Source organism: Leptodactylus fuscus, chromosome 7 (genome assembly GCF_031893055.1).
Source record: "Leptodactylus fuscus isolate aLepFus1 chromosome 7, aLepFus1.hap2, whole genome shotgun sequence".
In the NCBI taxonomy this organism is placed as follows: domain Eukaryota; kingdom Metazoa; phylum Chordata; class Amphibia; order Anura; family Leptodactylidae; genus Leptodactylus; species Leptodactylus fuscus.
This window is the reverse complement of record NC_134271.1, coordinates 31,776,945-31,849,033: the sequence shown is the minus strand read 5'-3', so window position 1 is coordinate 31,849,033 and position 72,089 is coordinate 31,776,945. Positions and strand designations below refer to the sequence as shown.

General features: G+C 41.6%; 2 protein-coding genes across 2 annotated transcripts; one reads left to right on the top strand and one right to left on the bottom strand.

Moving 5' to 3' along the window:
- Positions 1-25,520: 25,520 nt before the first annotated feature.
- Positions 25,521-48,659, bottom strand: DRAP1 (DR1 associated protein 1). The gene is made up of 7 exons (XM_075280553.1): positions 48,451-48,659; positions 40,909-40,981; positions 34,531-34,624; positions 33,991-34,110; positions 32,775-32,865; positions 32,386-32,474; positions 25,521-25,774 (listed from the first exon to the last, which is right to left on the bottom strand). The coding sequence occupies exons 1-7, from the start codon at positions 48,490-48,492 to the stop codon at positions 25,642-25,644; spliced, it is 642 nt and encodes a 213-aa protein (XP_075136654.1). The 5' UTR covers positions 48,493-48,659; the 3' UTR covers positions 25,521-25,641.
- A 155-nt stretch (positions 48,660-48,814) lies between these two features.
- On the top strand, positions 48,815-55,894 carry C7H11orf68 (chromosome 7 C11orf68 homolog). The gene is made up of 2 exons (XM_075280551.1): positions 48,815-48,919; positions 54,812-55,894. Exon 2 carries the CDS (start codon positions 54,822-54,824, stop codon positions 55,545-55,547), a length of 726 nt encoding a protein of 241 aa, XP_075136652.1. The 5' UTR covers positions 48,815-48,919; positions 54,812-54,821; the 3' UTR covers positions 55,548-55,894.
- The last annotated feature ends 16,195 nt before the right edge of the window (positions 55,895-72,089 follow it).

The window sequence follows — 72,089 nt, the reverse complement described above, 5'->3', positions numbered from 1 at the left end:
TGGCAGAAATATAGAGATCTAGAGTAGAAGCCAGCATAGAAGAAACAGATGCTTGTTGATTCACAACCCATAAGCATGATGAGAACTGGCAAAGTATATAGAGAAATTATATTTGCCAAAGGACACTCATAGTCTTATAGCACACAAACAAGTTGTCTCTGAGACTGGGAAGGCAAATGGTAAAACAAGAAAATGTAGTATTATTTTTAAATAGACTGAATGGACTTATGAATCCCTTGTAAACCCCTTGGTGACTTAGTTATGATTAAACCCCTTATATTACCAATTTATCAATAACAACAACAGAGACCTAAATGTGGGTAACGTGGGGTTGGCCACAGTTTATTGACCAACATAATTTAACACTCAACCAAAGAACATGAATCACCAAAACAAAATAACCAAAATACACATACGGCCATGCCCAAATCTCTTCCCTGTTGGTGTTCTTCCTCCTGCCAGAATGCCCCGCTGTGGATCAGCGGGCATGAAGGACCTTGATTTCCTCCATCTTGGGCATGGACTCCCGCCAATAGGGAAGGAACCTGAAAAAACAAAAGAAAAAACCGAGAAAACGAAAAAATACCAGGGGAGACAGGATCTATAAAAGGGGCAGGGTGGGCGGGTGTTCCTCACACCGATGTAGAGGGTAAGACACAGGCCTACGGCCCCTCACAGTATTTTATACTCCTGCTCCCCCTCCCCATTTTTTGTTTATAAAACGTCACCAATTTTAAATCAAAACTACATCTCTCACGCCCTTCAGTCCATGGCCCTTTCCTTAGGCAGTACAGGGCCTTGCAAACTCCTTATATCTTCAGTTCAGATACATCAATCGATGCCTTCTTATCTAGCTAAAAGTACCCAAATGAATGCTCTGTAGAATCTGGAAAATGCCTGAGCAATTTTCAAGTTGCAGCCATCAAGTTTGCCCAATTGATGTCTATTCTCATTCAGTTCAGGAGGGGGCTGCAGATTCAATAGACTGCATTTTAATTCTTTAAAGGTAAAGAATTGTAAGACAGGATGGAAAGAGAGAGAGAGAGGGAGAGAGAAAGAGAGTGTGAAGGAGAGAGGGAGAGAGAGAGAGTGTGTGAAGAAGAGAGAGAGGGAGAGAGAGAGAGAGAGTGTGAATGAGAGAGAGAGAGGGAGGGAGAGAGGGAGGGAGAGAGAAGGAGAGAGAGACGGAGAGAGAGAGGGAGAGGGAGTGGGAGAGAGAGAGGGCGAGAGAGAGGGAGAGAGTGAGGGTGAGGGAGAGAGAAAGAGAGATTGTGAAGGAGAGAGAGAGAGGGAGGGAGAGAAAGGGAGAGAGGGAAAGGGAGAGAGAGAGAGAGAGTGTGAGGGAGAGAGAAAGAGAGAGTGTGAAGGAGAGAGAGAGAGGGGGGGGGGAGAGAGAGAGTGAAAGAGAATGAGGGAGTGACTCTTGTGCAGCAATGCTATGTAATAGGGAATAATATGGGTATGATAGAATTTTCTGGATAGATCAAAATTGGTCAAAATAAAAACCACGCAAATGTTTTTTATTCACCTGGCGCTTCTGATACTAAGACTGGAGGGGCGTTCCCAACTTTTAGTAGCCAATACCTTCCCCTCACTGACACAATCTAAGCTTATGGACTCCGAATGTGCAGAGCCCACTTGCAAGGTGATTAAGGGGGTCTTGTATTGGACCTTATCCTTGGCCAGCGGAGCAAAATCCGCCCCAGTAACAGATGGAGGAGTATCGAGTGTCAAAAGCTCAATTCTGAGATAAATGAGTATTATGACTAAATTTGCCACAGACCCAGAGTCAACAAGGGCCTGGCCAGAAACAGATCTGTCCCCAGAGGACAGAGACACAGATAACATCATCTTATTCCCACCTGATTGCCTGAGTGGTTCTTCTGATTACCACTCAGGCACTGAAGTTTTTTTTGCTGGTGTGCAGGGTCTGATCGGATGATATGATCTGAATAACCACAGTACAAGCACAGATTTTTTCTGAGATGATGCTTTCATCATGACTTAGCGTCCACAGCTCCCAGTTGCATGGGTTCCTCACCAGGAGTGATGGGAGGAAAAGTAGATTTTATAGGAGAGAGAGGGGAAGAGACAGAAAATTTGGAGGAAACAGGTCCTACCCTCTCTTTTAAATTTTCCAGGATCCTACGGTCAATACGGACCGCCAAAGTCATGGCCTGCTCAAGAGTCGGGGGATCTGGGTGACCAACCCAGAGCTCCTTAACACAATCACACAAGCCTTGTTTAAAGTGAGCCTTTAGAGCTGACTCACACTAACCTGCAGTTACACTGCACTTACAGAACTCTGAGCAATACTCCTCTGCAGAGCGTTTTCCCTGCCGCATGGTGAAGAGTTGAGATTCTGCAAGCGCAAAGTGGTCAGGATCAGCAATGGAACCCAGGGACTTAAAATTTTTTTCAAAGTCAGACCACTCCTCAGCCTCAGGAGGAAGTTTAAGGGCCCAAGCTTGAGGATCCCCCTGTAGTAGAGATATAACTACCCCCACCATTTGGGCCTGGGATGCATGTGGATTAATCTGGAAATACATATGATCCGGGAGTAACATCTTAAAGCTAGGAAGGGAAGAAACAGCAGGGGAGAATGCAGCAGCTTCAGTAAGGGTCTGAACTTGTTTAGCTAGCTCAGCTACCAGGCCTGCTAATCCCTCCAACTTGGCTGCAAGGCCCTGAATAGGATCCATGCTGATCCAGAGGGAAGCAATGGCAGAAGTTTTTTTTTTAGGCTGGCTATTCTGTAAGGGAATTGCTAGAGGAGCAATCCCCCAGTAGCTGCTGGAAAAATCTGGAGGGAGGGGCACGACAAGACAGTGATCCCTAAGATGAACCCACCACTGCCCCTACCTACTTGTCTCACTGCCCTAGGTGGCAGAGGACAACTGGTTGACAAAGCCCTTCCTATATAGGTGACAACACAGAACGCAGACAAGTCAAACAACACAAAAGGGAGGTCAGCTAGCCAAGGGTCCAGTAACAGTCAAGCAATACAGTACAGAATCAAAATCCAAGAGAATAGTCAATAGGGCAAGCCAGAGGTCAGAGGTAGTAATACAATAGTAGCAGGCAGAGGAGCTAGCAGGGACAAAGTCTAAGGACAGAGTCTCAATAGCCATCGAGTCTGTGTGGGCAGATGGCCTGTATATAGAAAGCCCAGGACTAGCCCTAGATTTGATTGAAACACAGGCTGACAAACACAAAGGCAAGGCTAGAATTAACCATTTGATGAACAGAGAGAAACAAGGTGCAGGAGACGGCTGTGGTGACAATTCAATTACTGAGATAGAGTAGTGTTCACACAGTGCAACGAAAAACACTAAGCAACTAATCAAACTGTACATGCCTCCTGCGCCGCAGCGTGCGAGCGGAGGGTGGCGCAGAGACCCGAACAGGCAGAATTGTCACAGTATATTAAAATATAGTGTGAAATGCCTATTTTGTAAGAAGGGGAATTGTTACTGTTTTTGTGTTGTCTATTTATTTGCATTTCTAAAATATTTAAAGTTTAGGGGGCGTTCACACTACCGTTGGATTCCAACGGACACTGGCTGGTCCGTCTGAAATTTTCATTTATTTCAATGGGATTATATCTTGTGTCCGTTTGTGTCCTTTAGTGTTTGTCTAACCCATGTCCATTTTTTTGAAGTGGACAAAAAAATCCTACATGCAGGACTTTTTGGTCTGTTTGAAAAAACAGACAGCAAGTGTCCGTTATTTTTTTAACATTGAAGTCTACCGTTATGATAGGTGTTCGTTTTTTTTTTTGTTTTTTTTTAAATGGACACCTTCTGAACGGAATCCAATGGTAGTGTGAACCCTACCTTACAAACAAAATTCTACAATTCTCTATTTGGCTAATGCCCCGCGCAGTGAACTGCAGCAAAAAAAAAAAGTTGTGGAAAAAAAATGCGACAAACGCGTAATTTTTTTCCAAAGTATTTTTCCACAGAAAGTCTGCAGAGTTTTTTTTACACATTTTTTCCCCCCTAGCACACTGTTTTAGGGATAGGCCTATAAAATCTGCTTTAACCCCTTCGGGTCTGTAACTATGGCGACCGCCCGGGAGCCGGGCGGCCGTCATAGCCGCCGGGTGTCTACTGCTTTAAGCGTGGGACAACTGCTTTAAGCAGTAGACAACCGGCTCTAATGCCTCCGATCGGTCCCCGGACCGATCGGAGGCATTAACCCCTCCGGCGCTGCTGTCAAAGGCGCCGGAGGCGCCATTTTCCCGGCGGCGCATGGGCGCCGCCATTTTGGCAAGGATCGCCGGCTCCTGGAGCATGCTCCAGGGCCGACGTCATGTTGCCATGACAGCTGGGAGCCTTGTTAAAGGCTCCCAGCCGGTCTGCAAATTCTCTCTTTTGCAGGCTGGTGTATGCAGCCTGCAAAAGAGATGATGATTTTTTGCAATGCATTGCAATGCATTAGCATTGTAATGCATTGCATTAGTGATCAGACCCCCTGGGGTTCAACACCCCTAGGGGGTCTAATAAATGCAAAAAAATTTTTTTAAAAAAAGTAAAAAAAAAAATAAAAAAATATAAATAGTATTAAAAGTTCAAATCACCCCCCTTTCCCTAGAACAAATATAAAAGTAGTTAAAAACTGTGAAACATATACATGTTAGGTATCCCCGCGTCCGAAATCGCCCGCTCTACAAATCTATAAAAATATTTTTCCTGTTCGGTAAACGCCGTAGCAGGAAAAATAGTCAAAAGTGCCAAACCGCCATTTTTTCACTGTTTTGATTCTGATAAAAATTTGAATAAAAAGTGATCAAAGCAATAACATTTCCCGAAAATGGTAGAACTAAAAAGTACACCCGGCCCCGCAAAAAAAGACGCCCTATGCATCCCCGTACACCTATGTATAAAAAAGTTACGGCCGTCGGAATATGGCGACTTTTAGAAAAAAAATTTTTTAACACCGTTTTGGAATTTTTTTTAGGGGTCAAAATGTAAATAAAACCATATAAATTTGGTATCCCTGGAACCGTACCGAAACACAGAATATAGGGGACATGTCATTTTGGCTGCACAGTGAACGCCGTAAAACCAAAGCCCGTAAGAAAGTCGCAGAAATGCATTTTTTCTTCAAATCCACCCCATTCTGAATTTTTTTCCTGCTTCCCAGTACATTATATAGAATAATTAATGGTGGCATCATGAAGAAAAATTTGTCCCGCAAAAATTAAGACCTCATATGGCTCTGGGAGCGGAGAAATAAAAAAGTTATGGGGTTTAGAAGGAGGGGAGTCAAAAACGAAAAACGAAAATCAAAAAATGCCATCGGCGGGAAGGGGTTAAAACATTGCCACTTTTGATGCAATTTTTGTAAAAACTGCCAAAACTACATTCTAAAAAACGCATAGTGTTTTTTTTTTTTTTACCTCCCATTGATTACTATGGCTTTTGCTTCTTTTTTTCCCTAGCTGAAAGAAACAGCTATAGGAAAAAAATCTGCTACTGATCCATACAAATGAATGGGAGACATAGTTTGAGAACTCTGTCTGAACTTACCCTTAAAGGGGCTCTATAAGCAAAATCATGCTGATAGAGCCCCACATATGCGTGAATAGCCTTTAAAAAGGCTATTCAGGCACCGCTAAAGTTATATTAAACTACCCCCCCCCCCCCCCCCCCCGTTTTAAAATAAAACCCTAAAACAGAATGTGATAAACTTACCCATCGTGCACGGTGGGCGGGCATTCAGGGTCTGCCGTCTTCTTCAGCCACGCCTCCTCTTCCTGCGATGTCCTCAGGTCCCATCTTACTCGCGAACTGACATTGATAAAAAAAAATGGCGTGGGCGCATGCGCAGTAGCATGCTGCTTCTACTACGGCTACTGCGCATGCGACCACGCCATTTTTAAAGGCTATTCACGCATATGTGGGGCTCTATCAGCATGATTTTGCTGATAGAGCCCCTTTAAAGTATTTGTCCCCTCCAGATCGCTTCCATCATTGCATGATTTCCAAAACAATAAGTTTCATAAATTTAACATTAAAGGGGCTTTGTCATTAGATTTTAGGGTTTTGAGATAAAGATATGCCTGAATAGCCTTTAAAAAGGCTATTCAGGTGCTGCTAGTCATTTTTAAAAAGACTCCCCGTTGTCCAGCGCATGTGCAAAATTTCAATAAAAACTGCCGGAAAGGACAATGTTGGAGGCGGTGAATAAGAAGGAGGAGGAGTTTTGCAGCACAAGCAAGAGGGTGCATGGAACGCCCACCGTGCACGGAGAGACTGATTTACATAACCATTTCAAAGGTAATTAACAATAACAGGGGGGGTCTTTTTAAAAATGACTAGCAGCACCTGAATAGACTTTTTAAAGGCTATTCAGGCATATCTTTATCTCAAAACCCTAAGATCTAATGATAGAGTGCCTTTAAAAGTTTTAGATAAAATCAAACCTACATACAGGCATAATGCAGGTTAGGATTTATTCAGGTTCTGATGACGTCCAATTGCAATAATTATTGTTTTCCTTTTGGTTTTCTCACGACATCAGTTAGTTGTACTTGTAATATCTTGGTGGGGTTAGGCATTCTACCTCTGCCCTGCTTGCGAATAACCCCCATGTTCTTGAGAACTGAGAGGATTCCCCTTTTTTTTTGCTGAATATGAATGTTGATTTGGATGCAATAACTGTTACTATGTACTGATCTACGTTTCCCTTGTTCCCCATGGGGGGCTGCATCACCCAGTGCAATAGTTGTTAATGTTTCTATGTTACTTTATTGGAAAATTTTTATATAAACATTTCAATACAAATACACTTTAGGTAACTATCTAAAGCATCTGATCAACTTTAGTTTTTTGAATGGAACATGGGAGATTGCGACTGAACAGATCAAGTCCCAACCTGAATTGAAGTTCTACAAATATTAAGAATTACCATATATACTCGAGTATAAGCCGACCCCAATATAAGCCGAGGCCCCTAATTTTACCACAAAAAACTGGGAAAACTTATTAACTTGAGTATAAGCCGAGGGGGGGAAATGCAGCAGCTACTGGAAAATATAAAAAATTTAAATGGCTGGAGTTTTTGGGTGCAGTAGATGCTGGGAAAGGGGAGGGGGTGTTTTGGTTTTCTGTCTGCCCCTTCCCCGAGCTTGAGCTGTTTTTTTACCCCACTTGGAATTCAGTCTGGCTGAATATCGGGTATCTGCAGTGCTCCTATTAACCCCTTTCCGATGGTCAGACACAGGATACCTAATGTTTATGTGTTTCACAGTCACTTTCTACTTTTGTATGTATTCTAGGGAAAGGAGGAATTTAGAACTTTTATTTTTTTTAAAGCTTCTTCCCCCCCCCCCCACTATTTTATGGGAGATTCTATACATTGATATTGCAGCTGGTCATAGACCCCCCCCCACAAAACAAATAAAAATAAAAATAATAAATATATATATATTTTCTTTCCTGACTCGAGTATAAGCCGAGGGGGGCTTTTTCAGTACAAAAATTGTGCTGAAAAATTCGGCTTATACTCGAGTATATAAGGTACCTGGTTCTACTAGTACCTGCAGTCATCAATAGCTGACGTATAACTGCCTGCAAGGGCCCAGACAGACACATGTGACTTCCAAGTGATTGGTTGGGAAACTCTACCCCCAGAGTGGTTTCACAGACTGCATTTTTGGGGAAAAAAACACCACTGCAGATTATGATTAAATATAACTAACGTAATGCAATATAGATTAACATAAGTATTTTAATATCAGATGTACCTAAAAATCAATATATATTCTATACAACAAATATTCAATGATAGACACCTGACTATGGAGCATTACTTTACTCATCACACTTTGATCAGTACCCACGTCATCTGCAATGAGTTAAGTTTTCAGGCTGTTTCATATGTGGAGTGGATTAATGGCTTGCCTTCACACAGGGACGTTCTACTTGGGTGAGTGTGCGCTGGAGAAACACATCCCCATCTACGTGCTGGTACAAGGCGTACTCTTCCTCTTAATCGGATGCACACTTGTGATGCTACTTTCAAGTGACAAGTTAATCTTGTTTTTCTTGTTCTTCTCCACATTGTCCATCTTCTGGTTCTGTTGGCTGATAACAGGTAAGAACAACTACAAAAGATAATGGGACCATGAAAAAAAAAAAAAAATCGAGAATTCTAGAATCTAAAATTTAGAATTCTTAGACCTCATGAACATGACCATAGGCAGTGTTAAGAATCTAACACCATATCCTTGAATGAATGTACTGAACTACAAAAACATTCAAGTAAAGGACCTGCTCCATATTGTGTAGCTCATTTCTGACACTGATCCGTGAAAACTACAGACATATATGGGACAATAGAAATGAATTGGTCTGTATGCTGTCTTCAGTGATGTCTCCAAACTCCATTTGTAATAAAAAAAATAAAACTAATTTACGTTCGGTTCACATCTACGCTTTCCACTCCGTACAGGGATTCTGTTCCCCTCTCCACATGAAGAAAAGGTTGGGAGAATTTATTAATAGAGATGAGCGAGTAGTACTCGATCGAGTAGGTATTCGATCAAATACTACGGTATTCGAAATACTCGCACTCGATCGAGTACCACTCGCTGTTCGAATGTAAAAGTTCGATACAGAACCAGCATTGATTGGCCGAATGCTATACAGTCGGCCAGTCAACGCTGGTTCTTCTCCTACCTTTAGAAGTCTTCTCCGTGCAGCTTCCCCGCGGCGTCTTCCGGTCCTGAATTCACTCTGCCAGGCATCGGGCCTGGGCAGAGCCGACCACGCATGCCCGCTTGTAGTGCGGGCATGCGCAGTCGGCTCTGCCCAGGCCCGATGCCTGGCAGAGTGAATGAAGAGCTGGAAGACGCCATGGGGACGCTGCAAGAAGACTGCTCGGAGGATCCAGCCCGACCCTCACTCGTGGACTTGGTAAGTATAATTTGATTGAACGTTGCCTACCCCTGAAACGAGCATTTTCCCCCCATAGACTATAATAGGGTTCGATATTCGATTCGAGTAGTTGAATATTGAGGGGCTACTCGAAACGAATATTGAACCTCGAACATTTTACTGTTCGCTCATCTCTATTTATCAACCCAACTGCGCCACAATGTTTGCATTGGAAAATGTTGTGAGCGGGGCATAGAGCAGGGTCGGGCAGGACAGGTCAGCCCTAGAAATTTACTATATCTCATAACAAAATGCAGGCGTGAATTGTACCAGAAATTTACTCCAGTTCATGCCCGACGTAGATGTCCATTCTGGTGCATGGGAATGTGCCTGCATTATTAAGAGTCCAGAGCCTTAATAATTGAGACTTGCCTCTCACCAGTTGGGGACTTTATTAAGTTCATTCCCCCAATATTCTTATTAGGGCAATAAGGGTACATGTTGCAGTCTTAGGGTAGGTTCACCATTCATCTGGACCTAATCAGCAGCAGAAGTCAGGAACGGAATGCCAGTGCCCTCCATTGGTATCCCTTGCAGGTAGTCTGTGGCCCATTACGGCAACAAAACATGAAGAGGAATTCCTCTTCATTTTCCACCGTGTGAATTAACCTTATTGTGGCCTTTGCTGAAATATATGAGAAAATGTAAAATAATATGATATATTATAATGTGTGAATACACCCTAAGACCTACTTTATCACATTTACCTTGTCGCTATAATACAGTAAGTATAACCTTTACATCGGATATTAGCCATACAGATAACAGATTAACATGCAATTATTGTGATCTTATATATCTTACAAGTATTATATGCATCTAACTCTGAATTTCTCTTGTAGGAAGTATATGGGTTTTTCGGCACTACCTCTCATACCATGAACAGTGTCATGATGTTTTGTTCCTCTTTGCATTCTGGACCCTCATCGTACAGTACATTGGGCTAGGTATAGCGTTTTTGGCATCAGTTATTTACTGCTGCTTTTTTTGTATCATGTTGTGGGCTTGTTTGGCTGTTCACGGTTAAAGGAACTGAAACGCTAGGAAGTTAAACTTGTCACATTTTGGCACTAAGTTCTGGAACAGGACTTTGCGGGAGGATTGAGAACAGCTCATCATTAGAAGGATATGGGATTAAATCTGTATAAGGTGCAAAAAACCTAAAAAGCCATTGAATGATCCCAAAGGGCTGAAATTTGTCATCGTAATGCAGCAATCCTGCTAATCTACCGTCGATGGTTTCACGTGGTGTCAACAAAAGTATAATATTCATTTTAGCATGCCTGGTCATCACAATGATCATAAAACAGCAATATAGTCAGCGACCAAAAGAAGCTCTGTGGTGAATGCTGCTGCTGCTGACTGGGAGCACTTGACACTCATCTTCGTGGAACTGTAAAGCACTTGTTTACTACGAGCCTAAAAACTACTTACGAGGTATCTAAAGCCTCAATATCTCAACACTGTGCATGAATGCTACTTATTTCATTTGCACTATAATGGCTTCTCATGGAAAACAGACTATGATCTGCTTGCTGAATTTCAGTTCATACGTATTCAACTATCTAAATAAACCAGCATTTTTTTTTCAAAACCAAGAAAAATCTTTAAGTTGTCAGAGTTGACAAAAGGAAACCAATCTTACTCTAGGTATGTTCATTTTCAGATAGGAACAGAGTAAAAAGGAAACAGAAACCTCAAAAGGATGATAATACTAAATGTTACCATGAAGGTTACTCATCCATCAGATTACAACCATATTCCTGCCTACGTCACTGCTTCGAAACTCAAAGGGAAGCCAAGGGAAAGTGGAAAACAATGGGATATAAAAGGGTTCAAGGGAGTCTATCACCTCCTCTAAGAATATTTGACCGTCATCGCCATATTACAGAACACGTTATAGTGATACATAATATACATGTATGTTACTTTTGTAGCACTGCTATGACAGCTTAGATCTACCACCTCCTGTATTTACCACCCTTGAAGGTGATCTTCCCCCTGCTATAAAGCAAAAAAGAAGAGAGGCACCGAGCCGACCTTGGTGTAGTATTTTTTGAATCAAAACGTCAGGGTAAGCAGAAACAAATGGTGGCTCACCTGGTGGGGTTGTGTGAGACACAACCACCTCTATAGCTCTGTATCTTAGGAATGGATGGCACAGGTAAACGTGGGCGGCAGCTGGATATACGTCTGGGAGACGTCAAGGCAACAATATTGGGGGTGGACCTTCTCACTCGAGGGGAGAACAGAAGAACTGCGCTCGCCCGGGTAAATCAACAAACATTATTTGCACAACGCGTTTTGAGCCTATCTTGCTCTTTCTCAAGTGCATACAGATAACCTTCCCACAGTGGATGATGGGTGTGAGACTATCATCCACTGGGGGAAGGTTATCTGTATGCACTTGAGAAAGAGCAAGATAGGCTCGAAACGCGTTGTACAAATAAAGTTTGTTGATTTACCCGGGCGAGCACGGTTCTTCTGTTCTCCCCTCGAGTGAGAAGGTCCACCCCCAATATTCTTCCCCCTGCTATGACATCCTATCCTAAGCAGCATATGCAGTGCTCCAGGGAGGTGAATGCCTGGCCCCAATGCATCTACTGCCGTATTTGCAAAAAACTCCCAAATTGTTGTTCTCCAAAGCCATAAAAGTGTCTCACATAACAAAAGTATATTATTTATCACTACAATGTGCTCTGTAAGGCGGTTGTGACAGTTGAATATGCTTGGGGAAGATCATAGACTCCCTTTAAGGAAGGTATAGAAGCCAAAGTCATATTATTCTGCCAACAATTTCCCTTTAAATATAATGCTTTATAACCTGAAGATTGCCCGGATGTCTCAAGCAGCCAAACCTCACCTGCCCATTGGTAATTAGGTTGAAGATTGCGGAGCCATAGTGGGTGGGCAGAATCTTCATTGCATATGTCAATTGACCACATGGTCCTTTGTTGATTTGCTATATGAACCTGCGCTACACGACCAATATAATAATTGACCACTGATTGACCAAAACAAGTTCATGTGGACAAAATTGAGTACGACTGTCACAATACGTAAAATGAGCCATAAATGTTACCTCACTTTTAATTTTGGCTTTATATACATATGCACTTTGCATTCACTTCCACATAAATTTTTCTAAAGTCTAGGATCTACCTGTTTCCCATGCTGTCTGTATCTGGTCCGAGTGTATACATGTATTATGGTCAATACTGGGTCTGTAGATTCCAAATAGGTCCATAGGCCTGGTTCCAAGCTGCAGAAACAATTGACTAGAGTTTCTGGGAACAGCTTCGGGGTTACTTCCCGAAACAAAAAGTGTTGTATTGATGTGATGAGTGACGTCACCACTAGTCACAGAGAGAGTTTGTGGAAGAAAATTAATCCTACATATTTCAGAATGGAGCATCCTTCTGCATCAGGGATATGTCATGTCCTTCATTCTACAACTAGTGAGATTAGTGGTATTAGAGTTCAAAGAATATCCACGGTTTTTCTGATTTTGACATTTTATGAATATAATGTTTTTTCTTGCACTGTTTTGACATTGGGTGTCCCTCCAACTGCTTTGTCATGCTATACACATGTTCATTTATAGACCTCCCAAGTATATTTTATGACATGGATATTTAATACAATATATTATCTAATTCATGTGGTGGGAAACGTGTTCTTTTATAATATATGAGGTTGTCATGTTGCTATGTAAATTATTTTAATGGGCATTTTTGCCCCTGTCATATGACATGCTTTATGTGTTATATTAGGTAGGTGTAGGGAGCTTACCGTATTGCCATCTATTGAACTTTGTGTAAATTTGGTTCCCTGGCAATGGATCGTTGATAATATGGTAATATTTTGGGATGGTGGGCAACTTATAGCAAAGAACGGCTCAGTTTTCTAGATGTGAACATTGGGGCAGATTTATGACGACTGGCATTGCTCACATTAGCCCCAATACTGGCAGACAGAGCGCTTCATATATGACAAGTTGCACCCTCCACCAGGCTGTGCACCAGGGGAAAATGTACTCCAGCTTGATGTCTCTCCTAGCAAATTTTTGGCGTATATGATGATAAATCCGGCATTCCCTCAGCATACCTCCTTTTTGGCGAAGTGGCAAGGGTGGCACAGAGTTTAAGCCATAAGTTTTTTATGAAAGAAATTGCTATTTTTGCACAAAAGTAGCAACATTTTATGCGTTGGACATCAAGAAACTGGCATACTCATGCAGATTAGGAGAATCTATACAGAGATGGAAGACTTTTTTTTTATATTAGGCTAGAATACAACAATTCAAAGAAGAAAGGTGCAGTATAGACTGGAATCTACCAAGTGGAAGATGGCAGCTCTCCATGGGGAGAACTTAAGAGATCCTAGTATGGACCACAAACCAAAGAAAGAAAAAATTTCCAATTAGTACCCAACATGTAGATGATGGAGGGATAGTCAACAGTATTAAGAAACAATCAAATGTTTTAAGCCAGGACAAGGGAATAGGGGAAGTAATACATCCACGGCTCAGATTTGTATTTCAAAGGGCAAAAACTTGGGTAATCTTGTTGCTTCCATGGTACGAGACCCTAAAAAAACAAAGAAACCCCACTGTAATCTACTGTAAAGCAATGTAGAGCATGTTGTATGGCGGGGCAAAAAGAGAAATGAAAAGCAATTTCAGACAATAAAACAAATATCAGATTAACTGGGACACAAAGTAGATAATACGTTGTATTAATTTCCCCTGGAATAAGATCTACATGGAAAGCACAAAGAGGTCAAAATTAAAACAAATGAATGAACATTTAATGGAAAAGGCTGTTTCGGGGACACCCATTTTCAAAAATTAAAAGGAAAAACATGGGGGCGAATTTTTAAAATAAAGTATCAAATAGATAAACCAAAACAGTTTGAGGGAACTTTGTAATCTTGACATTTTATGAATAAAATAGCTGGATATTTTGGTAGTGCAAAAATTGGTCTATTTTAATTTACTGGATTAGATGTTTTTGGATAAGTGGTATTGACTTTCCAGGCATAATGCCAGTGTACATTGGGGGGAATTTATTAGGACTGGTTATTCCAGTTTTAATTAATTCCCTCGCAGATATACAAGAATTATTAAAGGAAAATAAATACAGCTTACCATTGCGTTCCTCCCACTGGAAGCTTTAATATTTATGTATATCCAGGTCCCCCAAAGTCCTGATGATTATATGTGTAGAGCACAGTCGAGAAGGCCACAAATTTAGTTCCTCTGCCTTCTCTGCTGACGTTCTGACTCTGTCATATAACCTTCCCTACTCTAATGTCCTGCACTTTGGCACTGTGTTGCAATGATGTGTCACATCCATGCGATTCATCTATAGAACAGTAAATTCCCCTCATTGTGTTTTAGAGCCATAGGGAAAGAGTAATTAATGCCTAGGGTTGAGCTGATCTTGAGATTTCAGGATCGATTTTAAAATGAAAGTGAAATTTGCTCGATCGACAATCGGGATCCGATCTTTCCTGATCTCGATCGCTCAACTCTAGTCAATGCTTCTCTATGGGAAAAGTCACTTTTAGGGTTGAGCCGATATTGAGATTTCAAAATCCGATTTATGATAATTTTCCAGCCAATCCCGATCGTGAAATTTGCGCGATCGCCGATCAGGATCCGATCTTTCCCGATCCCGATCGCTCAATCCTAGTAATACCTAAGCTTATGGCTAAACTTGTAGCTGGAATAGATTTCAGTCACCATTTACGCTGATAAATGATGATAAATCGATCAGGACTGATGGCCCTCCCATTCCACGCACGACAATGCCCCCGCTCTGGTAATTGGCAAGGACAGTCTAAAACCCTGACATTTTTTACTCAAAAAACTGGCCTATGTTTTTGTTAAATTCAGTATTTTTATGAGGGTCTTTCCCCACCTTCACTAATTCAGGTTTTTAGCATCTTTTAATAGGCGCTACTGTAATGATTACAGCAGAGTGGGAATATTTTTTCTAGACTCCATTATTCCTGGGAAACAAGAACAGTTAATTTTGGTGCCTGATGTATTAAGCTTTGTAATGTCAGAAGGGGAATGTCAGTCAGGGTGTGGGATTTGGAGCTATAATCAGAGACAACCGGTGTCAGAGCTGATCTGCTCCTGCCTGACACCACCCAAGATTAATTTCAATCTGAATAGATTAATTTCAAATCTGAGTTTACATTGAGGAAAACACAGGTAAAGTCATGTAAAAGTGGCAGTAACATATAATGTGGGTAAAATAAGTATTGAACACATCGCCAATTTCCTAAGTAAATATATTTCTAAAGGTTCTATTGACATGAAATTCTCACCAGATGTCAGTAACAACCCATCCAATCCACACAGGTAAAGAAATCAAACCATAGATGTCCATAAATATATATATTGAACACGCTTACTGACATGTATTTAATACTTCATAGAAAAACCTTTGTTGGTGATGCCAGCTTTCAGGTGCCTCCTGTATTGAGAAACTAGGCATTGCCCAGGTGTGATTTTGGACCATACTTCCAAACACTCCTCAAATCCAGAAGGTTCCATGGGCTCCTTCTATCAAGATGGAGCTTTAGTTCCTTCCAGAGATTCTATTGGATTCAGGTCAGGTTATTAGCTGGGCCATTCTAGCAGTTTTATTTTCTCTCTCTAAAAACAATTGAGAATTTCCTTGGCTGTGTGTTTGGGGTCATTGTCTTTCTGAAATATCCACCCTTGTTTCATCTTCATCATCCTGGTAGTTGGTATCAGATTATTTATTTTTTTTTATCAAAAATTCATCTTTCTTTCAATTACATGAAGTTTGCTAGCGCCATATGCTGAATACCAGCCCCAGATTATAATGATCCCACCTCCAAGCTTCACTGTTGATATGCAGTGCCTTTTAGCCTCCAAACATGGTATTATGAAATCCAAAGAGTTCAATTTTGGTCTCATCAACCAGACTATATTCTCCAAGTATTTCACAGGATTGTCTAAATGTTGTTGAGCAAACATTAAACACGATTGAGCATGCTTTTTGTTCATCAATGGAGTCTTGCCTGGTGAGCGTGTATACAGGCCATGGAGGTTGAGGGTATTGCTTATTGTTTTCTTTGAAACTATTGTACTTGTCGCTTCCAGGTCTTTCTGTAGCTCTTCACGGATTGTCTTTGGCTCTTGGACAACTCTTTTGGTAATCCTTTTCACTCTTCTTTCTGAAATTTGCATTTTGCTCCCTAAAAATTCTTCCTTAACCGAAGCCATCAGTATTTTTTGCACGAAAATGGTTGCAAAGGTCTTGAGACAGCTCATTGGTTTTACCATTATGAGATGTTTCTTATATGGCACCTTAGTAATAGGCGATCAAGTAAACCAGCTGATATTTTTCACTGGCCACTCTCGTTTGTCATGAGTTCAATATTTTTTCCCTCAGTCATTTCTCATTATTACCCATATCTTAATTTATGGACATCTATGATTTGATTTCTTCGCCTGTGTGCACTGGATGGGTTGTTACCAATATCTGATGAGAATTTCATGTCAACAGCACATTAAGAAATATATTAAATTGGTGATGTGTTCAATACTTATTTACCTGCTATCTCTATGGGAAAATTGATGACAGGCATGGGAAATGCCTTTTTAATAGAGATGAGCGAGTACTGTTCGGATCAGCCGATCCGAACAGCACGCTCGCATAGAAATGAATGGACGTAGCCGCGGGCGGTTAAGCGGCCGGCCGCCTTCAAAGCGGAAGTACCAGGTGCATCCATTCATTTCTATGGAGCGTGCTGTTCAGAGCGGCTGATCCGAACAGTACTCGCTCATCTCTACTTTTTAAGCCAAACACTGTCATATAAAGACGCCTGCCCGTGTTGGTTTTCATACACACACGGTGGATGTATTGAAAGAAGTAAAGGATTTTACAAGCACTCTAAAAATTATCCCGTTTAGGGACTTGCAATTGCAACAGTTTGGGCGTTTTTTGGCAGTATGTTGTAAAAAAAGAAACAAAAGAAAACAAAAAGTTATCCCTTTATAGGTACTAATAATGGAGAAAGTAATGTTTGTTTTTGTCTTTTTATAATGTTTTTTTCTTATTATGCCAACAATGGCAACAGCAGTATGTAATAGTACATGACAGAGGAGGTTTCAGGCTGAGTGGTGGCGGTATCAGTGGCAGAGTTAGCAGTGGCAACATAAATAGCAGAACAGTATGGTATAAAACATGATGGACCAGGATGGAGATATCTGGCTATGTAGTGGTAGCAACATCAGCAGTAGAGAAAGGAACATGATCAGAAGACAGCAGCAGTGGTGCTTGATGGGTGAAAAATAGCCATATACCCCTCCAGCAATTGAGGATTTATCAATTGGCATCAGCCTAATTAATTTTGATAAATGTAATGATTTCTACATTTGCGGTAGACAATTTTGTCTATTTAACAATGTCACCCTTAGTGCCATTGAAATTGAGACTGGTCAACACCTCTAGCTGTGAGAAGTACCTCCTTTAAGCCATTCTATCTGTTAATAAAGCCTCAAACCACCAAATTTAGCACATGTGCAGGGACAATGCATTATTTTGAAAAAATGGCAACTAAGCATCTCCAATGGAGGCTGAGTACATGCCATCAGTTGGCAAAATACAGTGGAATTCCATTTTTTATTTTGCCAAATCAGCTGGTGATGAGACATGGTTACTACGTATGCATTTGCACTGCCACAGCTTATTTTCTGGTTCATCACACAAGCGATGACTACACAAAGTCTACCCACCATCATCATCATTGTAAATGTGTCTTCCAGTGCTACAACTACCCAAACTTTCCTGATCTCTGGCAGGTTTTTGGATGCTGTGGGAGAGCATCTTCATCATCATCATTATTATTATTGCAGTCGTACCATCCTTTTCCTTCAATATAATTTTTTCACCCTCACCTGGTTGCCAGTCCTGTCATTATCAATGAACTCATCATCTTCCCTTCCACTGCTTTCCTTATCGGGTTGGGATTTTCGCACCCTCATAATCCCCACCTGTAGATGTCCTATGAGTGCCTTCTATTAGGAAAGCTACTAGTATTCAACCCTTGGCCATTACTACGACCAAGTCATGTCTTTCACTTCCACCTCTGTCTCCTCTCATATATATATATATATATATATATATATATATATATATATATATATATATATACACACACACCCTGACTGTTCTCACTCTCATCCAACTCATCAACAGAAAGAAGAAATGTCCTTCACCGCAGCCCATGTGTTATGTTTTTATAACAAAAAGGGTTCCTTAATAAGGAGTCAATGTCAGTGAAGATAGAGTAGACAAAGCAGAAGGGGCACTTAAGAAATTAAGTATTATGATGGTAGAGGTGGAGGAAGACACCAAACTCTGACTCAAAGTCATAGCTTCACTGTCAAATGTACTGCTGTGACTGAGAACAACAAGTCAAGTTTTTTTTTTTTCCATTTATAGTATCAGCAAATAGAATCCTGTGGCTACTGGAGGCAGTGCCAAAAATCAAGAGTGGTGTTGCTGTGGCTACCCACATTCTTATTGTTATTTACTTTGGTGGATGATGTGGCAGTAGCACAGGCATTTCCTTCTACTCCTCCTATACCCTGTCTTATCCTTTTCTCCATTACTGCTTTTAGTTTATTCTGAATTGTATGGCACATTTGGTAATGACTGCAGTTTGGAACTAACCTGGCCTGGCAAAAGCACAAGAAATAATTAAATGGATGGCTGCAGTTTGATGAATTTGTCAATGATGGACTCTTAAAATTAGCGAGGATATTAAAAATAAAAAAAAAATGGTGAAAAAAATAATACTGCTACACAAAAAAGGGATACACTGTGGCAAAACAATAAAAATCTGTATTTTTGTGGTAATGCTATTTTTCTACATTATTTGCACTATTCCCATTTGGCTGATGCCAGAGATTATTAAAAAGCCAGCCTGGCTCACAGATCATGTGATTCTCCTGTAAGGTTCACATTGCAGAAACCATTTTTTGCTTGTCCTAAACAAATGACAGAAGTTTCAGTTTTGTTGGGAACCAAACTTTTTGTGAATTTCTGGCTGAATCAGTTTGGCCATCTCTATGTGATGGTCTCCCTGGTTAGAAAGGTCTAGATTGGAAATATTTTATTGTTGGAGTGAACTAGAATTAGTGACTTGTAAATCTGTAACTTGTGGGTCTCAAATGTTACTGCTAGACAATCCACAGAACCAGGAAGAAAAGAATCCCCAACATTTGGGACTACTGCTGGTGTATTGTATTGTATAACATCTGAAAGGAATGCCACGCACCAACTGAAATTGTTTTCTATGTGTGGCCCAGTTGTCCAGCTCATAGGATGAGAAGGAACATCACTGCAATATTTCCTAACTATAAAACTGTGAAGATTCTGGTCTGATGCTATGAAGTAGTTACTGCTGAAAAAAAAAACTAGTGCTAGCTATGATAGAATACATAGTGCATAGTGCATCACAGCCGGCTTGGTAGCCACAGATGTGTCACAATCCCCATTCATTCCCTGTCCACCATCAAAGCACCTACAATGCGCATGTGAGCATCAGACCTATACTGTGGAATTATGACAGAAGGTGGCCTAATCTGATAATTCACATTTCCTTCCACGTCATGTGGACAACCACATGTGATATGTGCATTGCTTAACTGGGGATAATACGATATAATGCACTATGGGAGGAATGCAAACTAGCAAAGGGATCAAACCTTATTTTGCTTGCAAATCTTGGGTGCCAAGATTTATGGGTATGTAACTTTCACATGTATCATCAACTTCTTGTAGACCAATTTTGCCTCTTCCTGGAAATGGTATTTTCTATAATATGGCCCAGGACAACAACGCACCCTTCTACACTGCAAAGAAAAAATATTCAGAAATTGTTTGCAGAACAAGTCAGACACTGTGAGCATCTGTGGGATGTGTTTAAAACGTAAAGCTTTCCCACGGAGGTCCTTCCTCGCAACTTAAAAGACTGTATATACTGTAAGTTATATTTATGCCAAATGTATGCCATAGGCTTTACTTACACTGTGTTTCACACTAACAGCACATACATTGCAGTTTCTCTGGTTCTGCACTTATGCAATGTTATCCTAGAACTGCATCATCTTTGTAAGTATTTGCATTTTTCTAGTGTACCTTTTTGTCACTTATGTAACATCCTGAAAGAATGTACCATAACAAAGAAAATAAAACTTATGTGGGATTGAAAAGTTTGTTTTGTCCTACTTGCAGATCAGTAGGCAACTATATACTATACTAGCTTTTACCCGCGACTTCGTCTGCGGTGATTTGAGTATTGGGCGGACACAGACGTGTGAAACTGTAAAAGTGCTTTAAAAAGTTTGGTGGGCTAGCAAATGTGATTTGATGTGTTATATTGTGTATGTTGTGATACAGACAATGTGATGTGTTATACAGCCTGTGTACAGGAGTATATATGTATCAGGTACTGTATATAGCAGTGATAGGTAATACATGTATTTATATAGTATATACAGCCTTTGTACAGGAGTATATATGTATCAGGCACTGTATATAGCAGTGATAGGAGATACATGTAATTATATAGTATATGTAGCCTGTGTACAGGAGTATATATGTATCAGGCGCTGTATATAGCAGTGATAGGAGATACATGTAATTATATAGTATATACAGCCTGTGTACATTAGTATATATGTATCAGGTACTGTATATAGCAGTGATAGGTAATACATGTAATTATATATATACAGCCTGTGTACAGGAGTATATATGTATCAGGCACTGTATATAGCAGTGATAGGAGATACATGTAATTATATAGTATATACAGCCTGTGTACAGGAGTATATATGCATCAGGCTCTGTATATAGCAGTGATAGGAGATACATGTAATAATATAGTATATACAGCCTGTGTACAGGGGTATATATGTATCAGGCGCTGTATATAGCAGTGATAGGAGATACATGTAATTATATAGTATATATAGCCTGTGTACAGGAGTATATATGTATCAGGTACTGTATATAGCAGTGATAGGAGATACATGTAATTACAATGTGATGTGTTGTATTGTGTATGTATAGTGGAAAGCTATATGTAAATGTGAGTAGAGTGAGGGCTACTCCTGAGGAGACAGTAAGGAGTGTGCAGGCAGGTTGAGGCAGGAAATGCCAGGCAGTGTGTGTGAGTCTATAGCTGGGGCTAGGAGTCCTGCTTTTGTGAGTCTCCTGCTAGGAAGCCATGTTGTTTAGTGGCACCAAAAGTAGCCTGTGACTCAATCCTAAGGGAAAACTATGTTTGTGGAAAATTGCATGCAAATCCGTCCAGGCGTTTTAGCGTGATTGAGGAACAAACATCCAAACTCACAAACATCCAAACACACAAACTTTCACATTTATAATATTAGTAGGATTTTATAAAATGTATAGCTTATATATTTCTTTTGCAACAAACAATCAAGGAAGTTAGCCTTTCTAACTTTCTACAATTGATTGTCTATCCTATTAGAGTTGCAGATGTCTGATACCCAGGCCCCTGCAGATCTCTGGTATTATTAAGGTAGCATTCACTCGCTAGGCAAATTACAGCAGCAAGTGTTGGTACTGCAGCACCATCCCAAAGACTTAAACGGGAAAGCACTGCAGTACATAAACTCTCCACTAGTTTCAACAGCAATAGCCACGCTGCCTCAAAACCAAAGATCTGTGGGAGTCCCAGGTGTCAAACCCCCACAGATCTAATATTGTAGAATGTGGATAAACCGTTTAATTAACCGTTTAGAAGAACAATGAGTCTATCATCTTGATTGTAAAAAGAAATGATTCCAGTGTGGAACAAAATTAAAAATGGTGTTGATAAACATGGGTAAAAAAATAAAAATAAAAAATAAACTAGGGTTGAGCTGATCTTGAGATTTCAGGATTGATTTTAAAATCAAAATCTGATTTCCGATCATTTGCTCGATCGGCAATCGGAATCCGATCTTTCCCGATCCCAATCGCTCAACCTTAGTCAATGCTTCTCTATGGAAAAAGTCACTTTTAGGCTTGAGCTGATCTTAAGACTTGAAATTTGCTCGATTGCCGATGGAATCCGATCTTTTCTGATCCCTCAACCCCTATTAATAACTATATACACATACACACAGGGAAGGAAATAATTATTTGATCTCTTGCTGATTTTGTACGTTTGCCCACTGACAAAGACTATGCACCAGATCATCCAGATTGGTCAGATGAGACAAAAACTGAGCTTTGGCATTAATTCAAATCTCTAGTGTTTGGAGAAAGAGAAAGAACACTGTCCCCACTGCCAAGCATGGAGGTGGAAACATTATGTTTTGGGGCTGTTTCTCCAGTAAGTGAACAGGACTACTTGGGGCCACACGGTGGCTCAGTGGTTAGCACTGCAGCCTTGCAGGACTGGAGTCCTGATGTTCAAATCCCACCAAGGGCAAAAAACCATCTGCAAGGAGTTTGTATGTTCTCCCCGTGTTTGCATGGATTTCCATCCTGTATTCTAAAGACATACTGATAGGGAAAAATGTACATTGTGAGCTCTATGTGGGGCTCACAATCTACAAAAAAGAAAAAAAAAACCCAGGACTACTTCACAGCATCAATGGGAGAATGGATGGAGCCATGTACCACAAAAATCCTCAGTGACAACCTCCGTCAGGACATTAAAAATGGGTCGTGGCTAGGACTTCCAGCAGGACAATGACCCAAAACATACAACCAAGGCAACAAAGGAGTGGCTCAAAAAGAAGCACATTAAGGTCATGGAGTGGCCTAGTCAGCTCCAGACCTTAATCCCATAGAACACTTATGAAGGGAGCTGCAGCGAGTAACCAAGCGACAGCCTAAAAATCTTAATGATTAGAGATGATCTGCAAAGAGGAGTGGACCAAAATTCCTCCTGACATGTGCGCAAACCTCATTATCAATAGAGATGAGCGAACACTAAAATGTTCGAGGTTCGAAATTCGATTCGAACAGCCGCTCACTGTTCGAGTGTTCGAATGGGTTTCGAACCCCATTATAGTCTATGGGGAACATAAACTCGTTAAGGGGGAAACCCAAATTCGTGTCTGGAGGGTCACCAAGTCCACTATGACACCCCAGGAAATGATACCAACACCCTGGAATGACACTGGGACAGCAGGGGAAGCATGTCTGGGGGCATAAAAGTCACTTTATTTCATGGAAATCCCTGTCAGTTTGCGATTTTCGCAAGCTAACTTTTCCCCATAGAAATGCATTGGCCAGTGCTGATTGGCCAGAGTACGGAACTCGACCAATCAGCGCTGGCTCTGCTGGAGGAGGCGGAGTCTAAGATCGCTCCACACCAGTCTCCATTCAGGTCCGACCTTAGACTCCGCCTCCTCCGGCAGAGCCAGCGCTGATTGGCCGAAGGCTGGCCAATGCATTCCTATGCGAATGCAGAGACTTAGCAGTGCTGAGTCAGTTTTGCTCAACTACACATCTGATGCACACTCGGCACTGCTACATCAGATGTAGCAATCTGATGTAGCAGAGCCGAGGGTGCACTAGAACCCCTGTGCAAACTCAGTTCACGCTAATAGAATGCATTGGCCAGCGCTGATTGGCCAATGCATTCTATTAGCCCGATGAAGTAGAGCTGAATGTGTGTGCTAAGCACACTCATTCAGCACTGCTTCATCACGCCAATACAATGCATTAGCCAGTGCTGATTGGCCAGAGTACGGAATTCGGCCAATCAGCGCTGGCCAATGCATTCTATTAGCCCGATGAAGTAGAGCTGAATGTGTGTGCTAAGCACACACATTCAGCACTGCTTCATCACGCCAATACAATGCATTAGCCAGTGCTGATTGGCCAGAGTACGGAATTCGGCCAATCAGCGCTGGCCAATGCATTCTATTAGCCCGATGAAGTAGAGCTGAATGTGTGTGCTAAGCACACACATTCAGCACGGCTTCATCACGCCAATACAATGCATTAGCCAGTGCTGATTGGCCAGAGTACGGAATTCGGCCAATCAGCGCTGGCTCTGCTGGAGGAGGCGGAGTCTAAGATCGCTCCACACCAGTCTCCATTCAGGTCCGACCTTAGACTCCGCCTCCTCCAGCAGAGCCAGCGCTGATTGGCCAGAGTACGGAATTCGGCCAATCAGCACTGGCTAATGCATTGTATTGGCGTGATGAAGCAGTGCTGAATGTGTGTGCTTAGCCTGTACAGCTATCCCTGTCTCATAGTCACAAAGTTCACATTCTCATATGACCCGGATTTGAAATCCACTATTCGTCTAAAATGGAGGTCACCTGATTTCGGCAGCCAATGACTTTTTCCAATTTTTTTCAATGCCCCCGGTGTCGTGGGAGGGGAATCGAATTTTGGCGCACTTTACCACGCGGTGTTCGATTCGAACATAGCGAACACCCTGATATCCGATCGAACATGTGTTCGATAGAACACGGTTCGCTCATCTCTAATTATCAACTACAAAAAAAAACCCTTCTGACTGCTGTGCGCGCCAACAAGTCTTGTTTGCCAGAGGGATCACATTTCTCTATGCAAAATGCAAATACATTTATACAATACGATTTTCTGGATTTTATTTTTGATACTCTCTCACTGTTAAAATCAACCTACTCTTATAATTAGACTTCATGTCTTTGTCAGTGGGCAAAATCAGCAAGGGATCAAATATATAATATATATATTTTTTTTCTTCTTATATATTTTATCCCTTGCAGATTTTTCCCACTGACAAAGGCATGAAGAGTCTAATTTTAAGAGTAGGTTGATTTTAACAGCTTGAGAAAGGTCCTGCACTTCTGGGACGGAAACGTTGCTATGGAATAAACCCTCACCTTTTTATGATTTATTTTTGGATTGCTGTTCATTTGCTGCATATGAGATCCTGTCTGTTTGTTCTTTATGCGCAACTAAACAACTGGGTCGATCCTCACTAAATTTAGAACACAGGTACATCAGGTGTCTAGGAAACATTTAGAGAGGGTCTCAGCTCTCTAGGACATACCGTATGACTTGTATTAGCCAATAGAAGCCTGCAAGTCTTTCACTCATATTCCAACTGCCATACAAACAAAAACAAAAAAACCCAAATCCATGTTTTTCATAAATGTGTGCCCTTTTCAAAAATGCAAAATTTTCGACATTCCAAATGCACATTAAATATGCCTACAAAGGGCATTTAGACAATAATTGTGATCACTGGGATCCCCACTATTAAGGAGATTCTGACTCATACTCCGTGAACAGAGAGGCATTGTGCATGTGTGATCACCACTGTATACAGACTCCAATGCAGGTGTGAATGTGGGTGTCCAAGTGAGTAGATATTTAACACCTATCACGTAAACAGAAGCTAAATGTCCACCCCTTTTAAAGGCCATTTCAAAGTTTCTTGAAAGCATGATATGAAACATGCCATCTCTTCGGAGCTGTATTATGCACTAGTAAAATAACCACAGAGGTCTGTTTCCTCCACCTCCTTTTTTAATAAACTTAAGAACACATTTACCCTACCTCCCCCACCCCCATCCCACCCAGGGCCTTACGGCCCAATTTAAAAACCAAAATAAAAGAACAAAACCAAATAAGCAAATAAATGAAAACAGAATTTGAATTGGTTTGTCCAGGGGCTACGAATCATAATCTTCTTCTTCATCACAGCCAGCAGGCAGCGATGGCGCTGGCATAGTGGGCAGAGCAGAAGGTGCCGAGGGCATGACTGGTACAGACTGAAAATGTAGGAAGGATGGAGCTGGAGGAGTACTGCAAAAGAAAAAAATCAAAAAGGTAAAATTAAAAAGAATAAAAAAAAAAAAAAAGTCTAAAATTCAATGTTTCATTTAATCAAGAAGTCATGTTAGTGACAGCAGAGGTCAGCAAGCTCTTTTATACAGCGATCATTGGTAGCGCACTTCCTTGTGTGAATCAAACGTCCTGACGACAATTGTACATTGTGAACTCTAGAGCAGGGGAATAGAAATGTGCAGATACCAGCTGTCGGGATCCCCTGCCTCCTTTCTCTTTCATAAAGACAGCAAACTGGAGATAGACTGATTATTGACATACTACAGTAGAAGCACAAGGCTACATTATGAAGGTACAAGGAGGGAGGCTTATCCTGTTGCCCACCTAAGCCTCTGCATTTTACTGTGTAAGGGACAATATACAGTGTGAGGAGAACTAAGGGTGTATAGTATGGTGTGCGGTCAATGGGGAGCATTATACTGTGTGCGGGAACTAATGGATCATTATATCATTTGAGGCTATATAGATAAGGGTATCTTAACATATGTAAATATTTGACACCTTTGTTAAAGAGGACCTTTCACGTCCTTGGGCACATGCGGTGTAATACACCGCTAGAAAGCTTTCCTGTTCTGTGCCCCTGCTGAAGAACTAATCGGTACCTCTTCAGTGTCAGAAGGGCGTTTCTGACAGTCTGTCAGGAATGCCCCCTCCTCACAGTAGCGTCTATTGCGCTGTATTGAGAGAGAGGGATGTTCCTTACCACCCAGCGATGCCGCTGAGGAATACCCCCTCCTCCTGACAGTACTTGCCCATAAATGAGTACTGGAGGGGAAGGGGGCATTCCTCACCGCTCAGTATCATGGCTGGGTGGTAAAGAACGTCCCCTCTCACAGTACAGTACAGCGCAATAGACGCTACTGTGAGGAGGGGCGTTCCTGACAGATCGTCAGAAACGTCTGACACTAAAGAGCTACAGTATCGGCAGCAATAACTCTCCACCAGGGGCACAGAACGGGAAAGCTGATAGTGCGCTGAATTCAGCACAATGTCTGCTTTCTAGCGGAGTATTACACCGCATGTGCCCCAGGTGGTGAAAGGTCCTCTTTAAAGTTCAGCTTGAAACCTTGATCTGATCAAAATCACAATGGGATAGTCACTCAGTAATAAAGATTCACTGAAAGGCATGGCTATATCTTAACTTTTAATATGAATATTAGAATAAAAATGGTCTCAATGTATAACGAAACCATATATCATACACTCAATGTATAGCGCTGGAGCAGTTTATTCACAGAGGTGCAGATTTCAGGGTGGAGTACTAAGCTTCCATGTGTTTAACATCTCTGCATTTCCAGGTAAGGGCATTTGTTCAGCTTCAATCACCCATCACTGATGTGGATTTGCAAATAGCAAGAAAAAACAAAAAACAAACACCCCTCTTTTCAAATCAATGTACCTGACAGAAAGATGAATATCTGCACAGGGAGCATGAGAGAGGGTTGCTAAAATAAGTTTCCTCTTGCCACTTACAAGCCCACATCAGTGATGGGTGATTTAAGCTGAACAAATACTTCTGTATTCCCAGGTAAGGGTGTCAGCACGTGAAAGCATCGCACTCCACCCTGGTATCTGTACCAAGTTATTTGTGTGAATTTAATAATGATATACAGTTGAAACCAGAAGTTTACATACACTATATAAAAAGACACATGCATGTTTTTCTCATCATCTGACATGAAAGCAGAATAAACCTTTCGGGTTTTAGGTCAATTAAGATCACTAAAATTATTTATATTTGCTAATTTCCAGAATGAGAAAAAATTTAAGGCATTTTTATTACTTTCTACAAAGTTAAAAGTTTATATACATTTCATTATTTGGTACTATTGCCCTTAAACTGTATGTTTTAGGTTAAGCGTTTTGGATATCCTTCCACAAGCTTCTCAGAATAGTTGGCAGGAATTTGGACCCATTCTTCCTGATAGAACTAGTGTAACTGAGACATGTTTGTAGGTCATCTTGCTCGCACCTACCTTTTCAGCTTTGTCCATAAAATTTCAATAGAATTGAGATCAGTCCAAAATGCAAAGATGTACACTCACCGGCCACTTTATTAGGTACACCTGTCCAACTGCTCGTTAACACTTAATTTCTAATCAGCCAATCACATGGCGGCAACTCAGTGCATTTAGGCATGTAGACATGGTCAAGACAATCTCCTGCAGTTCAAACCGAGCATCAGTATGGGGAAGAAAGGTGATTTGAGTGCCTTTGAACGTGGCATGGTTGTTGGTGCCAGAAGGGCTGGTCTGAGTATTTCAGAAACTGCTGATCTACTGGGATTTTCACACACAACCATCTCTAGGGTTTACAGAGAATGGTCCGAAAAAGAAAAAACACCCAGTGAGCGGCAGTTCCGTGGGCGGAAATGCGTTGTTGATGCCAGAGGTCAGAGGAGAATGGCCAGACTGGTTCGAGCTGATAGAAAGGCAACAGTGACTCAAATAGCCACCCATTACAACCAAGGTAGCGAGAAGAGCATCTCTGAACGCACAGTACGTCGAACTTTGAGGCAGATGGGCTACAGCAGCAGAAGACCACACCGGGTGCCACTCCTTTCAGCTAAGAACAGGAAACTGAGGCTACAATTTGCACAAGCTCATCGAAATTGGACAATTGAAGATTGGAAAAACGTTGCCTGGTCTGATGAGTCTCGATTTCTGCTGTGACATTCGGATGGTAGGGTCAGAATTTGGCGTCAACAACATGAAAGCATGGATCCATCCTGCCTTGTATCAATGGTTCAGGCTGGTGGTGGTGGTGTCATGGTGTGGGGAATATTTTCTTGGCACTCTTTGGGCCCCTTGGTACCAATTGAGCATCGTTGCAACTCCAAAGCCTACCTGAGTATTGTTGCTGACCATGTCCATCCCTTTATGACCACAATGTACCCAACATCTGATGGCTACTTTCAGCAGGATAATGCGCCATGTCATAAAGCTGGAATCATCTCAGACTGGTTTCTTGAACATGACAAAGAGTTCACTGTACTCCAATGGCCTCCACAGTCACCAGATCTCAATCCAATAGAGCATCTTTGGGATGTGGTGGAACGGGAGATTCGCATCATGGATGTGCAGCCGACAAATCTGCGGCAACTGTGTGATGCCATCATGTCAATATGGACCAAAATCTCTGAGGAATGCTTCCAGCACCTTGTTGAATCTATGCCACGAAGAATTGAGGCAGTTCTGAAGGCAAAAGGGGGTCCAACCCGTTACTAGCATGGTGTACCTAATAAAGTGGCCGGTGAGTGTATAAACACACAGCCCACTTACAGTATAAATGTTGTATGCAAGGTATAAGGAGTAAACACTGTCTTCTTAGAACTGTCGCTGCACGGACTGGAATATCCCCATTGGCTTAAGGCTCAAACCAGAACAACTTAACAAGTGTGAAGTCCAGCAGTCGGTAGCTCCATAATCAAAACATGTTGACCTAAATAAAAGCCATGTTTTAATTATGAAGCTACCGGCTGCTGGACTACACACTTGTTAAGTGGTTCTGGTTTGAGATCAGGGCTTTGTGATGGCCACTCCAAAACACTGACTTTTTATCCTTTGTAACCAATTTGGCAGTATGCTTTGGGTCATTGTCCATTTGGAAGACCCATTTGCGTCCAAGGTTTAACTTCCTGGCTGAAGTCTTGAGATGCTGCTTCAGTATTGCCACAATGTTCTTTCCTCTTGATGTCATCTATTTTGTGAAGTGGACCAGTCCCTCCTGCAGCAACCTCCACTTCCCCTCCACCAAAACATGATTCTGCCACCCCCGTGCTTCGCAGTTGGGATGGTGTTCTCAGGCTCGTAAGATTCTCCTTTTTGCCTCCAAACGTAATGATGGTCATTATGGCCAAACAATTCAATTATAGTTTCATCAGACCACAGGACAAGTCTCCAAAAATTAAGGTCTTTGTTCATGTGTGCATTTGCAAACATTAATCTGGCTTTGTTATGTTTCTTTTGGAGTAATGGCTTCCTCCTGGCAGAGTGCCCCTTCTGCCCATGTCAATACTATTGCTTGTTTCACTGTGGATAATGGCAAACTCTTACGAGCCTCAGCCAGCATCTTCACAAGGTCTTTTGCTTTTGTTGTTGGCTTGATATGCACATTTCACACCAAAACACGTTCATCTCTGGGACACAGAACCTGTCTCCTACCTAAGCTGTTTGATGACTGGACATTCCCATCTTGTTTGTACTTGCGTATAATGGTTTGTACAGATGAACAAGGTACCTTCAGGTATCTGGAAGTTGTACCCAAGGATGAACCAGACATGTGCAAGTCCAGAATTCTCTTTGATAACTTGGCTGCTTTCTTTAGACTTTCCCATGATTTTACACAAAACAACAGTGTGTTTCAGGTGTGTCTAACTCTGATGTTGCCAGAATCTTCCAAAGACGTGATATCATCATAAGGGATGCCCCAAATTGTTTAAAGGTATAGTAATCTTAGTTTTGTAAATGTTTGACTTTGCATAAAGTAATAAAAATGCCTTAAAGGGATTCTACCACTAAAATGCTGTTTTTTCTGCTTTAGACGTTGGAATAGCATTTAGAAAGGCTATTCATCTCTTACCTTTAGACGTTTTCTATGTTACACTGTTCCTTAGAAATACCGTTTTTTTTACCGATATGCTAATGAGTTCTCCGCAGCAATGAGGGCGGGCCCCAGCGCTCAAACGGCGATGGGGGTGTCGCCACTGCTGCCCGACACCCTCTCTCCAGCGACTCCTTCTTCACCTGCATCCTCCCCTTCTCTGTAATCTTCCTTCTTCGTCAGCTCTGACGCCTGCTCAGTTGGCTCTGCCAGTGATACACTGGTAGAGCCGACTGCACATGCCGGCGGCCATATTTTCGATGCCACAAGGCAAGACTGCGTAGGCTTCAGAGCTGACGAAGAAGGAAGACGACAGAGAAGGGGAAGATGCAGGTGAAGAAGGCGGCGTTGCTGGAGAGAAAGTCTCGGGCAACAGTGGGGGTGTCCCCATCGCTGTTTGAGCGCTGGGGCTCGCCCTCATTGCTGCGGAGAACTCATTAGCATACCGGTAAAAACCGGTATTTCTAAGGAACGGCATGGCGGAGACCACGTCTAAAGGTAAGAGACAAATAGCCTTTCTAAAGGCTAATCTGACATCTAAAGCAGAAAAAAAACAGCGTTTTAGTGCTAGAATCCCTTTAACAAGAAATTCTCTCTATTCTGGCATTAACAAAAATAAATAAATTTTAATAATCATAATTGACCTAAAACAGGAAAGGTTTCTTCTAATTTCAAGTCAGATAATGAGAAAAACATGCCTGTGTATCTTTTTATATAGTGTACGTAAACAGGTTTCAACTGTATGTAAGTGAATCCAATATTAGAGGCAAAGTTTATTGGCGAAAACAGTGCAAATGAACGAAGGTTCTAGTGCCCGACTGGACCACCTCTAGTCGGAATACAAGATTAGATGCATTTGGGCATTAAAGTTCCATATGGAATCCTGCAGCGCATTTGGCCACAGATGTTGCAGCTGGGTCTGTAGATCCTGCACACTCGTAGGTAGTCAGTGCTGGGCCTCCCAACTGGTGCTATAAATGCTCGATTGGCGAAAAATCTGGGAATCAAATAGACATTCCCAGGAAACCCTTGCTGTTAGCAGGTGAGCACCATCCTGCTGAAAATTACAATTTGAAAGCCCAGCCATGAAAGGCCTCACACTGAGCTGTCACTTTTCCTCTTATCACCCAGCAGTGAACAACTATCATATGTAAAGACTACCCGGATCACACTAGCAGTAGGGGCAGTTTGTTACTCCATAGCAAAGGGGAAATTCAATCGCTCATCATATTCAAACCCAACCATTGGATCCCAAATAGAATGTAGTAGTCCAGGTTTGTCTTTTAATGACACCATTGCAAACAAAGGCAGCAGTGGTTGGACATCAATGACAGGACCTTGTAAAGGCTGCCGTGATAATAAATTCCCTTCTACTAAGAGCTGGGAAATAGTCTGGCCAGAAACAGTGGAATGTATGGAGATGCCACCTGTGTCTTGATCGTGGACAAAAACTATGAAAGCTGCTTTCAACCTTGTTGGTAGATCAAACAATCCTTTCTACTGGTTGTCTTTCTTGATCCTGCCTGCTGTCTGTTCATGGCATCAAATGACCACTGCTTCCAACACCTCCTAACAGCTAGGTTAGAATGGCTTACATGGTAGACAACTCATTGAACGACCACCCTTGCTTCTCATGCCAATGACGCGTTCTGTCAACTGAGTAAAAGCGTAAGTGTACATACATACACTTGTATGTATGTATGTATACAAAGAGGTATGTATAGCGGTGAACAATCAGACCAAACCTGCTGTATGCAGTTTTGTAGCACTCTTACATTTCTATATTGGTGTGTTACTGTTTTATCAAATGGGTGCATAAATGGTTAGCTTGTAATGCTCTGGTAAAACTGACTATCTGCAAACACTGCCTCTATTCCAGCGAGCCAAGGCCCCTCATTATTGGGTACATTTTATGTGATAAGTTTTTCCTACATTTCTCGATCTTCAGACCAAGTCATATAAATTACCTTTGAAATGAGGCTTGAGATTGAATATTTGCAGCAGGAGTAGGACACATTTCTTCGTCACCTTCTGACTCTGTGCCTTCAGAATCATCCTGTTAACATTAAAACGTTTAATTCACTTAAGAACAATAGTGCTAAGATTAGATTCACATGCTAAAGTTCAGTGCGTATCTCATGACACTTTTTTTGGTTTAGCTAATTTTTTTTTACATCAAACAAGATGCAGCTAGATATTAAAGCTATCATTATTATTATAAAGATAAATGCATACATTGTATTTTTTTTCAAACACAAAAGACAGCAAGCTCTACGTACAGTAGTTCTTTCATATTAACATCAACAACATCTCTGTAAAAATAACAGTATTTATTTTTACAGAGATGTTGGCTCACCTCTTGCTCAGAGTCTGTTTCGGATTGCTTTTTATCCTTTCCTTTCATCGCTGTACCTCCATTTTTTCGACTGCTGCCTGGTTTTCGACCCCTTAGAGAAGCATATGCAATATATAACTATGCATGGTTAGAAGACAATGCAATTGCACAGCAATCACTTGGCTGATCACATGGTTCCCTCCTTGTGTATAGTGTCATCAGCAGGATCTGGTACCTTTACTGTGAAATCAGTTCCTCGTCACTAAAAACCCTAAATATGGTGCTCATTTGCTAAAATGCAAGCTACCATTTCTGCATTTGGGCGGATGACCCCATTATTCCTAAGAATGCCTTAAGTGACTCATCCCATTACGTGTTTTTGGGGTAGACAAAGAAAAGGTCCAAAACACCCCTTGTGTCATCAAAGAGTGAAATGACCTACAGAGTCATGTTTATTATCACTGTCCAAAATTACAATAAAATGTTACACTTAATGCAGAGCTGGTAGAAGAAAACAGAATACCAGCTTATCGTCCTTCTTCCACCAAAGTGACCTCTGCATATTCCAAACGCAGTGGTGATCCAGCGCTTTATTAAAAGACCATGGTTTCAATAGTAAACCATTAAAATCCATGTATACAATCAGAATAGCTCAAAAACATACAGAACGTATGCAGTATACCCCATGAAGAGCAGGTTTACGTGTTTAAGACCTACCCGTTTTCAGTCATAACCTCCAATCTTTGCTTATGACTTAAAAAACGATAAGCTGGACATGAGTAAACAAGAGTTCCCCAAGATAGAGCTGCATAGATTCTATAGGTTTGTACTATTCTGCTTGTATACATCACTTTTTAAATGGTTTACTAATAAAATAATGGACTATTAAATGGAGCCCGTCAATAGAACGCACCATATTAAGCGAGATATCTTGGCTAGAGAAGGGGCAAACATGGTTTCAGGTGACCCTGACAAGGCTGATTAATATGCTGAATTCCCTTCAATGAAGTTCTGGATCGGTTTTGTGCCTGGACTGTGCATTAGAGGCTCGATCAAGCGATCAAGGACAGTCTTTCAGGTGAGCCGACTACGGCTTTGTTTCCATTGATGTCTGCATATGTACACCACATATACATATTGCTCCCGTAAATGTGTAATCTCTTCGACTGCAGCTGCATCAGGTCCAAAAAAAAAAAAAAAAGTATATACATTGTAAAGAAAATATAAATAAATCTACCTTCGTGACACCCTCTCCCCTTCTGTGTGATTGTCTTCGTTCTCTCCCTGCATATCTGGGACTGTGGCAACTAGATCCTTTAAGAAATCAAATTGCTGCTCGAGTTCTATACACTGTTTCCTATGAATGATAAATAGTATTAGTAACACGTTAAAATGTACTTTACTGTCTGACTCCCCCTACAGCTAACAAAGGGACGTCTCCGTATAGTAATTTTCTAAACCATTTATAGTTATCAGGATATTTAAAGCGTACCTCCAGTAACAAATTTCACATGCTGGCTGCTACTCTTCATATGCTTTATTTTCCGACTGCAGTATACAATTATTGTATATATTCTACTCTGCACAAAGAATAATTAAAGACAATGGCATATGTTCCTCCATTTTTTTTTTCCTGACTTACATGGGTACCTGTGTCAAGTCCTCCAAGTCATTCCCATTCTTAAAAAGCTATATATTTCTGGAGAAAACCTTAATTACCAGTTTAACTTAGCAACCAAGCTTTTTAGGAATAAAGTAGAAAAGGAACAGAACTCACAAATGTGAAGTAGTCATGGTCTTCGCACTTCGAGATTGTGTCACCTGACAAGCTTTCTTCAGCAGCGATTCGAGGAATAGCTCAAGTGCACGAGCTACCAAAATGTCAAGTTTAACAATGCATTAAGAAATTAAGAATGGTTTATCAACTATGATGGCAGAAGTTTGCTGTGTGGTGTCCAGAAAGAACAGATCACAGAAATGGACTAGGGGGACTAAGAGGATCGCCCTTGTTTGGCCATTTCCTTATCTCCATATTGATTTCAATGAAGAGGATGATGACTTCCTGTACAAATATATAAGGACCGGGCCCAAAAGTGCATTAAAGACCAGGTCTCTTTTTTTCAAAACGGACATGTGTCACTTTAAATGGCAATAACTTTGAGACGCTTTAAACTTACACAAGTGATTTTGAGATTTTTATTTTTTTTTGTAACACATTATACATCATGTTAGTGGTAAACACTAATCAATATTTTTGTATGTGAAATTTTCTACTTTCAGGCAGAAAGCTACACCATCCAAATACATGAATAAATATCTACCATAACTCTGCTTTATATTGGCATCATCTTATTTTTGATGTCACAAGGCTTACAAGTGTTAGGGGGCGTTCACACGGAGTAACGCCGGGCGTGTATCACAGCCGTACACGCCGGCGTTACGGCAGACTGCCGAACACTTCCCATTCACTTCAATGGGAGCGCTCGTAACAGCGGCGTTTACGAGCGCTCCCATTGAAGTGAATGGGAAGTGTTCGGCAGTCTGCCGCAACGCCGGCGTGTACGGCTGTGATACACGCCCGGCGTTACTCCATGTGAATGCCCCCTAACAGCGATTTTCCAGATTTACAAGAAAAATTCCCCAAACCAATTTTTTAGGGACCACTTCAGTTCTGAAAGGAATTATAAAAGTCTGTATAATAGAAACCCCCATTTTCAAAACTACACCCCTCAAATTATTCAAAACAGCATTTGGGACGTTTGTTAACCCTTTAAGCATTTCATAAGAATAAAAATAATATGGAGGTGAAATTTAGACATTTCATTTTTTTTCACTAATACATTATTATATTATTGTTTATTTATATAGCACCATTAATTCCATGATGCTTTACATTTGGGGGTTACATACAGTACACAGAATATACAGGTAGATATAATACTAGCAATGACCGACTGGCACAGTGGGGTAGAGGGCCCTGCCCGCGAGGGCTTACAATCTATTGGGATTCATTTAGACCTAAAATTAACACATTCACGAAGGGTTAAAGGAGAAAATACATCTCACATTTTGTTATGCAATTTCTCCCGGGCACAGAAATACCCCACATGTGGGTGTAAACTGATTTTTGGGCAGACGGCAGCGCATGGAAGGGAAGGAACGAAACAGGGGGTATGAAAAGCAGATTGTGCTGGAATAGTTTTCAGGCGCCATGTCTCATTTGCAGTGCCCTTAGAGTACCAAAACAATGGAAACCCCCCAAAAGTGACCCCATTTTAGAATCTACACCCCTCACAGAATTCATCAAGGAGTATAAAGGAAAATGTTTGTTTTGGTACCGTGTTAGCCAGTGGTTATAAAATATAATTCTTTTTTTATTTATTTTTTTTTATATTCAAGGAGTATAGTCAGCATTTTGACCCTACAGTTGTTTCACAGATTTTACTAACATTGGGGTATGTAAATGAAAAATTACTAAAACGTCATTTTATCCCCAAAGTTTTCATTTTCACAAGGGGTTAAAGGCGTAAAAGCCCCCACAGTTTGTTAGACAATTTCTCTTGAACATGGCAATACCCTACATGTGGTCATAATCTGCTGTATGGGAACATGGCGGGGCTTGGAATGGAAAGAGCGCTATTTGGCTTTTGAGTGGCAGATTTTGCTGGAATAATTTTTAGGTGTCATGTCTCATTTGCAGAGCCCCTAAAGAACCAATACAGTGGAAATCCCCTAAAAGTGACCCCATTTTGGAAACTACATCCCTCATAGAATTTATCTAGGGGTAGAGTGAGTATTTTGGCCTCACAGCTGTTTCACAGATTTTATTAACATTGGAACGTAAAAATGAAAAATCACTTTTTTTTTTTCCAATGAATCATCCATTTAGAGCCATATTTTTAATTTAGCAAGTAGTTAAAGAATTGAAAGCCCCCCACAGTTTGTTACACAATTTCTCCTGAACACGGCAATACCCCATATGTGGCCATAATCTGCTGTATGGGGACATGGTGGGGCTCGGAATGGAAAGTGGGCTATTTGGGTTTTGGAGGGCAGATGTGGCTGGAATAGTTTTCAGGTGCCATGTCGCATTTGCTGAGCCCCTAAAGTATCAATACAGTGGAAACCCCTCAAATGTGACCCCAATGTAGAAACTACACCCGTCAAGGAATGAATCAAGGGGTATTATCATTTTGAGCCTAAAATGCTTCCCAAAAATTAATGTACAAAATGAAAATGAGATTCACCATTTCAGTGTGTTTCATGTTGTGCCCAACTTATGTCAGCAGAGACACTCCAAAAACTGTTAAGCGGGTATCCCGGCACAACAGCTTTTAGAGCATTCACAATATTTTTAGCTGAGCACAACATTTTACGCACTGAAATTACATATTCCTGGAAAAATGGTCATTTTCACCTCTCACAATCAGCTTCGTATTCATTTATGGATAATAAGTTATAGCAACACTTGGGGATAAAAATGCTCTCTGTACCCCTGGATAAATCCTTCAGGGGTGTAGTTTCCAAAATAAGGTCTCATATCAGGGGATTCCGCTTTACTGGCGGTTCAGCTCTGCAAAAGTGTCATGGCATCCAAAAACCAAACCGTCTGTGCTCCAAAAAACCAAACAACCCTTCTTCCCTTCTGTGTCCGGCTGTGCCCTAATATCAGTTTATACCCACATATGACATTACGTCCGTTATCCTGAGTACACCAGTGTCATACATGTGCCCTAATATCAGTATATACCACATATGACATTACCTACAGTATCCCGGGTACACCAGTGTCATACATGTGGCATAAACTGCAGTTTGGGCGCACAGCAGGGCGCAGAAGGGAAGGAGTGCGATGTGGCTTTTGGAGCACAGATTCAGATGTTTGGTATCTGGATGCAATGTCATGTTTGTAGAGCCTGTAAAGGTACCAGAAAAATGGATTCCCCAAAGGAGTGACCTCATTTTGAAAACTGCACCCCTCAAAGAATTTATCAGGGGGTGTAGTGAATATTAGTATCCCAGACGTGACTGCACAGTGGATGGTGAAGAGGGAATATATAAGCAGTGCGGAGAACATTGGGAACACCAAATTCCCTACTATGTCCCAGTAGCTCCTATGATTGGGGGAGTCACCTCTGGTGTATTTTCCCCCAGAAGCTGTAAATCTGGGTTGTCCCCTGATATTCGCTCGCACAGCTTATATATTCCCTTCCTGCTGCAGCCAGTTGTGTTCTAATAATTTGGCAATTTTGGTTTTTTTTGTCTTCACATTGCTGGATGCTATATTTTCTTTATTTTTCTGGTGACGTGGCCATATAAGGGCTTATTGTTTGTGGGATGAGATGCATTTTGTAATGACACCATTTTTGGGTGTCTACTATTTACTGAATACATTTTATTAACTTTTTTTGGTGGATTTAAAAAAAAATAAATAAAAAAAATCCTGGCATTGCGTTTTACCTTTTTAATTTTTCGACATGCAGTGTACAGTATACGCAACATGTGACCTTTATTCTGTGGGTCGGTACGGTTACGGCGATACCTCATTTATAGTATTTTTTTATGCAATACTAAATCTGCAGAGGAAAAACACATTTGGGGACATAAATCAATGTTTTTTGCATTGCCATCTTCTGAGAGGCGTAACATTTTTATTTTTCGGTTGACAGTGTTGGTTGAGGGCTTATTTTTTGTGGGACAATGTGTGCTTTTTATTGGAACTGTTATGGGGTACATATGACTTTTTGATCACTTTTTTATAGCACATTTTGTAAGGTGAGATGGTGAAAAATCATTGCTTCCGGCGGGTTTCCCCCCCCCATCGTTCACTTTAAATATTGTTTCAGCTTTATTGTACAGATTGTTATGGACACGACAATACCAAATATTTATTGTTTTTATAAATTTTTTTTTTTTTTAATATAATTAATTTTCTATAGAAAAAAGGGAAATTTTGGGATTTTATGAATTTATAAATTTTTTTCAAACTTTTTTTTTTTTTATTACTATTTTATGTGTCAATTTTGGACACTTCTACCAGCAATGCTTTGATTGCTGATAGTATTATGCTCTGTGAGACACAGCCTGCACGTGTCTCACAGAGCATAACAAGATATCAGGCTGTGCAGACGCACAGCCTGACATCGGAAGGTCCTGGCAGGATCACAAAGTAACATTTAAATGTAAAAGTAACATAAAATACCTCCATTGGACCTCCCCCAATCATGAGAATGAGGGGTCCCCCGAGTATCACTGTTTGAAAGGACATGTGTGGTGTAACTCCAACTCTAAGGGACTGCTGAGGATAACCAAGTACTGTGCTTTGTTATCTTCAGCAGCCACATACAGCTGAATGGAAATGTGCAACCGCTGCTCTATTCAAACAGCAAGACTCAGGACCCCTGTTCTTATGAGAGAGGATGCCAACAGTTGGACCCTTTGCGATCACACAATTAATCTCTATTATATTATGTGAGACATGCATGTTCAGGACAACTCCTTTAAAAAGTCTGAAAAACTCCTCTGACAAGTCTAAAGTATGAGATGATTTTGTTGGGTGTAGGTGAAGCAAGAAAGGTATCCGACATGCCTGTTTCTTTTGTCTCCCTGAAAGCTACTATCAGATGTATGAGACAAGCATGTTTATTGAGGTGTATGGATAAACAACCATTTGTGAAATGCAAGTTCATTTGAACACTTTAAAGGGATTCTACAATTAAAAACTTTTTTTTTTCTAGTTGACACGTCAGAATAGCCTTATGAAAGGCTATTCTTCTCCTACCTTTAGAGGTCTTCTTCGCCCCGCCTTTCGGTTAACAATCCGTTTTTTTGTCGGTATACAAATGAGTTCTCTCGCAGCACTGGGGGCGTCCCCAATGCTGCAAGAGAACTCTCTCCAGCGCAGCCTCCATCTTCGATAGCAGCGGCCTGTACTCCTTAGAACTACAGGAGAGTACTGTACTGCGCATGCTCGCATAAGTGGCCACAAAAAAAAATGGCCGCCGGCACGTGCACGCGGCTCTGCCAGCGGCCCGATGGCAGAGTTGACTGTGCAGGTGTACAACTGTGACCCCCAGCGCCGGAAGAAGAAGATGAAGAGGCTGTTGCTGACGAAGATGGAGGCGGCGCTGGAGAGATTTCTCTTGCAGCATTGGGGAGGCCCCCAGTGCCGTTTGAGCGCTGGGGCCCGCCCCCAGTGTTGCGAGAGAACTCATATGGATGCTGACAAAAAACGGATTGTTAACCCGAACGCCGGGGCGAAGAAGACCTCTAAAGGAAGGAGAAGAATAGCCTTACTTAAGACTATTCCGAAGTGTGAACTAGAAAAAAAAAAAAAAAAAAAAAAGTTTTTAATGGTAGAATCCCTTTAACGTATTAAATGGGTAGTCAAATTTAAAATGCTGTCAGATTAAATTACATGCCACTGAAAGAGCAAAAACTGGTGGGGACCTCTGGAGCAGCTGGGCATTTTCCATAAAAAGCATGAGATAAAATATATATACTACTAATTTTTTTTTTTTTTTTTTTTACTAAGCAAGGTAGCCATCGAAGTAGATTCAAAATATGTTACTGCTGAAGCTTTTGTTCTAGTACCAGTAGTCATGTCTAGTTCCTGCACACACTGCAGTGCTAATACTATGAGGAATATGTGAGAGAGGGGGCTATATGGAGAACATTACATAAGAGGCAGGGAAAGAGCAAACAAGATGAACAGAGACTTTGGTGAATCTGAGGTCACATGATAGTTCTCAGTTGTAACTGCAGGCAGAGACTTCCTGTTTGCGCAGCATCTCAAGGTGGAGAATAGGTGTTACACTGATCATGTGACTTACTAAAGAAGGTGAGGACAAGGAGAAGGAAAGGCACGGTGACTGTGTAATGTAAGTATATATATATAAAAAAAACAAAACAAACAAAAAAAACACACACCACAGTGTCTCTTTAAGCAATAGCTTATACAGTGTATAAGCGTATGGACTGTTGGTCCATACGCTACACTGTCATTCACGGTCGTGTGTACGGGGCCCATAGAAATGAATGGGTCAGTGTACTATACGGGAAAACCCAGGATAGCACACTGACCAGACATATGGTCGTCAGCAATGGGGCTAAAACACAATAAAAAGCACTTGTGTGAAACAAGCCTAAAGGATACAAATTATGACAGGAACAGCTGCAGCAACTTTGCCTATTTCTTCATCAGTCTGCATAATCTTCTTGATCCTTGCCTACAAGAAAAAAAAATGTAATTCAGATTTTAAAATTTATTAAGCAAATTAAAAACAAAAACTTTGACCTTACTTGATTGTGTGAAAAATAAAGCCAACCATACAGAGGAATATTTACATCGAATGGGGAAACTGAGAGGTTTCCCCTCAAAGGAACTGCCCGAAAGTGATATGTAGGTCAGCATCTACCAAGTTTGCTTACCTGTAATTTTCAGCTGTGCACCATTAAAGCAGAGTGGTGATTTTGGACAACAGTGTCTACTGGGAGTCTGAGGGTCCGATCACATGGAGGAAAATGGTGAGGAATTTGGTGTAAAATTCCGCTAGTGGAAAAAAAAAAGCTAGCAGAACCTATTGAAATCAATGGGAGGCTTTTATTTCAGTGCGGAAAATTCCACACCAAATTCCTCACCATTTTCCTCCGTGTAAATGGACCCTGAGGCTATGGCCCCCACGGGGCGTAATCGCAGCGCTAAAGCACTGCGGAAAGAACTGCGGCGTGAACACATTGCGGTTCTTTCCGCAGCGCTTTTAAGAGAAAGTTCACAGAGATTTCCTCTGCGGACTTTCTCTTAACATAATATCTACGGGAAAGTCGCCGGCATTTCCGTAGATATAATTGCAGAGTCGCAACGGCTTTGCAAATCGCAGCGTGTCGGCACTATGATTTTTTCCTGCAAAGTGGGGATGGGATTCGCGTGAATCCCATCGACTTTGCTTGCACTGTACAGCGCCGCGATTTTTCCCGCAGCGTCTCCGCTGCGGGCAAATAGCGGCGTTTACGTCCCGTGGGGCCCCGGCCTGAGACAGCACACTGATTTCTCATTAGTTCACTCTCCTCATATCCCAGCTCCATCTGTGCCACTTCAGATTACCAGCTGTGTATATACGCAAGTCTACCCTATTAGGGTCCGTTCACACAATGTAACGCGCTGGTGATTCTGATACGTAAACTCGTGTCAGAGTCAACACTGCAAAACAGAATCCCACTGACTTCAATGGATTCCGTTTAGCGCACGTAACACATTGAGATCAATGAGTTAAAAAGCCTCCCATTGATTTCAATGCGTTACGCACACTAAACAGAACCCATTGAAGTCAATAGGATTCTGTTTTGCAGTGCTGATCCTTACACGGATTTACGTGTCAAAATCAACAGCGCGTTACATCGTGTGAATGGACCTTTAAATTGACCAGAAATCCAGTGAATGAGAATAATAAGAAAATTTAAAAAAAAAAACCCAGGGAGAAAAATACATCTAAAGTGTAACCAATAAGTAAATCCAGATAAAGCTGCACTTTCTCACAGTGGTTCATGTACACAGCAGGGGTAGACATCTAGTTGGCTCAATGAGCACAACTCAGCTACTAAAGCACACCAGGAAAGACTGGAACACTCACTGATATTTAGATTATTAAATAAAAATAAATAAATAAAGTTTTTGTGGAATGCTGCAGAAAGGAAAAAAAAAAAAAACCAAACACCCATACACACCTGGTAGAACGCAGAAGCAGAGCTTTAGGCCTGGTTCACATCTGGTAATCCGTTCGGATTTGGCACCGCGTGCCAAACACATTGGAACGCGGTGTGCAGTGAAAGCACACGGACCCCATAAACTATAATGGGGTCCATGTGCTTTCCGCGCAGTGTCTGCATGGGTCTTGCACATGTTCCATGCGGAGATAGTGAGGAAAGCATATGGACCCCATTATAGTCTATGGGGTCCGTGTGCTTTCACTGCACACTGCTTACCAATGCGCTCGGTAGTCCGTTCGAGGGGAAGTCCACATGAACACTCCCCGAATGGATTACCGACGCAGATATGAACCAGGCTTTAGATTTCCGCTGCTGATTAGGCCCTTATGAATCAGCAGCAGGTCTCAAGCTGTAGATTCTGAGGCTGAATCAGTTGCAAGATTGAGTAGGAAGCAGAATCCTCCTCAAAATAATCACCAGATTCCTCTATGTAAAGGGCTCTTACAAGGTTTCACTTTTATAATATCAATAATAATATATTGACATGATGCAAGGCGATTTGCATGCTGTTGAGGTGTTATAGTTAAAGGGAACACAGAACCCCCAATATGTCAATAAGTTGCTGGAGTTTAAGGTCTCAAACCTCTGTAACATAACGCCACCCATTGCTGGTATGTTACATTTGGGACCCTAAACCCTAGCTGCTTAATAGCACGCATGACATTTAATGGTCCCAGAGCAGCTGGAAAGTTCACAGGTTCTTCAGATTTATTCATATTCAAGCCCACACTAATTCTGAGAATAAATGCTGTTAGTTTTGGGATCCCATATGCTAATTAGGCTCTGTCAGATAGGAACAGTAAGGGTGCATTCACATTACTAATACGCTGTCTGATTCTGAACGTTAAAACAAACGCATATAAAGCAGTTCCCATTCATTTCAATGGGAGCCGGCATACGAGCGCTCCCCATTGAAATGAATGGGCTGCTTTTTTCACTACGAGGGCTCCCATTGAAATGAAAAGGAAGTGCTCGCGAGTACGGCTCAGAATGATCAGAGCTAGCCGTACATGCGAGCACTTCCCATTCACTTCAATGGGAGCGCTCGTAGTGAAAAAAGCAGCACATTCATTTCAATGGGGAGCGCTCGTATGCCGGCTCCCATTGAAATGAATGGGAACTGCTTTATACGCGCTGATTCTGAACGTGTTTTACGTTCAGAATCAGGCAGCGTATCAGTAGTGTGAATGCACCCTAAGGCTGAGTTCACATGAGGAATTTTGGTCAGGATTTTGAGGCCAAATTCGCCTCAAAATCCTGACCAAAAAGACAGCTCTCATTGAAATCAATGGGAGTCGGTCAGTTCTTTTTTCCGGGAGCCGTTTGTTCCGGCTCCTGGAAAAAAGAAGCGACACGCTCATTCTTCAGGTGGAGTCGCCTCACGAATCCGCCTGAAGACATTCCCTCCTCTTGACTAGGCCGATTCATTTGGGTCTAAACTGGAGCGCGCAACTGGATGCCGGTGCTCTGCATCAAGTCGCAGCTACCCGTTTTATGGTCCGGAAACTGAGGCACCCTCCGCCTCAAATTGCAGAACTAAAAAACCCTGTGTGAACCTGGCCTTAAAGAGTACAATTTTGACCTCTGGCATGGTCCACCTCTGATTGAAGCAATGAAACTCACCATCTTTGTGCTCCTGCCAGACACTGCCCATCTGACAGAAGAGAGTATAAAAAGCACTGACTGCTCAGGAATGGTGGAGGTAAGACGGAGAAAAATCCAACCATGTGAGATTCAGTGGAGTAGCACCTATCAACAGATACTAAGAGCTGGAGCTAAAAGAATTATGGCTAAAACAACATTTGCTTCTTTTTCTAAGTGAGTATTATGGCAAGGATGAGTCTAGTGTTGAAGCCGTATTAGGCTAAGGCCCCACTTTGCGGAAACGCAGCTTTTTTTGAGCCAAAGCCAAGAATGGCTACAAAAGGAAAGGGAAATAAAGAGTTCTTACATTTCTACCTTCTGCTCAATCCACTCCTCGCCCTGGCTCAAAAACCCACAACAAAATCTGTAACAAAAAAGCTGCATCACCGCAACGTGGGGCTTTAGCCTTAGGGTGCATTCACACTGAGTAAACGCTAGCTTATTCTGAACGTAAAACACGTTCAGAATAAGCGGCGTCTAAAGCAGCTCCATTCATTTCTATGGGAGCGGGGATACGAGCGCTCCCCATAGAAATGAATGGGCTGCTTCTTTCACTCCGTGCAGTCCCATTGAAGTGAATGGGGAGTGCCGGCGTGTACGGCAAGCTCTGCTCATGCCGGAGCGTACACGCCGGCACTCCCCATTCACTTCAATGGGACTGCACGGAGTGAAAGAAGCAGCCCATTCATTTCTATGGGGAGCGCTCGTATCCCCGCTCCCATAGAAATGAATGGAGCTGCTTTAGACGCCGCTTATTCTGAACATGTTTTACGTTCAGAATAAGCTAGCGTTTACTCAGTGTGAATGCACCCTTAAGCTACAATCATGCTGTTGTTGCCTTTCCATTAGGATTCCCTGACAGAAAGAAAAGAATAAATAAAATAATATTTCGGACTGTTTGTATCCACAAACTCACAACAATGTTAAGATAAAACGGAAGGTCTCTTCTATGCTTAGGATAGATCATTAACATCTGATCTGTGGGGGTATCTAACACTTTGCACCTCCATTGATCAGCTGTTCTCACCACAGTATATTGCAGTACAGAGTTGTCTGCTTCCTGGGGCTACGGGACTGGGAAACACTGTAGTAGGCTCGCTCGCTCTCTCAGTCTCAAATACTTTGTGTGAAGCAGTAGAGAGCATGCTTAAATGGTCACTAACTCTACAGACAACTTAATCTCATTTCATATAGCATAGAATTCTATGTAATGCACTTTTAGGGTTAGTTCACACAACGGAAATCTTTTCTGCCGTGTGGCTTTTTTGCGTGGCTAGCCGTGACGCCATTGCAATGCATTGGTATCCTGCTCCTGATCAGGCCCGGATGAATGGGCCTGGAGCCGCAGACACCGTGGCTGACTCTGCCATGTAATCTGCGGGAAGATAGGACATGTTGCATTTTTTTTCTGCTAGCTGAAAAAAATAGCGGAAAAAAACTGAATGACTCCAATTAAAATGAAAGGGAGGCTTTTTTGCAGGCGAATGTTAAGGCAAATTCCAGGTCAAAATCCGCCTGCAATAAACTCCACGTGAACATACCTTAAAGGGAGTCTATCGTTAGGATTTTTTTAATTTTAACTAACCTTATCTTCATGTAGCCTTTAGAAAGGCTATTGTAGGCATACTTTTTGTCTCAATCATGTTACCAGCATTTTTATGAAAAAGCTGGATTGTTTTTATGCAAATTAGTGTTCACGGAGCAAAGGGGCGTTCCCACCGTGCCCCGAGCACCCCCATGTCATCGGCCTGGACCTGCATCACTGCCTCCTTATTGATTGTAGGTGAAGTCTCCTCCTTCTCTTCTTCTTCTTTACTTTCTTCTTACACGAGAAGGCGTACTGTACCTGCTCATGTAAGAAAAAAAAAAATGCAAGATGGCGCACAAAGCAGGGGCTGTACACTCAGCCACTTCAGCAGGCTAAGCACAAAACGCATGCGCCATCTTGGAGTTCTTACATTAGGCCCAGGACACCTGCTCATGTAAGAAGTAAAGAAGAAGAGGAGGAGTCTTCAACTATAGTCAAGAAGGGGCCGTGATGCAGGTCCAGGCTGATGACGTGGGTGTGGTCAAAGCACAGGAAAGGGAACGCCCCCTGTACTCCATGAACACTAGTTTGCATAAGAAGAAACCAGCTTTTTCATGAAAACGCTGGCAACATAATTAAAACAAAAGGTATGCCTACAATAGACTTTCTAAAGGCTACATGAGGATAGGATTTTTTTTCATTTTAACTAAAGCTAAGACTCCCGTTAATTAAAAACCTTACTGCTTTTTGCTTTAAAAACCTCTAAGACTGAGGCCCTACATTGTGGAAATGCTGCTTTTTTTTGTTGCAGATTTTGCTGTGGATTTTTTGAGCAAAAGCGGGTTTGGATTGAGCAGAAGGAAGAACTACCGTGTTTCTCTGAAAATAAGACAGGGTCTTATATTTTTTTTTTTACTCCAAAAGAAAAGGGCTAGGGCTTATTTTCCGAGTAGGTCTTATTTTTCAGGTACTAGAGCAAAATAGAATATTTGCTAATTGTTAATAACACTGGCTGTTAGTAACCATAACTTACATTCCCAATTGATGGTGCAAGGTCAGTGGATCTTAAACAAACTTACTAGCTCTGTCTAAGCACTTTGCGTGGTAGTAGCTAGAGATGAGCAAACACTGTTCGGATCAGCCGATCCGAACAGCATGCACCCATAGAAATGAACGGAAGCACCTGTGACGCCGGCCAGCGGCAAAGTCAGCGTCACAGGTGCTTCCATTCATTTCTATGGGTGCGTGCTGTTCTGATCGGCTGATCCGAACAGTGTTCGCTCATCTCTAGTAGTAGCCCTTTACCCTCTCTAGCTTTTCTCCTTTACGCTAAGAGGGAGGTGCTGTAGTGGAGTGGCTGCATCTGTGAGATCGAGCAGGAGTGGCACCTGGCGTTACGTCACATAAGTAATCAAACCCAAAACTTAGTAGTGGCTGAGAGGTGGAACTCAGGAGGCTGACTTTGGAGGAGGGAGGTAGGAAGGAGGGGGGAATTTGCATTGCTGTTGCAGGAGGTAGCGGGGTTCTTATCCAGGGCAGTTGTGAGCTACTATACACCTATTCTCCAGTTCTGTGACATCACACGACATAACGTAGTGCTGGAGGCGTTGACTGTAACTAGGGTTTATGTTTCAAGTGTGCTCCAAAAACCCTGCAAAATTAAGCTAGGACTTATTTTTTGGAGAAAAAGGGTATAAGTACCACTCTAGGCTTGGACTCATAAAAACCGAACAAAATCTGTAACAAAAAAACAACAACTGTGTTTACGTAACATGAGACCTTAGCCTAAAAGTTCTTGCCACTAGGTATCTCCCTTCCAGCTAATTTACAATTGACTCCTTTGTTACTAGAGAAGCATGTCTCTAGCAGCAAGATAGAAAAGACAATGAAGTGAAGGTTCCTCTCTTCAAACAGTGAATGCAGATAGAAGGGGCTGATTCTACTCTCACACATACATGCTAATTATAACAACGGAAGATTCTGCAGCATCTTACAGTTTATAGTGCAAGATTTTTTATTTTTTTTTAAAGTCTGCTCTTCAGGTCAGACCTCCACTGATCAGCTGATCTCAGCACAGCATATGGGGTACTCAGCTGTCTGATTTTGGGGTGTATGGAACGACTGTCATGCAATGAATTTGGGCATCTCACAGAATAGCAATGAGCTAAACTGGGGTACACAGGACCTCAATTCTTCTAATTACTGGGGATCCCCCACCAATAACACACTTATTGTCCAAGTTACAATTTTGGAACAAAACCTTTATTACAGAGGACCCAACCAGACCAGCCAGAAGAAGCCAGGCAATGCTAGAAAGTGGTGGGATAAACGAGGCCATAATGGAAGGAGCAGGGGGTACCTGAACCAAGGGCTGAGCAGAAGAGGCACAAGTTTGGAACAAAACCATTACCAATACTAAATACACAGCCGAGCTATGGTTTGGTGTGGGCATATGGAGGCAAAACAGACAAAGACGCAGGTATAACGCAGATAGCAATGAAACATCTCAAGCCAGCAATAAAATAAGTCGGCACTTCAGTGCGGCAAAGGTTCCTGAAATGGCCATAGAAAATGGAAGGAAAGCTAAAGCGTCAGTCAGACACAGATGGCAACCACAACACATACAAACCAGCGGCTTAGTCACACAGTGCGATAATTAAAACGTCTATTAAAAAAAAAAACCCACATAAACAAATGAACTGGCGAAAGACACAAACATATTCCCATGCTTAGCGCTACTGAACTAGGCCACAAACCCACCGGCGGGAAACGAGCGTTGTACTTCTTTTTCTTGCTCGGCATCGTCGTGTAGCAGGACCCTCACCCACCGGAGCAGCTAAACAAGGAGAACAATCCACAGACCACAGCCGCTGAGAAGACTGTCAAGCTATGTCCACCAAGCGCTGTTTAATAAAGTTCATTCTATTGTTAAAAAAAGACTTCCTGGTGCACTGCACTGAGTTATTCTCATAGACGCTGAGTGACAATAAAGTTGTATGAAGAAAGCAAAAAAAACAACAAAAAAAAAACAACGTAGTGGTCTTGATTGCGTAAGTTGGGGAGGACGCTTGCGCGTCGTGTATATTTACTTGTCAATAAAGTTTTACAGTGACAATCACCGAAGCCCTGCCCTCAAAGTTATGCAAAAATGGCGGAGGTCATCTAGGCAACTAGGCCTGGAACCGGAAGTGTAATATTGAGGACTTGTCACAACGGAGCCTTGCCGCTAGTAAGACTTGTGCAACTTCTAACTTTCGCGCATTGGGCCTTAGTGTCAGTTCACACCTGGTGTTATTATGACTTACGTTTTAAAATATGGTTGCGGTCGGACATTGTTTACAGTGAGGGGTGCAGGAAGTGAAGGTACAGGCGTCACCATTGGCAACCTATTTGGTATCCATTATAGATCCTTCTGTAATGTGAACCCTCTTCTTCATATAAAGCTCTTTCTGAAAAACTAAACTGAATTTGTTCTAAAAAAATAAATATAAATGAATAGTGATTAATAATGAGTGGGCAGGTAGAGGCAAATCAATGCTGAAGGGAAATTAAAGGGGTATCCTTTTAAAAAACAAACAAACATATGGGCCAAATCACAGGATGTATCATACACAACACTTCCTAATAGGTATCCTGTTTAATCTCAGACGCTCACCCGGGACTGAAGTAGTGACAAGACTGACACATAATACAGTCCTATGAAAAAGTTTGGGCACCCCTATTAATCTTAATCATTTTTAGTTCTAAATATTTTGGTGTTTGCAGCAGCCATTTCAGTTTGATATATCTAATAACTGATGGACACAGTAATATTTCAGGATTGAAATGAGGTTTATTGTACTAACAGAAAATGTGCAATATGCATGAAACCAAAATTTGACCGGTGCAAAAGTATGGGCACCTCAACAGAAAAGTGACATTAATGTTTAGTAGATTCTCCTTTTGCAAAGATAACAGCCTCTAGTCGCTTCCTGTAGCTTTTAATCAGTTCCTGGATCCTGGATGAAGGTATTTTGGACAAACAAATCAAGTTCAGTTAAGTTAGATGGTCGCCGAGCATGGACAGCCCGCTTCAAATCATCCCACAGATGTTCAATGATATTCAGGTCTGGGGACTGGGATGGCCATTCCAGAACATTGTAATTGTTCCTCTGCATGAATGCCTGAGGATTTGGAGCGGTGTTTTGGATCATTGCCTTGCTGAAATATCCATCCCCGGCGTAACTTCAACTTCGTCACTGATTCTTGAACATTATTCTCAAGAATCTGCTGATACTGAGTGGAATCCATGCGACCCTCAACTTTACCAAGATTCCTGGTGCCGGCATTGACCACACAGCCCCAAAGCATGATGGAACCTCCACCAAATTTTACAGTGGGTAGCAAGTGTTTTTCTTGGAATGCTGTTTTTTTTGGACGCCATGCATAACGCCTTTTTGTATAACCAAACAACTCAATCTTTGTTTCATCAGTCCACAGGACCTTCTTCCAAAATGAAGCTGGCTTGTCCAAATGTCCTTTTGCATACCTCAGGCGACTCTGTTTGTGGCGTGCTTGCAGAAACGGCTTCTTTCTCATCACTCTCCCATACAGTTTCTCCTTGTGCAAAGTGCGCTGTATTGTTGACCGATGCACAGTGAAACCATCTGCAGCTAGATGATGCTGCAGCTCTTTGGAGGTGGTCTGTGGATTGTCCTTGACTGTTCTCACCATTCTTCTTCTCTGCCTTTCTGATATTTTTCTTGGCCTGCCACTTCTGGGCTTAACAAGAACTGTCCCTGTGCTCTTCCATTTCCTTACTATGTTCCTCACAGTGGAAACTGACAGGTTAAATCTCTGAGACAGCTTTTTGTATCCTTCCCCTGAACAACTATGTTGAACAATCTTTGTTTTCAGATCATTTGAGAGTTGTTTTGAGTAGCCCATGATGCCACTCTTCAGAGGAGATTCAAATAGTAGAACAACTTGCAATTGGCCACCTTAAATACCTTTTCTCATGATTGGATACACCTGGCTATGAAGTTCAAAGCTCACTGAGGTTACAAAACCAATTTTGTGCTTAGTAAGTCAGTAAAAAGTAGTTAGGAGTATTCAAATCAATAAAATGATAAGGGTGCCCATACTTTTGCACCGGTCAAATTTTGGTTTAATGCATATTGCACATTTTCTGTTAGTACAATAAACCTCATTTCAATCCTGAAATATTACTGTGTCCATCAGTTATTAGATATATCAAACTGAAATGGCTGCTGCAAACACCAAAATATTTAGAACTAAAAATGATTAAGATTCATAGGGGTGCCCAAACTTTTTCATAGGACTGTATATCCTGTAAGAGGGAGGGAATGTACACACAGGAGAGAGTGGAAAAGGGAGGGGTACACAGAGTGAAAGCAGGCAGAGGAATCATGGGAAATGTAGTTTTCCACATAGTCACTGGATGTAAATATCAGTGATGGCAGGAGCGAAGTAAAATTGAGGCGACACAAAGGCCGTACAGTGGAACAGTGAGTGTTTAGCACTGGTGTAATTTTTTTGAAGTTGGAGAACCCCTTTTTATATTATTTAATTATTATTAATTATTTCATTTGAGCCGGCTGCGGACCGTGATGGTCGTGGCAGGCGGGTTTTGACCCGAGAGTGACACGGCTCGCCGCGTCTCTCTCGGTGTCAAAGCCCGCCCCACGTGTGAACGAGCCCTAAAAGAGTGTAATACTGTGTTAATGGACTACAGCTTTAGGCTTACACCCCACGGGACGGAAACGCAGCGCTAAAGCGATGCGGGAAGAACCGCGGTGTGAACGCATTACGGTTCTTCCCTCAGCGCTTTGAAGAGAAAGTTCACGGAGATTGCTTCTGTGGACTTTCTCTTACCATTATATCTACGGGAAAGCAGCCGGCGTTTCCGTAGATATAATTGACATGCTGCGATTTCCAAAATTGGGCCGGTTTTGGACATTGCAGCGTGTCCTCACCGCGCTTTTTACGCAAAGTGGGCATGGGATACGCAAGAATCGCATCCACTTTGCAGTTACTGTAAAACACTGCGATTTTTCCCACAGCGTTTATGCATTTATGGCCCCTGGGGCCCTGCCTTCAAAGCAGGTTTTTATTCCTTCCAGTTCTGGTGATTTTCTGAAGATGTGCATGCAGGTTTACGCCTTTTAGGGTAAGTCCAGATGGAGTTTTTTGGACCAGAACCTGAGGTAGAGGCCGCCTCAGCTTCCGGACCAAAAGCCGGGTAGTCACGACTTAAAGCCAATGCACTGCATCGGCATCCAGCCGTGCACTCCACTCCTGATTAGGCCCAATGAATGGGCTTAGTCGTGAGGAGGGAGTGTCTTCAGGCTGAATTGCGAGGCGAATCGGCCTGAAGAATGAGCTCCCCGCTTCTTCTCCAATGGAAGCCGTCTTTTTGGTCAGGATTTTGAGGCATATGCGGCCTCAAAATCCTGACCAAAAAACTCAGTGTGAACTTACCCTTAGTGATATGAATGAACTCTGCACATGTTGAGCTCTTATTTTTAGGAGGTTTGTTGCATATAACTTTCTGTTTGGTTTCCACTTTTAGCAACTAATATACATTTATTTGCATTATTTTTATAATAAAACATTCACTTTAAATCAAAATTGCATGAAGTTGTCTGTATACAATACCAAGTGGCATTTTGCCAATGCTTCAGGTGTCTACCTTCAGAAAATATATGTTGCAATTTAGGTTTTATTTGTCCATCTCAAAACTGTGAAAGCTGCCCTGGCTACCAGAGGAGCAAAATATCCAAAAATCCCTGGCAGCAAAAGCGTTAAAATCCCCTCCAAAAAATTATATTTTTGTGTATAGAAATGCATAGAGTGGGTTTTTTTTGCTGTCTATCGCTTTCATTTCTTTTTGTTTAACTTTTATGGGAGGCGAAACAGCGAAAAAAAAAAAAACGCCACCATATGAGAAAGACCAGGACCAGGCATATTCTGACACAGGGATACCTAATGTGTAATCAAATAAAGACATACATTTTGTTAATTTACATCTTTATTTGGATAATTGTTTGCACTGGCTTTCATACATCAATAAGCTGCATTTTGGAGGTTTATACCTAATGTGTATGTGTAATAATAATAATAATTCTTTTAAGTACTTTTATTTTTTAACTGTAATTTTTTGCTCATTTCACTGGGGAACACAGCACCATGGGTATAGACCTGGCCCCATGCTCCCCTGTGAACACAACGAGAAAACGATTTTACAGTGAGTACAAAAAAAAAAAATCCTGTTTTTAGATTCCCCTTTGGGTTCATGAACCACAGGGGGACTTATTACTGATACAATGCATTGCAATGCATTACAACGGGGTTTTAACTTTAGGGTGCGTTCACACATAGGAATCTGCGGTAGATCCTGCCTCAAATCTGCCTCCCATTGTTTAAAAAATAAAACAAAAAAAGCGTCCTGCTCGATCTTGCCATGGATTCCACGGCTCAGGGCCTAATCAGCAGAGGATGAATGGGCCTAATTGGTATTCTGTTGTGGCAATCCTGTTATAGGTAGGGATTTTGCAGCTAAAATTAACATGCTAGATTTTTTGTATCAAAACCTGTGTGATAAATAGACATGTTTTAAAGAAAAAGTGCAGTTTAATGGCCATTTCAAAAACGTCAGTCACCCGGCTGCTTTACACTGTCGGCTCTTTTCATTGCTATAGGAAATGTAGTTCATGCATTAGTGCCCTCCTGGCCAGTTATGAGAAGACAACTTATGTCAGGAAATTGGCGTGCATTACACCTGAAATCTACACCAGACACTGAATGGCGCAGATTTTGATTGCCGTACACGACCTCCTGCAGCGCGTCTGAATTTTATAAAGAGGTCACAGTGTCTTAATAATTCAGAAACCCGGGCACAGATGTGAACGAGCCCTTACTTATAATCAAAACTACCCACACTGAATGCCTCCAGAAACCAGGCATGAGGGTGCATGCTCATTTACTGATATTATGTAACGTCTGCTGGTATAGGATATTCACTGACACTATCAAATATTAAAGACACAGCTAAATTCAGCTAGGTCTCAGGAGATGCACTATATATTGTTTTAAAAATAAAACTTACCTTTTAATAAATTAAATTCAAATATCTCCCCAAAGAACATATTTTTTGCTATTAGAGATGAGCGAGTAGTATTCGGTTGAATACCTCGCCGCCATAGGAATGTAAGTGGCCAAACACCAAGGGGTTAAGCGCAGTGAATATTCGATGCGCTTAACCCCTTGGTGTTTGGCTGCTTACACGCATTCCTATGGCGGCGAGGTATTCGATCGAATACTACTCGCTCATCTCTATTTGCAATGTATAACGTGATATAAAATTATTTAAGAAGGTATTTTATTTAAAATATATTTTATTTAAGCATGAGCTGGCAATAGTCAGTGTCAAAGATAAGGATTCCAGATGGACAGCAACAATATGTTTGTTTTTGTTAGATTGAGGTCTATGGAAAACAGATTATAAACGGATAGCAATCCGTTAATTAAGGTATAATTGTAATAGTCTGCAGAGGAAACCTCTGTAAACTTTCTGTCTAAAGCGCTGCAGGAAGAACTGTGACGCGTTGCCACCACGTTTTTTCCCCGCAGCGATTATTTTGCTGCAGGATGCTGCATGAGGGCCTAGCCTCGGGCTGAAGGCCCACGTTGCGGAAATGCAACATTTTTTTGTTTGTTGCAGTTTTGCTGCAGTTTTTTGATCCCATGCCTGGACTGGATTGAGCAGAAGGGAGACATATGAGAGCTTCTTATATATTTACCATTCGTTTTGTAGCCATTCTTGGCTTTGGTTAAAAAAAAACCACAGCAAAATCTGCAACAAGAAAAGCTGCATTTCCGGCAATGTGGGGTCTCGGCCTAAATGAGGTTTGTCACCCTCGGTATTGCGTTTTGGTGACAGACTCCCATTAAGGAATAAATTAAATTTTATATTTGCTGCTTCTAGTTTCCTACATGATCTGTTCAATCTTCCTACACAAATATTTTTTAGCTAATAACAGTATTGGGGTATGGGGGGGGGGGTTCGAAGGAGGTAGGTAATTTTCATAATTTTGACTTTCTACTTTCTCCATTTTTGCAGCTTTTTAATTATGTTGAGTTGTGAGGAGGGTGAACGAGGATCAAAAGGAGCTGAAGACCATGCTGCCGAATCCATGGCTGCGGATATGGATCCCTGGATAATCTTTGATGCTCGTAAGACTCCGCGAGCTGAGTTTCATGAGTGGTTAGAAACGTACCGTCCTTCCAGAGTCTCTCGTTTTGGAGACTCTGAAGAAGGATCTGGACCAGTAGGGTGGATAGCAGTGTATGGCCCAGGCTACTGCCCAGAGGTTGAAGGTGGAAAGGACCTTCAAGATGCTTGGGAAAAACTCCAAAGTACAGGACGTAAGATTAATTATGAACTTGTTCGTGAGTTAGCTCTTAATTATGGAGTGACATCTGGAAAATGGCTTATGCATTTAGACACTGGATTCAAAGTTGACCATGCCTGGCGTGGAATAGCTACTGCAGTAGTAGAAGGTCGGCTTAATGTAGCCAAAGTGAGCCCTTACCAGCCTGAAAGTAAGCATGTTATATGTGTGTACAATCGAGACTTTACAGATGAAGAAGGTATCATGCAGACAGATACTGTAATTAGAAGTTCGGGTGTAAAATGTTTATTGACATACAAGCCAGACGTGTACACTTATTTAGGCATTTACAGAAACAATCACTGGCAAATATGCCCCACTATCTATGAAAGCCGATATGATTTGGAATGCATCCCCCGCCGGTCTAGAGTTACCAATAAGGTAGCCAACATAGAAGTGACCTAAACATCTCATGTTTCACTGCTGTCTATAGTCTTACTGAAATTATTTTGACCACATATTGCAGCTGAATATAATTTAGGCTCCATTCACATGATGTTTTTTGGGTTTTTTTGAACATCTGTTTTTTTGAAGAACACAAAAAAGTAGAATACACCTCTTTTCTGTCCTTCAGAAAAAAGACAGAAACAGCTCTCCATAATAACTATCAGTTTGCGGGGTTTTTTATACAAATCAGATAAATGCATATAAAAAAACCCAATGTGATGTGAATGGACCCTGTTTCTTACATAGTACTTATGGCTTGTTCCTATATTGATTTTTTTTTTCCAACCATCTAGTTGTATTGTATTCGTAACCTTAAGTGAATTTTCTCACTTTTCTCCTTGTGAATATGTATACTATTATGTATGTTAATATGTTGTTATGTATTAAAGGAAATGTTACATAACGCCATACGCTTGGAACACAATTTTTATTGTACAGGTAAAGGATAAGTAGACATTAAAAAAAAAAAAACTAAACTGAAAAAGTTTAATTAGATGGCTCTTAACTGATTAGTTGCATCTGGGCAACACACCAGCACTTGTGGGTGCGTAATTGGTCACTACAGAAACTAAGTACACCTAATATTCCAGAAAAAGCCAGCCTTAGGGCCCCTTCACACGGAGGATATGCTGGCTGATTTTGAACGTGTAAACGTTCTGAATCAGCAGCATTTAAAACAAGTCCCACTGCTTTCTATGGGAGCCGGCATACGCGCGCTCCCCATAGAAATGAATGGGAAAAAGCAGCCCATTCATTTCTATGGGGAGTGCACAGGAAGAGTACTGCGAGAGCCCTGCAAAATGACCTCCAGCAGGCCACAAATGTGCATGTATCTGCACAAACGGTTAGAAACCGACTCCATGAGGATGGTATGAGGGCCCTACGTTCACAGATGGGGGTTGTGCTCACAGCCCAACAACGTGCAGGATGCTTGACATTTGCCACAGAACACCAGGATTGGCAAGTTCACCACTGGCACACTGTGCTTTTCACAGATGAAAGCAGGGTCACACTGAGCACATGTGACAGAGTCTGGAGAGAGCGCCTTGGAGAGCGATCTGCTGCCTGCAACTTCCTTCAGCATGACCGGTTTGGCAGTGGTTCAGTAATGGTGTGGGGTGGCATTTTTTGGAGGGCCGCACAGCCCTCCACATGCTCGCCAGAGGTAGCTTGTCTTTTTTTCAAAAAGACAACCACTTTCTTAATTGAGAAAAGGAACTGGGCTCTACATTTGAAATCGAGCATTGGAAATGGACACTTAAAGGGGCTCTATCATTGGGAAAAATAATTTTTAACTATGTAATTGCATAGCCTTTAGAAAGGCTATTCTACACATACCTTTTGTATGTTAATCCCTTCAGTCATTTTTGAATGAGCCTGCTTTTATTCATAAGCTAATTAGCCAGCAACGAGCACCGCAAGTCTCAATGAGCACTGTCTACTATGTGTGTGTAAGCGCAGGGAGGCTGCTGCTGATGACTCATCAGCCTTCCCTGTTCTCACACATAGCACACAGTGCTCACTGAGACTTCTGGTGCTCGTTGCTGGCTAATTAGCTTATGAATAAAAGCGGGCTCATTCAAAAAACAACTGAAATCACAATTTCCCCATGTACTCAGTGAGAGATGAGGTATTTTATATGACAGCACAGTCAATGGTAGACTCAATGACTCTAAGGAAACAGAGTGTCCAGAAGCAGAGCAGGTTAATGCCCAGACTCAAAAAGTGGCTATGACTGTTGGTGCGAATTAAGCGCACTGTCAGCTTTCCCTAGAAGTAACCCAGTGCTGGAGATATTGGCACTGTTAATATCGCCATCAATATCTCCCCATTGTCAGAAGGGGGAGGGCCTTACAGCCTAGCATAATTGCTGAACTTTGAGGATGCCCTGCCCTTACTGTACTCTAACATAGCCTTGTACTGTCAGAGGGGGCATTTCTCACAGCTCATCACTTGGCAGTAAGGCTTCAGAGCCTCTTCAGATGATCCTTTTTTTTGAATTTATTTATTTATTTTCTTCCGTGTTTGTCCATCTGAAGAGTTGCAAGAGACCGATGCACTCAATGTCCAGAGCCCTAAATGAGGTGAGGAGTCACTGTATGCCGCTGATAGTTAAGTATAGTATAAGAGCTGCACTAGTATCCAGCCATCATGCAGGAAGTCCAGGGCATGCCCCCTGTCTTTAGCATTTTAGATTGAATATAATTTTAGGTTACAATCGTACAGGAAAAATAAATATTTTAACCTACAAGAGGACTGACCACCGTATTCTAATGAACAAAATTATGGTTCTGAAACCTGTCTCAGGATTAGTCTTGAGGAGCTGTGCTCCTTACTGGAGAACTTTTTACTTTTCTAATTTTTTTTTTTTTTAAAGTTTTTACACTCTGTGAGAAGGTGATAGTCAGGGTGCTGGAATCTCGCTATATCTCCCCCAGGTTTTTAACTTATGAGTGGCCCAGTGCAGGTCTCTTCAGCTCCAGGTGGGAGTTCTTGGCTCATTACTGGGACAGAAAAAGGCTGCAGATTCTGCATTCCAATGCAGATCCAGGAAGTGAGAGGTGGCTGGGTCTGTCCTATAACCCTGAGTCCAGTGTGTCAAAGTTGTGCTTGTTTTGTTTGTATGGCTGGCAGTAAGCCACACATATAGTTAGGTTAACATTTCTGTTTAGTTAGTCGCTCAGACGAGCAGGATTTTGTTTTGTTTTTGCCTGAAGTTAAGGCTGTATTTTGTTTTACTAATTTTGGGTTTAGTTATTTTCCTGTTTTTCCTAAATTGTGTCCTTGTCTTTCACTATTTGGGTCTGCACCACTGCTTCTACTGAGCTACCTTTCCCACAACCCCCATGTGATATTGTCATGCTTTCCTTTTGCCTATTCTGTCCCGTGCTGCCCTTTTCCTAGGCCTTGTGGCAGCCATGCTGGTAGGATGGCTGTTTTTGTCTTTATGTGATCCTCTTGTTCTTTCAGTGAGGAAGGTGGGTCAATAGTTTGCGAGACATCACTTCCAGTGATGTCTGGCATCACTTCCAGAGGTTGGAGGCACTGGAAGGCAGGAGTTGGGTATCATCTTGATGTCTGACATCACTTCTGGCGTCTGTAATATGCGGGAAGAAAATTTAATACGTGTGGCCTCCCAGCCTGAGGAATTTGGGTAATTACAAACCTCTGAGAGGGTAAAAAATGTTCCTTCCCCACTGGGGTTTGTTATGTTTCTTGTGTTTTCTAAATGGCTAAATTAAGCAAGAAATTGTGACTTCTGTAGGAAAGTCACATCATATACTTTTCATCCTCATATACAAAACCGTTATGACAGGCCTGTTTGTATAAAATTGTTGCTGAGGAATATTCCCCCTCTGTTTGACAGTATTTTGTAGCTGTTGGCAGATAAAATAGTTTTTTTCCATTAAGAATCTAGTCCCAAAAGGTCCTCAGCCTAGTACCTCAATTTCCTTCTGTGCTGCAGCTAGTCCCACTATGTTGGGTTCAAAACACCAAAATGAGGGGGAATGGGCCTCAGGGTCAGATTTTTCCACAGATGATCTGTTGGGTAGAGCATATTTTTCCATGGATGATATTGATCTTCTTCTTAAAGCAGTCAGATCGACTATGGGGCTGGGAGAGGTTAAGCAAACCAGAGCAGTTTCCGATATAATGTTTGAAAGTCTTACCCTTAAACGAAGAAAGTTTTTTCCCCTCTATGATAACATTAAAGTTTTGATTAGCAAGGAATGGAAGAATCCAGATATGAAATATTTTTCTACCCTCAGCTCTAAAAAGAAAATATCCTTTTGAGAAGAGGGATTCAGCTTGCTGTGATAAAGCCCCATTGCTGGGATAAAGCCCCGATGTTGATGCTCTAGTTGTCAAAATTTCCTGTTGAAGTGCCATCCTGTTTTACGATGTAAGAGGTTTAGGGGACCCCTTCAATAAAGATGCTTATTTTGAAAGATCATAGGAGTCAGCTGCTAGCAGACTTAAACCAAATATTGTGGCCACTGGTGGATAGGTCTACGAAGATTTGGCTTTCTCAACTTGAGTCGCATATCGGGAACAACATCCCTAGGGAACAGTTATTGGCTTCTATTCAAATTTTTCCATGGCTATAGATGTTTTGGTAGATATGTCTAGCTTGGACATGTTTTTGGCCCACTGTGGCAGGATTGTCTTGCACTTGAGAAAGGGCGTTAAAGCCCAGAATGCGTCGTGCTCAATAAAATTGCCTTTTGTACCTATCTAATTGGGTGAGCGCTGGTTTTTGCCTATCTTCTTGGAGGCTGGTCCATTTCTTCTATCTGTTCAGACATCCTAGTGACGGAGACTAGCAGCCGCCCACCTTCACCTTATTGACTGATATGTTCATTGGTTGTTGTGTCCCACACAACCTGATCAGGTAAGCAGTCACCTGTTGTCCTTTTTGTTCTTTCGTGTATTGAAAATACTACACCAGGAACGGCTCAGTGCCGTGTTCTTCTCTCTTTTTTTTGTTTTAGCTTGGTCAAGAGGGCTCTCTGGTTAATAGCTTAGATAAGGGGGACCCAGGAATCTAAAAACTGTCTATTTGGGAACCCTTGTGTAGGTGAGAAGCTTTTTGGCCCACGGCTTTGTAATCTTATATATAAAAGAGGTTTCCCATTCCTCAGTCTTCTGGTTCTTTCCATAGAAAACAGAGGCACTTTCATAAGAATAAAACTAGGACTCCAGAGGGTAGTAAGGATCCTTTTCAGAAGAAAGGTAAAGGTCTTATTTTTTATTGGCGGAAGGCTTTCTCATTTTACAAAGACCTGGGGAGGTTTCCTCCATACCATAGATATTAGGTCTACGAAGGCTAGAGTTTCTCCTATAGTTTGACTCCCACACAGGTCCCAGGGATCCCCAAAAGATACTAGCTCTTTAGAAAGAAGTGACCACTTTTATTGTTTAGTGCAGTGGTTCTTAACCTTGTTTGAGGTACCGAACCCACCAGTTTCATATGCACATTTACCGAACCCTCCTTTAGTGATAAATCAAATATGATTTTTTTCCAAATTCAAGACATAGGTATATGTTTTTTTTTTACTGGTACACAAAATGAACCGTGCATAGGGCCTAGGGTTCGATCGAATATCGGTTAAGAACCACTGGTTTAGTGGGTTCAACTGAGTATTAGAGCAGTGCGTCTAGAGCATACTCTAACACCAACATAGATAAAAACAAAAAAGCTATATACCAAAAAAAGATATTCAAGTCTTCATCATGTAAAAATATAACACATTTCTGAACACATTTTATTATGAACACATAATTAATAGAGATAAGCGAACGTCTTTCGATCGAATTGGTATTCGATCGAATATCAGGCTGCTCAAGATATTCGATTTCAATATGCAAACACACTAAAAATTTGTATCCCCTCCCACCTTCCCTGGCTCTTTTTTTGCTCCAATAACTGTGCAGGGGAGGTGGGACAGGAACTAAAACAACGTAGGCATTGAAAAAAATCGGAAAAAGTAATTGGCTAAATCAGGTGACCATCACTTTATACGAAGAGTGGATTTCAGATTCTTTTCATATGAGAATGCTACACCGCTATATCTCAGATATAGCAGAGTTGACGCAGCGCTGCTACATCTCAGATGTAGCAGCGCTGAGCACACAGCACTGCTACATCTCAGGTGTAGCAGAGTTCAGCGCATGGCCAGCTCTGCTGCATTTCAGGTATAGCAGAGTTGAGCACACAGCTCTGCTACACCTGAGATGTAGCAAAGCTGTGTCAACTCTGCTATACCTGAGATCAGACCACAATGGAGACTGTTGGGGACCAATCTTAGACTCCGCCTCCCCACAGACAAGCCTCCGGCAGAACCAGCGTTGATTGGCTGAATGCTGTACTCTGTATGGCATTCGGCCAATCAACGCTGGTCAATGCATTCCTTTGGGAAAAAGTCAGCTCTGTGAAAGTGAAAAAATGAAACAAGGAGAAGAAAAATCGAAATAAGCATTATCAAAATTATAAATGTGCAGCATTTTACAAAAACATAAATGTAAATTACCATGTTATAATCACAAGTGAGAGTATGAATATATATATATATATATATATATATATATATATATATATATACACTCACCGGCCACTTTATTAGGTACACCATGCTAGTAACGGGTTGGACCCCCTTTTGCCTTCATAACTGCCTCAATTCTTCGTGGCATAGATTCAACAAGGTGCTGGAAGCATTCCTCAGAGATTTTGGTCCATATTGACATGATGGCATCACACAGTTGCCGCAGATTTGTCGGCTGCACATCCATGATGCGAATCTCCCGTTCCACCACATCCCAAAGATGCTCTATTGGATTGAGATCTGGTGACTGTGGAGGCCATTGGAGTACAGTGAACTCATTGTCATGTTCAAGAAACCAGTCTGAGATGATTCCAGCTTTATGACATGGCGCATTATCCTGCTGAAAGTAGCCATCAGATGTTGGGTACATTGTGGTCATAAAGGGATGGACATGGTCAGCAACAATACTCAGGTAGGCTTTGGCGTTGCAACGATGCTCAATTGGTACCAAGGGGCCCAAAGAGTGCCAAGAAAATATTCCCCACACCATGACACCACCACCACCAGCCTGAACCGTTGATACAAGGCAGGATGGATCCATGCTTTCATGTTGTTGACGCCAAATTCTGACCCTACCATCCGAATGTCGCAGCAGAAATCGAGACTCATCAGACCAGGCAACGTTTTTCCAATCTTCAATTGTCCAATTTCGATGAGCTTGTGCAAATTGTAGCCTCAGTTTCCTGTTCTTAGCTGAAAGGAGTGGCACCCGGTGTGGTCTTCTGCTGCTGTAGCCCATCTGCCTCAAAGTTCGACGTACTGTGCGTTCAGAGATGCTCTTCTGGCTACCTTGGTTGTAACGGGTGGCTATTTGAGTCACTGTTGCATTTCTATCAGCTCGAACCAGTCTAGCCATTCTCCTCTGACCTCTGGCATCAACAACGCATTTCCGCCCACAGAACTGCCGCTCACTGGATGTTTTTTCTTTTTCGGACCATTCTCTGTAAACCCTAGATATGGTTGTGCGTGAAAATCCCAGTAGATCAGCAGTTTCTGAAATACTCAGACCAGCCCTTCTGGCACCAACAACCATGCCACGTTCAAAGGCACTCAAATCACCTTTCTTGCCCATACTGATGCTCGGTTTGAACTGCAGGAGATTGTCTTGACCATGTCTACATGCCTAAATGCACTGAGTTGCCGCCATGTGATTGGCTGATTAGAAATTAAGTGTTAACGAGCAGTTGGACAGGTGTACCTAATAAAGTGGCCGGTGAGTGTATATACCGTATATACTCGAGTATAAGCCGACCCGAATATAAGCCGACCCCCCTAATTTTACCACAAAAAACTGGGAAAACTTATTGACTCGAGTATAAGCCTAGGGGGGAAATGCAGCAGCTACTGGAAAATTTAAAAAATTAAAATGGTCTGAGTTTTTGGGTGCAGTAAGTACTGGGGAAGGGGAGGGGGTGTTTTGGTTGTCTGTCTGCCCCTTCCCTGAGCTTGAGGACTGAGGTTTTTTTTCCCCCACTTGGAATTCAGCCTGGCTGCATATAGGGTATCTACAGTGCTCCTATTAACCCCTTCCCGACAGATCAGGAGCACTGCAGATCCCCTATATTCAGTAGACACTTTCAGACACAGGATACCTAATGTGTTTGTGTTTTACAGTCATTTTCTACTTTTGTATGTATTCTAGGGAAAGGAATGATTTAGAACTTTTATTTTTTTTTAAATCTTCTTTTTTTTTTCTTTTGCACTATTTTATGGGTGATTCTATACATTAATATTGTGGCTGGTCATAGACCCCCCCCCCCCTCCTAAAAAAAAAAAATTTTTTTTTTTTTTTTTTTTTTGCTGACTCGAGTATAAGCCGAGGGAGGCTTTTTCAGCACAAAAACTGGGCTGAAAAATTCGGCTTATACTCGAGTATATACGGATTGTGTATTAGAAAGGGCTGAATGGATGTTGCGGAAATTTGCCACAGTTCTCCCGCCCATCAGAGGCTGAACATCACATTCCCTCTGTTGTACTCGCACAAACTCTACACCCAATATACTCCTCTTGCCCACACACAGCCTGCATGTTCTCTACTCTCCTGACCTTCCATTAGATTCCATTTTCTGCAGCTTCCACACTGTCCGGTTTCATCCTATATAGCTCCGTCCACACAATAGCGTGATCCTATCTGAGAACGGCTGAAGGACCTATGATGATGTCATCAAGGGTCCTTTAGTGTAGTCTGAACATAAATTCGTTCATAGCGGTCGTGACGTCCTGTCAATTACCGGGATAAAAGTAGCCTATGTATTAATCGAGGTTACAATCTATGTATATGCCAAATTTCATTGAAATCCGTTCAGCCGTTTTAGCGTGAATGAGGAACAAACATCCAAACACACAAACTTTTACATTTATAATAATATTAGTAGGATATATATAGTTACATAGTAGATGAGGTTGGATAAAGACATCAGTCCATCAAGTCCAACCTATAACCCTACAATCCCCTACAGTGTTGATCCAGGGGAAGACAAAAAAAACCCCATAAGGCTTATGCCAATTGCCCCATTTCAGGGAAAAAATTCCTTCCCAACTTCAATCTGGCAGTCAGTATAATTGGATGTCCCCTTGGCATTGGATGTCCCCTTGTCACTGTCACTGGCCTAGGACTAAAAAGATCCTTAGAAAGTTCTTTGTATTGTCCCTTCATGTATTTGTACATTGTTATTAGATCGCCCCATAGACGTCTTTTCTCTAAACTGAATAACCCCAAGTTTGTTAATCTATCGTTGTACTCCAGTCCACCCATTCCCCTAATCATTTTGGTTGCCCGTCTTTGCACTTTTTCAAGTTCACTTATGTCTTTCTTGTATATCCGGGTCCAAAATTGCGCATAATATTCTAAGTGTGGCCGTACCAGTGATTTGTATAGAGGCATAACTATGTCCTTGTCATGAGAATCTAGACCTCTTTTGATGCATCCCATTTTTTTATTTAAATATAGTAGGAACAGGAAAAGTGTAGGGGAAGTGTATACTCAGCCGCTCGTAGTCTTGAAACAACCCTTATATATCCATTTCACTTCTCCTCCAAAACTCGGCTCGGATAAATGCCCCTCGGTCCGAAGCAGATAAGCATATGAATCCGTAAATAAAATGAAATCCAGCCAAGTCGTAGTAGAAAATATGAACGCTTCTTCTTTATTGATTCCAATCTTGACATATACACACGATAGAAAAGCGGCGTCAGACTGATGCGTTTCGGACAATGTAATTTCTCAGTCTGAACATACTTCTTTGGAGGCCTCCTCTTATGTAGGGCCATAGCACGCCCAAAATCAGGTGCTCAAAATCACCTAATTAGCTATCATTTCTTCACCAGAGGAGGACTCCAAAGCTAACCTATTCACCAAACATTATAAAAACATAACAAACATATTCTACAAAATCTACAATTTACAATCAAATAAAATCAAAACCAAAAAAACTAAAAACAAAAACAAACTTTGTGAATGAAACCGTGTTATTATTCCATTGATACTAAGTATGATGCCGGATATTATACTGCTTTTGGTTCTAATCTCAGATGTTATACATCATGTCAGAAAGAAACACTCATATATTTCAAATATATTGCACACAGAAAGGTTTAACAAATCAGCTTGCTTGGATGAAAAATGCAATAATGAATTCTCTACCAATAATAAATACATAAAAAGGGAAAAACCCTTGTCCCAAATTGTATATATATATATATATATATATATATATATATATATATATATATATATCCCATAATTTACAAAAAGATTCAAACCCACATTTCTATCTGATCGTATCTGGATCTCACCCACTATTTTAAAATAAATGAAAATACATGACATACGATATGTTCCTACAAAGTTCTCATAGAAGAGGACATACCTTCAAGAAAATAATAATAATAATAATAATAATAATAATAATAATAATACATTTTATTTATATAGCGCCAACATATTCCGCAGCGCTGTACAATTTGTAGGGTTAAAATACAGACAGATACATTATAAAGAGAATCATTTCACACAATGGAACTGAGGGCCCTGCTCGCAAGAGCTTACAATCTATGAGGTAGAGGGGGTGACACAAAAGGTAGCAGGGGCAGCATTACTTATACAGGGGTCAGACACTTCTGTAATAGAGGTGACTGTCATTACACAAACAAAACTTTATGAGCCGTCACCAGTCGTGTCCTGTAACATGTGGATGGAGCTTGGACCTATAAAGTTATCCTGAGATGACATCATATCATGTGGGGTAATGTGGGAGCGGGGACAGAGAACGGTTAAGGGTTTACATTGTGATAGGCTTGTCTGAAAAGATGCGTCTTTAGTTTGCGTTTGAAACTGTAGAAATTGGGAGTTAATCTGATTGTCCGGGGTAGAGTATTCCAGAGAAGTGGTGCAGCTCGGGAGAAGTCTTGTATACGAGCGTGGGAGGTTCTGATAATAGAGGATCTAAGTGTTAGGTCATTGAGTGAGCGGAGAGCTCGGGTTGGGCGGTAGACAGAGATGAGGGAGGAAATGTATGGAGGTGCGGCATTATGGAGAGCCTTGTGGATGAGAAAAGAAAGAAAGAAACTGCAACCCTTTCGAACTCTATCCCCCAAAATTGAATCCTGGTTAAGAATAGACATATTTCTCTTGATGATTCCAACTATCTCCTCATATTCTACACTATATCTAGTCGAGAAATACACTCTAGATTTGCCTTTCTCCTGTTCTCTCTTATGTGGACTATACAATAAATCCCTTCTATCCCTATGGGTGGCAATGTTGTAAGCCCTTTTAATGGACCATTGTGGGTATTCTCTCTGTCTTAGTCTGTTTTTAACAATGACAGCTTCTTTCTCATAAGCCTCTTGTGTAGAGCAATTCCGCTTAACCCTTAAAAATTCTCCTGGTTATGTAAATACTATGCTCTGTGTATTGGGTGATGCTATCTTACAAAGGATGGAGACAGATCGTCTGGAACCAGGGGCATTGTTAGGAAAGGATCAAAGACCAAAGACCCTTTTAAAGATAAAGGGACAATAGAAGGGTAATTAAGCTAATTGTCTCCAACAAGGATGTCTATTGTCTTTAGAATACCATGAGATAGACATCTAGGGTGTGTATTTGAGACATGTGCTGATGGCTGCCATTTTGTAAGCCCTTTTAATGGACCATTGTGGGTATTCTCTCTGTCTTAGTCTGTTTTTAACAATGACAGCTTCTTTCTCATAAGCCTCTTGTGTAGAGCAATTCCGCTTAACCCTTAAAAATTCTCCTGGTTATGTAAATACTATGCTCTGTGTATTGGGTGATGCTATCTTACAAAGGATGGAGACAGATCGTCTGGAACCAGGGGCATTGTTAGGAAAGGATCAAAGACCAAAGACCCTTTTAAAGATAAAGGGACAATAGAAGGGTAATTAAGCTAATTGTCTCCAACAAGGATGTCTATTGTCTTTAGAATACCATGAGATAGACATCTAGGGTGTGTATTTGAGACATGTGCTGATGGCTGCCATTTTGTGAGACCATGCGGTTACTGACTCCATTTCAGAGTAGAGCTAGCCCTTCGGGGGGTGTGACCTCTCTCCAGTTTCTTATCCAATGGATATGCATCAGGGCTATTGTTACAAACTTCTCCACCAATAGATGGTATGCTAATTATACTAGCCAATCCTGTTTTGTCTATGTCATGTGATATATATTGTTGTTCTAGCCACCATTAAACAGAATCCATTTTGATACACCACCATCTGTGTCTTCGTGATTCTCCAGGTCAAAGATGACTGTAGCCGATCTTGACCTGTTAATTAATTTTCCTTTACAGACAGCATATCTCTGGGGGCATTATGATTCCCCCAACAATATAAATGTCTCTCCTCCCACCAGGCCATAACAATGTTGGCCAGGGAGGGGGAGAAACATGCGCCCATAGGCATGAAATAGTTATGATGTAACAGGAAATCTATAACCTGAATGCTGAAGTCATTACATTTGGGGTCAGAGTTGGTATAAGTATACAAGAAGTAGGAAAGTGCAGTGATTGCTATACTATGTGGTATTGATGAATAAAGTGCTGCTACATCGCAGCTGACCCATGTGAAATCCCCCCTCCACTGGAACCCATCAAATATTTTTAAAATTTCCTTTGTGTCCTTAATATAATTTGGTGTTTTTTTGACCAGTAGTTGCAACAACTGATCAACCCAGACACAAAGGCGTTCGGTGGCAGAGCCAATACCCGAAATGATGGGACTCAGTGGAGGGGGGACTCCCTTCTTATGTACTTTCGGCAACCCATGAAAAATGGGAACTACCGGATACTCCACATGTAAATAATCAATTTCCTTCAACGTAAAGAAACCCTGATTTAAACCATCTGTCAAGAGAGATTTAATTTTCTTAGAAAAAACTTCCGTTGGGTCTGTCTCTAAAACACGGTAAGTATCTGTATCATTTAAGATAACGTAGGCTGATTGTATGTAGTCATCTCTATTGAGGATCAACACTCTTCCTCCTTGTCTGACATTTTTACTATGACTTCCTTATTATTTTGTAGTTCTTTTAGGACTAATCTTTCATCCATCCCTAAATTATCTATGTGTGAATCCCTTCTATGTGTGTCATATAGTTTCATCAAATCTTTCTCTATAGCAGTCTGAAACATATCCAACGCTGTACATCTTGAGTTAAGAGGATAAAAATACGGTTTTTTTATATTTACTGCATGATTTAACATGTTTATTTTGTTACTCCCATTATCCTCCAAATTGAATAACTCAAGAAGGCAGCATTGTTCCTTAAATAACAGGCTACTAAACTCATTCGTAATAGATAAAGCATTAGTTCCTTCCTTATCTTCCTCCGACTCCTGCATGCTGAAACAATGTCTCTTAATTGTTAACAGGCGAATAAATTTATTGACATCTAACAATGTTTCAAAAATATCGAAATGTTCCACAGGAACGAAATTCAAGCCTTTAGAAAGTAATCGCACGCATGAGTCGGAAAAAGTGAAGGAGGATAAATTCAAAACATTAGAATGGGTATTTTCACTAGGAATGATAGAATCCACATCAAGCAAAGGTATAGGATTACTAGTGGTGTCTGAATACTCCCCTATCAAGCATGACTCTTCTGGGTTTGATATCTTGATTTTCTTTTGGTGTTTTCTTCCTGCCCTGTGGATTTTTTTCTTTGTAAATTCTTTACACTTGACTCCTCTAAAAAAAAAAAAAAGACTGTCCTGAACAGACCCGGTATCTGATCCCTCCGATTCCCTCTCTATGGAGCTGAAAGAAACTCTTCTATTCCGATCTTCCCGGAGTACATGTCGATTTCTCTTTTTGAGTATGGATTTGGGCGTTGAAGTAGTGTCCGTTCGCCACTTGTAAACTAATCCATTGTCATAGTCTGATTTATCTCGTTGAAATTTCTTCTTTTTTAAATCTGCTATATTATCGTCCAATTTATTGATTTGAACTTCAATTTTATGATACATTACATCCTGTTGCTGAGTTAACGTAAACTTAGTTAATTCTTCCTTGGTCTTAGTTTAGTTTCCTCATTTTTCGTTATTAGTTTCATTAATTTTTGGGAACACTCTGATAGTATTTCTTCCCATTGTTTTTTAAATTCTTCACTGTAAATATACGTAGGAAACTTTTGTAACCTCAATCCACGAGGAATCATATTCCTTTCTATGTACATGTTTAAAGTCTTGTGATCCCACCACGTCTTGGTCTCAAGAGTCAACAATTTTTGACTAATCTCTCTCTTTACACAGATATTTTTCCCCTCACAACTCCTATCCCCCTTCTTACTGGAGCAGACATTCCCCTGGCTTTCAGAGGAAGTGTCATTCTGCAGCAGTGTTACCCCTGCACTAACACCCCCCTCATCTGCCAAATTAGCAAACTTGTTGTGGTGTGCCAGTTCAGGGCTAACCTCCCTGGCACTATTCCCTCTACCCCGCTGCTTTCTGTCACCCAGCTAGCTGCCTCAAGTTCCTGTACATCCATGCTACCGTTCCACTCTGCACTTGCCCCAGTGAGTTGTTGCTGTGTAAGCAACAAACTCCTTTCCAAGTTATCAATGGATCTCAGTTTTACAATTTGCTCATTTAGATCTACTATCTGGGCTTCCAAATGTGCAACGTGCTTGCATCTTTCACAATAGTATGCCCTCTCAAGCACATCTTACCTGATGGGGAATCTTACAGCACAACAAACAATTCAAATGAAAGGGCTTTCCTTGTAAAGTCCCTGAATCTACAGTTACTCAAAGGGGTTGTCCCATCACAAGGATCCTATCTATACTGCTTGTTAATGTGGATGTAAGACTTTTCCTAAATACAATGCTTCAGCAAAACTGCTTTGTTTGTCCACGATATTACTTTATTCAATTCATTGTTGACACAGCCCTTGACTTATCTGGTCAAAAGTCAAGTGATGTATCTGCCTGCTCTCAGGGGGGAGGGAGGAGGGGCTAAGTGTATGGGAGTGAGCCTGTGTATCTAGCTATTCCTGTGTCTACACCACGTGACCTAGCTTCCTGCTTTCAGATAAAGGAGGGGGTAAATGAGTGCTGGAGCTATTATATATTTTTAAAGCTTTTTTTTTTTTTTTTTTAACTATTTTATTAGTCCTCCCCCCCAACTCTATTGCTGTCTATGGAACTTTCTGTATATTACTATTGCGGCTAGGGGGGAAGGAGCCGCCAATACAGACCCATCATCTGCTGTAATAGAGAGGAGGATGCCAGGGAGGGTTAGATGCCAGCACAGGTGCCGGGGCCTGTGACATCGCTACGCTCCTGCCCTGCATGAAGCCAGCAGCGGCAGGAGCGATGCTGCTATTCCGGAGGGGGGGGGGGGCGGAGGAGCGGAATGGCAGCATCACTCCTGCCGCTGCTGGCTTCATGCAGGGCAGGAACGTAGTGATGTCGCAGGCACCTGTGCCGGCATCTAACCCTCCCCGGCATCCGCCTTTCTATTACAGCGGATGCCGGGTCTGTATTGGCATTGTGAAGGCTGGGGAACTGACTGGTCTCACCAATGCTTAGCTGCATCGGGAGCGCGCACGCAGGGCCATCGGCATAGAAGCGACATCATCTTGCCACTGGCTTTGCATATGTAACCCCGCCCACCAATGACACAACAAAGCAGGAAGAGAAGATTTTACAGCAGCAAATACTGGTGAGTATGCGGCGTGGGAATACCCCTTTAATCTTAAATCAAACTTAGACCAAAACCACACTCGCAAGTTCATACTCGCTTTATACTTAGCTTTTTAAAGCTGGTTCAAGCTGGAGAGAAAGCTGCAACTGATTCCACTGATTTCTCTGGTTGCAAAAATAGATATACAGCTAGGTCTGGAATTATTTGCACAGTGACACAATCTTCATGATTTGGGCCCTGAATGGCAACCATTTTTCTACAAAGCCTCTTCATTTGAGATGTTCAAAAGTAATTGGCCAAATTAACATTACCATAACTAAAATGTTCATTTTTAATGCTTTGTAGAGAATCTTTTGCAGACAATGACTGCCTGAGGTCTGGAACTCACGGTCATCACCAAACACTGGGTTTTATGCTTTGTGTTGCTTAGCCAGGCCTCTACTGCAGCTGTCTTCAGTTTTATCTTAAGCAAGTGAAATACATGCTCGATTGGTATGAGATCTGGTGATTGACTCGGCCATTGCAGAATATTTCACTTCTTTGCCTTAAAAAACTCCTGGATTGCTTTTGCAGTGTGATTTAGGTCATTGTCCATATGTACTGTAAAGAATTGTCCAATCAACCTTTCTGCATTTGGTTTCATCTGAGCAGAAAGTATATCCTTGTACATTTGAGAATTCATTAGGCTGCTTCTGTCACATCATCAATAAACACCATTGACCCAGTGCCAATGGAAGCCGTGCATGCCAGTGACATCACACTGCTTCCACCATGTTTTACAGAGAATGTGGTGTGCTTCAGATTATGAGTAATTCTAAGCCTTCTCCATACTTGTTCCAGAACTGGGCTGGCTTCTTTAGGTGATTTTTTTTTTTTTTTAAGCAGAGTCTAATATGGCCTATTTTTGAGACTGGAGGGACATACAACTACCACTTCCCCACTGAGACTCCTATCTTCAATAAAGACAATAGACCGCTTAGTGCATAAACCGGGGGTTGGCCACAGCTTGTTTATTTACAGCTTTACAAAACTAGAAAGCCAACATTTACATATGAAACGTAAATATAAACCAAACCAACTCCATGCCCTGGAACCTTGCTCCTGCCTTTCGCCCAAAATGCCAGACCACCTCGCGACAGCGGGCATGCGGACCATCTCATCTCTGGGGCATGGAACCTTCCGCCACGGAGGAGACGTTGTAGAACTTTACACGTCTCCGACCAACCCCACCCAAAAGA

Bases quoted from the DNA above. Each gene is read 5' to 3' on its own strand.
- C7H11orf68 (XM_075280551.1), top strand. From the start codon at position 54,822: ATGTTGAGTTGTGAGGAGGGTGAACGAGGATCAAAAGGAGCTGAAGAC.
- DRAP1 (XM_075280553.1), bottom strand. From the start codon at position 48,492: ATGCCGAGCAAGAAAAAGAAGTACAACGCTCGTTTCCCGCCG. The intron at 34,625-40,908 runs GTATCCTTTAGG...ACATTTTGGTAG, and splicing joins AGCTGTTCCTGTCATAATTT to CTCGTGCACTTGAGCTATTC. The intron at 32,475-32,774 runs GTGAGCCAACAT...TAATGTTAACAG, and splicing joins AAACAGACTCTGAGCAAGAG to GATGATTCTGAAGGCACAGA.